The sequence below is a fragment of the Abrus precatorius genome, unplaced genomic scaffold (assembly GCF_003935025.1).
Source record: "Abrus precatorius isolate BTA unplaced genomic scaffold, Abrus_2018 Scaffold9, whole genome shotgun sequence".
NCBI lineage: Eukaryota > Viridiplantae > Streptophyta > Magnoliopsida > Fabales > Fabaceae > Abrus > Abrus precatorius.
The window spans coordinates 3,245,905-3,317,993 of record NW_020874439.1 but is presented as its reverse complement, the minus strand read 5'-3'; the positions used below and the strand labels follow the sequence as shown (position 1 = coordinate 3,317,993).

The 72,089-nt window shown below is 35.9% G+C and overlaps 1 protein-coding gene, 2 non-coding genes and 1 pseudogene across 3 annotated transcripts in view; 3 read left to right on the top strand and 1 right to left on the bottom strand.

The window, feature by feature from the left end:
• Window positions 1–32,336: 32,336 nt before the first annotated feature.
• LOC113850597 lies at window positions 32,337–41,058 on the top strand (annotated as a pseudogene).
• LOC113851682 lies at window positions 34,449–34,553 on the bottom strand. Its single transcript, XR_003502253.1, has one exon. It is a non-coding gene; the product is annotated as a small nucleolar RNA R71 (small nucleolar RNA).
• A 13,893-nt stretch (window positions 41,059–54,951) lies between the features above and the next one.
• On the top strand, window positions 54,952–55,058 carry LOC113851764. The gene has a single exon (XR_003502329.1). It is a non-coding gene; the product is annotated as a small nucleolar RNA R71 (small nucleolar RNA).
• A 13,560-nt stretch (window positions 55,059–68,618) lies between these two features.
• The window catches only part of LOC113850141 (protein GRAVITROPIC IN THE LIGHT 1), a 3,862-nt gene continuing 391 nt past the window's right edge, over window positions 68,619–72,089 (top strand). Inside the window, exon 1 of the mRNA XM_027480527.1 lies at window positions 68,619–72,089. This exon is cut by the window's right edge and continues 391 nt beyond it. Coding sequence (XP_027336328.1) covers window positions 68,839–70,356 — 1,518 coding nt within the window. The 5' untranslated portion in view covers window positions 68,619–68,838 and the 3' untranslated portion in view covers window positions 70,357–72,089.

Here is a 72,089-nt window from a genome sequence, read left to right as displayed (position 1 = left end):
GGATGGGCCTCACAATTACAAAATGAAAGTAAAGAGAATTCAATAACATCAATATAAAAATCAAAGAGAAATGAGTAGAGAATGAAACCAAACCATAGGTTGGACTCTTGACTGTCACTCAAGGCTGACTTAAGCTCTGCAAAGTATCATAATTTGGTAAAAAATCTGAAGTGTCAAAAAGATCTTTACCCTAATTACTAAAAATCTATTTATAGCGAAGTTGACGCCCTCTATAGTAACTATTATCATAAATAATAGTAGCCACGAGCAGCTCCTAGTCCTTTGCATTATTTCTTTAGTAGTTATTATTGCAAGTGATAGTGGCTACGCACAGCACACGTAGCTACTACGGTAAACGAAAGTAGCTACGCGCAGCTCTGTGTCAGTTTGAACTTGTTGTAGTGTCTAATATCGCTTGTGATAGTAGACACGCGCAGTACTACAGCTTTTTGGGCTCCCTATAGTGTCCACTATTACATCTGAAAGTAGTCACTTTGGTTTCCCTTTTTGAATTAACTTGTTGTAGTGGTCACTATCGCTTCTGAAAGCAATCACTTTAACCTCAAATTTTCTCAAAAAGTCAAAAATCCATGGAATAGGTCTAGAATTTCTTGCACAATTATTCAAATGATCAAAATTGCAAAATATACCTACATAAATCAATGTAAATTAATCAAAAATTAAGAAACCTATGATATTTGACCTAAATGGAATTTTCATCTTATTTGCACTTTCTAAGTCTACTTTTTCTATTAAAGAACAATAAAAAGGTGAGCAAAAATTCAATAAAATGTGGATTCATCATAACCCTAAACTTAAAATTTTCTTGTCTTCAAGCAAATCAAAATTCAAGAACTTGAGCAATAAGGGTTGGATTTATCCAAAAAAATTTCTCAAAATTTTCCATTCCAATCTTTGGCTCTAATTGAGACTTCCAAAATTTTCAAAACCATAGATTCATTCAACAGAGGAATCACACTCTTTATCAATTATTTTCATGCAAAGTCCCATAAATCTGAAAAAAAAATCCAACAAGATTTCTTATAAATCACATAATGCAAAGAAAATTATCTAGCTCATAAAAAAAGTGTTTCACTCTTCACTCGATAAAATTTTGGGCTAAGTGTTTTTTCTCAATTCATGTAATTTGCTTCACCTTACCATATGCTTGCCCTTATTCTCGATCTCCTTTGCCTATATGCAATAAATCACCTATCAAGAGGACTTGTTGCTAACAAATAGGATTAGGTTGGGTTCACTTTGATCAATGGAGGTCAAAAGCTCAAGTGAGTTTTCAAGAGAAGGAATTTCTTTTGAGTGAGTGAATGCAACAACTTAGAATGGAATGCATTAAATAATGCAGCTTAAGAGGTTCAAGCATTCTTTTACCACATTTTTCATTTATTTGCCTTATGTGGAAACTCATAGCCATTGTTGTATATTTCTTTTCTCTCTTTTTCATTCATTCATTTTTTTTTTGTGATTTATTAGACTTTGACAATCATTCTTTTCTTCAAAATCAATAATTCTTTTTACATGTATTATTAAAATGTATGATGTCCACCACCCCAAACTGAAGAGCTTGCTTGTCGTCAAGCAACTATAGTTATAATTAGTACTCCCAAACTTAGTTTCTTGCACTCACTCTTGATGCAACTCAAAAGGAATACCTCTCTTAAGGTAAAGAAAATATTTTTGCAGACTAAGTTTGGCAAAAGAAGAAAATATTGACCAAGGAAAATTAGGTGCAAGGGTGTTCTAAGGTGGGTGGGTGTGTACAAAGAAGGCCATGACAAATTGCACAATGCATTAAATTAAGAAGCAGGACAAGTTCTAGAGGATAGATGCAAAAATACATGTAGTATGCGCACAAAAAAGATGTTAAAGGCTCAATTCTCTACCATGGTAAAAGGTGACAATTAATTAGCAATATGTGAGCACAATTCACCTTACATTTTGTAGAGATTAGGAGGGAAAGAGCATAGAGAGAGAGAAACATTAGTGTGCTGGAATTGGATACTCTACAATGTGTAGAGACCCTTATATTTATAAGGATACATATGTAACTCTACTAGGCTAAGTTCATTATTATAATATTAAAATAAAACCTAAGCCTAATACGTCTATTCTAACTATTCATAACACTCCCCCTCAAGTTGGAGCATAGATTTAATCATGCCCAACTTGTTAAAACATAATTGCTACGTGTTGATGTAATATATTTTATGTTTATATTTAATGTTTTATTTTGATTAATAAACACTTTTCATATGCTTTATTTTTATAGTTTTTACCATTTTTTACTTATTTGAATAAATTGGGCCTATTACAAATAAATGTATTAATTTTGAATTTTTTATTATTCTGACCTCTGACTACTCTTTTAGCCATAAATTTTTCTATAGATATCATTTTTGCTTGATTTTAATTGCATTGGATTCTATGCATCCAGGGCTTCAAAATGCATATACAGATCACTAGATTTGGAGTTGTTTTCAATTTTTTATGATTTTTTGAATTTGAGAAAGATTTACTAACTATTGTTGCGGGATTGCATTTGGACCCTTATTATTTAATAATTGTATTTGAGCTTTTAGATATTATTGAAGCTTGCATTTTGTAATATCCTGCATTTTAATTTAAATAAAATGAGATTTGTTAAAGTATAATTGGAATAGATTTGAATAGAATTTATATTTTAAAAATAATAATAAAAATGAACAATAAAACCGCCTATGAACAGTAAAACTGCCTATGTACAGTGACCGATGACGTCATCAATGACATCAGCATGACGTCATGAATGACGTCACATCTGCGTACAATCAGTGTACAGTACGTGTGCACAGTGTTTCTAGCGTGAACAGTGACCGCGAACAGTGTTTCTGGCGTGAATAAGGCGTTGATCAGTGTTTCTGACGGTGAACAATAAATTTCAAAAATTTTCTATAAAAAGGGGGTTTCACACGAAATTTTCATTTCTTCACTCCTATCCAAGGTTCTCAAAGGTTTTAAGGCTATATCTCACCATTTTCTCCTATACTAAACCTCCTAAACTTAGATTTCTCTTCAGATCTGTGATTCTATGTCCGCTTTAAAGAATTTCAAGTAAGTTTCTCTAAGTTTGAAGTTAGATTTACCGTTCGTTTCTCTTCTTCTTCTTTTTCTTATAGATGTTCATGATGTTCTAAGGAAAACCTCCGTTCTAGAGTTAAAATCTACGGTTAAATCTTTGTAAAAGCTCTGTTTTGAGGTAAGGGGGGCTCTACTTTATCATTTTGTTATGTTTATTACTTGTATTCTTATAGATCTTGTCATGTATATGATTATATGTGGAATAATCCTTGTTTTATGAAAAATAATCGGTGAAAAGTGAGAATAATTGGTTATTTAAGTGATTTCATGATGAATACATGGTGAAAATGTGATATTATGTTCAAATAAGGCATGATAAGGTTTATTGAGGATGGTTGATATGATTTTATGATTTTGTGATATGAAATATACAAAGAGATGGATGTTCCATGTTTGAATATATTATGTTTCATGTAAAAATGATGTGTATTGTGAATATGCCATGGTTTGATGTATATGATGAAAGTATATGGAAATATAATGAAAAATATGTGTGAACATGCGAAATGACATATGTGAACATATGAATACACTTGAAAGAGTATGAGATGGAAAAAGGATATGATGTAAATAGTTATAGAGATACACTAGGGAGTGGAAGATGGAGACGATATGGGATATCCTGGGGAAATGTAGGGTGGTGAGTGATAGTCTGGATTATGCACAGAATATTGTGTTCGAATGCACCACATGGCCGTACACTCATTTCCCGATTTGACTCCTGACCATTACCTTTCCTAAGGGGCTGTCTATTGCATGCGTTGTATCTGTATTGCATTGGGCCATCCGGCGACTATTTACATGGATGTGTAAAACCTCAGGATAGAGGCATCGGATAAATGTGGCCACAGAACGCGGTAAGCGCGGATAGAAGAAAGAAAAAGAAATTGTGAATCTATGGAATACAATACGTGTTGAGATGAGAACATGCTTTATATGACACTATGATATGTAATGCCATGATGTTTTCTTTAATTGTGATAAGATGTGTTTTGTGATGAATATGTGTGATGTATGAGTGGTAGGGTAAAGACTCACCGTTACACAACATTTTTCAGAAAACCAGGACGAATAGTACCAGGTTCACAGTGCATGGATGGATGAGAACTGCTATTGGACTTAGTTATTTTGAGTTATGTAATGGATAATTTCAGTTCTATAGCATTCTTTTGAAACAGTTGTAAAACTACTATTTCTCTTTGTTGCTGATGAAAACTTTAGAATCTTTGTTTTTCTAAAGTACTTATGAATTAATGAAATTTTACTCTCTAAACCTTATATCATTTCAATGTTTTTTTTTCTTATTAGAGAGTTTTTGAAAGAAAAATTTACTCTACCATTTAACTTATGAAAATTTATCATATATTTAGAAAAGAAATATAAGGTGTTACAATTTTGGTATCAGAGCAATTCATCCAGACCAGACTGGGGTATGGGACTAATATGTCTGTGTTGTGTAATAGATATACTAGAATATGAAATGATTATTTGCTAATATGACTTGTTAGATGTGAATTACCTGAACTAGATGTATCTATATGTATGTGAATGATAGATTAATAAGTGATTTGAGTTTATTGCGAGATTAGAGCTATGGCTGGTAGAGGTAGACCTGCTGGTGCTACAAATGAACTCCTGGAGCGCATGACCCAAGTCTTAGAGACTTTGGCACATAACCAGGAGGCTGAACCAGCCGAGTATAGAGAACTTTCTTCTTTTACTAGGCATAACCCTCCAAAATTTGAGGGAAAGTTTGATCTTGAGGGAGCTCAAAGGTGGATAGAAGATCTGGAGAAGATTTTCCATGCCATTGGATGTAGAGAGGAGCATAAGGTAACTTATGCTACTTATATGCTGAGTGGAGAAGCTGAGGACTAGTAGAGATTTGCTAGTCAAAGTCTACTGCAAGAAGATGGTTATATTCCTTGGGAGACATTCAAGGCAACCTTCCTGGGAAATTATTTCCCTAGAGATTTAAAGAAACAGAAAGTTAGGGAGTTCCTTGAGTTGAAACAAGGAAACATGTCTATAGGTGAATATGCTGCTAAATTTCATGAATTGATGAAATACTTGCCTCACTATCAACATAACGATGGAGAGGAAGATCTATATGCCTAATTTGAGCATGGGCTAAGGCCAGATATTTGAGCTGCCGTTAGTGTATTCCAGCTGACAGATTTACCCACTTTAGTGAGTAAATGCAGAATATTTGAAGCTAATACTAAGGGTAAGACGGTGGATACCAGAATTAGTGGTCCTATGAGGCAAGACCGAAGACCTCCAAGATTTTCTAGAGGACCTTATTCTAGTCCAAATCAATCTCAAGTGAAGGGGACTGTATCTCAAGAAGATAAGAGTGGTGGTTCTGGTTCTTTTAGAAGGCCACTAAAATGTTTCAAGTGTGGTGGACCTCATATTAAAAAGAATTGTCCTCAACTTCCACCAACATGTGACATTTGTGGGAAAATGGGACACTCTACTAGTGTCTGTTAGTCTGCTCCACAAAAGAGCGGAAGCATGAGTGTGGAACAAAGACTTGAATCTAGAGCAAGCACTGGAACAAAGCCAAATGTGAAAGGCAAAGTTTTTGCTATGAGTGGAGCTGAGGCTTCAAAATCAGAGGAGCTTATTAGAGGTAAATGTATCATAAAAGACTGACTTGTAGATGTGTTGTTTGATTCTGGTGCTACTCATTCCTTTATTTCTGTAGATTGTATGAGATGTCTAGAATTACCTGTATCTGAATTGTATTGTGATGTTATTGTATTTACTCCTACCGATAAGCCCGTAGCAACTTCTTCTGTATGTTTAGGTTGTCCTGTGATGGTACATGGTAGGAGTTTTAGTATAGATTTGATTTGTTTACCTCTTTCCCAACTTGATGTAGTTTTGGGAATGGATTGGTTATCATCCAACCATATTCTATTGGACTGTAAAGAGAAAGTCTTGATTTTTGGCACTAAAGTATCAGAAAGTGCTAAACTCTTAGGTCCAGATCCATTGGAAAATGTAATGAGTGCTAAGGCTTTCATGGTTCTATTTTCAATTAAGGCTAAAAAGGAAATGAAGCCTGAGTATATCCCAATGGTTAGAGATTTTTTAGAAGTTTTTCCTGATGATGTTACTGAATTGCCACCGGAAAGAGAGATTGAGTTTACTATTGATCTTATTTCGGGAGCAAATCCTATTTCTGTTGCACCATATAGGATGTCACCAGTGGAGTTGGCTGAGGTAAAGAAACAGGTAGAAGAATTATTGCAGAAAAGGTTTATAAGGCCAAGTGTGTCACCTTAGGGAGCACCTGTTCTTTTGGTGAAAAAGAAAGATGGGAGCATGAGGATGTGTGTTGATTATAGGCAGTTGAATAAGGTAACAATAAAGAACAAGTATCCTATTCCTCGAATTGATGACTTGATGGATCAGTTACGAGGACCTTCCGTATTTTCAAAGATTAATTTGCGATCTGGTTATCATCAGATCAGAGTCAAGAGTGAGGATATCCCTAAGACAGCGTTTAGAACCCGCTATGGCGACTATGAGTATCTAGTTATGCCATTTGGTGTGACTAATGCTCCTGCAGTATTCATGGACTATATGAATAGAATTTTTCATGAGTTTTTGGATAAATTTGTTGTAGTATTTATAGATGATATTTGATTTATTCCAAGACTCATGAAGAACATGCAAAAAACTTGAGAATTATTTTGCAGATACTAAGAGAAAGACAGTTGTATGCAAAATTCTCTAAGTGTGAATTTTGGTTACCACAAATCCAATTTTTGGGACATGTGGTATTAAAAGATGGCATTATGGTGGATCCAGTAAAGGTGGAGGCAGTGGCGCAATGGCCAAGGCCTACTAATCCATCACAAATTCGCAGTTTTCTTGGACTAGCTGGCTATTATAGGAAATTCATTGAAGGATTTTCTAAAATAACTATTACGTTGACGAAGTTAACAAGAAAAGGAAAGGAGTTTGTGTGGGATGAAGAGTGTGAAGCTAGTTTTCAAAAGCTGAAAGAAAAGTTAACATTTGCCCCTGTCTTAGTTTTGCCTAATCCAGAACAGAAGTTTGATGTGTATTGTGATGTATCTGGGCAAGGGCTTGGTTGTGTCTTAATGCAGGATGGAAGGGTAGTTGCTTATGCTTCGAGGCAGTTACGTCTTCATGAAGTTAATTATCATACTCATGACCTAGAATTAGCCGCGGTGGTTTTTGCTCTTAAGATATGGAGACATTATCTATTTGGGGCGAGATTTGAGGTATTTAGTGATCATAAGAGTTTGAAGTACTTGTTTGATCAGAAAGAGCTAAATATGAGGCAGAGAAGGTGGATGGAATTTCTGAAGGATTATGATTTTACATTTTCTTATCATCCTGGGAAGGCAAATGTGGTTGCTGATACTTTAAGTAGGAAGTCCTTACATATAGCAAGTATGATGGTGAAAGAATTAGAATTGATTGAGAAGTTCTGAGATATGAATTTGGCAGTGGAGGTGGGACCTCAGAGTTTGTATCTTGGGACTTTGATAATCAATAATGATTTCTTGGTTAGGATTCGTGATGCCTAACAAGAAGATATGTTTTTGCAGGAAATGATAAGGCAGAGGGGTGAAGGAAAGGATTTGGAGTTCCATTGTGATGCAAATGGATTGATTAAGTTCAAGGATCGTGTGTGTATTCCTTCCAATGATGAGCTTACGCAGATGATACTTGAGGAAGCTCATAAAAGTAGAATGAGTTTTCATCTTGGTACGACAAAAATTGATCAAGACCTTCGTAAGAATTTTTGGTGGAATAAAATGAAGAAGGATGTGGCTGAGTATATAGCAAAGTGTTTAACTTGTCAAAAGGCGAAGGTAGAACATCAACGTTCACCTGGGATGTTGCAGCCATTAGAAATTTCTGAGTGGAAATGGGATAGTATTTCTATGGATTTTGTGTCTGGTTTGCCAAGAACCAAGAGTAATCATGATGCAATTTGGGTGATAGTAGATAGATTGACTAAAGCAGCACATTTTCTTTCCATTAATATGAAGTACAAGTTGGAAAAGCTAGCAGATATGTATGTGAGAGAGATAGTTAGATTGCATAGAGTGCCAACTAGTTTTGTGTCAGATAGAGATCCAAGGTTTACATCGAGATTTTGGGAGAGTCTTGATGAATCCACTTTTTACTATATTTTTACTTGCCTTTTTGGTGCTCCTTGATAGAAAAAATGGACTTAGATAGTGAAAATAATATAGAAATCACATTTTGAGTAAATATCATAGGTTTATTAATATTTGGTTAATTTGCATTTAATTACATAGATATAGATTGTAATTTTAATTATCTTGATATTTTTGCAGAGTCCCCAAGTTAATTTTGAGAAATCTTGGTCCTTGGATGAAAGTTGCCCCCAAAGTAGCCACTTTTAGGAGCAAAAGTGGCAACTACAGCAAGTCTGGGCATTAAAGGTCCCAAAGTTCCCACTTTCAAGCCCAAAAGTGGCAACTCCAGAAGCTCCAGGGACGCTAAATTTGAAGCATGATGCACGTGGCCACTATTGCCTTTCAAAGTGGCTACGCGCATCCAAAGTAGCCACTTTCAAGACCAAAAGTGGCAACTCCAGAAGCTCCAGGACGCTAATTTTGAGGCATTTCTGCGCGTGGACACTATTGGCTCTCATAGTAGCCACGCGCACCAAAGTAGCCACTTTCAGCACAAAAAGTGGCAACTTTAGAGAAGTGGAAAACCTTTCATTCTGCGCGTGGATACTTTCAAGGCCCAAAGTGGACACTTTCAAAGGAAAAAGTGGACACTTTGGTGACATGTCATCCACTATAAATAGAATTTAGGAATTAGGGTACGGGACTTTTTTACTTTTTACACAATTTTTCCTTTGCCAAATTGAGACATTTCTTCAGAACATTGGAGTCTTGGGTGACAGCCAAGGGTCCTCTATAGGTTTTAATTTCCAATTTCCCTTTTGATTTTGGTTGAATTTACATTAATGTTACTTACGTTCTTGCATTTCTTCCTTGCATTTGTGAAGCCCATCCACATGGAGGGCTAAACTTCCTTGTAATTCCTAGTCAATGATTAACCCCAATCTTTGAATGAAATGGAATTTGCATGAAGGGAACATTGCTTAATGAACCCTAAATTACCCAACGAAATTCTAATTCAAAATTGCTTAATTTTGATTAATCCTTGAGGTTGCTTAATCTTAGGGATAGAGATTGGAGCCCATTAAGATGGTTAATTTTAATTGGGATGTTAAAGTTAATTTTCGCTTGTTAGATTAACTTAATTCAAGGGAAAGAAAGGGGATCATTGAATCATTTGAAAGAATAATGATGGAACTCATTGATTGACTAGAAATTACTCATTTTAAGTGATTGAATTTCACTAGTTTACACTTTGCTCTTGATTAAAATCTGAAAATTGACAAACCTCCCCCCAATTTACTTGCTTTAAAATATATGTTCACACTTGTTCGATGTATGTTCCCAACCAAAAATTCCTTGGAGACGACCTAGGACAACACCCTGGTACTGCTTTTATTTCTTTGCATATTTGATGAGGATTAACGACAATCTTTTGCATGACGAGTAGCTAAAATTCGTTTCATCAAGTCTGCAGAAAGCCTTAGGTACTAAGTTAAAACTTATTCTGCAGAAAGCCTTAGGTACTAAGTTAAAACTTAGTTCAACTTATCATCCACAAACTGATGGTCAGACTGAAAGAACAAAATAGTCCTTGAAGGATATGTTGAGAGCTTGTGTGATGGAACAATAAGGAACTTGGGAGGAATGTCTACCTTTGGTGGAATTCACATATAATAACAGTTATCATGCAAGCATTAGAATGGTTCCATTTGAGGCTCTGTATGGAAGAAAGTGCATAACCCCTTTATGTTGGTATGAAACTGGAGAGGCGATCCTATATGCGCTAGATATGGTTCAGAAGCAACATGAGCAAATAAAATTGATCAGAGAAAAGATGAAAATAGCACAAGATAGGCAAATGAGTTACTATGATAAGAGGAGAAAATCTTTGGAGTTTCAGGTAAATGATCAGGTGTTTTTGAAAGTTTCAACTGTAACTGGAGTTGGAAGAGCTCCAAAATCCAAGAAGTTATCTCCTAAGTTTATTGGGCCATTTGAAGTATTAAGTAAAGTTGATTCTGTTGCTTATGAAATCACTTTGCCTCCAAATCTCTCAAACTTGCATCCTGTATTTCATGTATCTCAGCTTAGAAAGTATATTCCTGACCCTACTCATGTGATAGAACTTCATCCTGTTTAAGTGAGAGAGAATTTGTCGTATGATGTACAATCGGTGAAAATCATTGATCGTCGTGTTAAGAAATTAAGAGGTAAGGATATTTCACTAGTTAAAGTAATATGGAATACTAGTGATGAGGGAGACGTCACGTGGGAAACTGAGAATAAGATGAGAGAATTATATCCTAATCTTTTTGGAACTTAGCGAATTTTGGGGACGAAATTCCTTAAAGGAGAGGAGAATTGTAACATCCTGCATTTTGATTTAAATAAAATGAGGTTTTTTAAAGTATAATTAGAATAGATTTGGATAGAATTTATATTTAAAAAAAAATAAAATGAAAATGAATAGTAAAACTGCCTATGAATAGTGAAACCGCCTACGAATAGTAAATTTTGAAAAATTTTCTATAAAAAGGGGGTTTCACACAAAATTTTTATTTCTTCACTCCTATCCAAGGTTCTCAAAGGTTCTAAGGCTATATCTCACCATTTTCTCCCATACTAAACCTCCTAAACTTAGATTTCTCTTCAGATCTGTGATTCTACGTCCGTTCTAAAGGATTTTAAATAAGTTTCTCTAAGTTTGAAGTTAGATTTACCGTTTGTTTCTTTTCTTTTTCTTTTTCTTATAGATGTTCATGATGTTCTTAGGAAAACCTCCGTTCTAGAGTTAAAATCTACGGTTAAATCTTTGTAAAAGCTCTGTTTTGAGGTAAGGGGGGCTCTACTTTATCATTTTGTTATGTTTATTACTTATATTCTTATAGATCTTGTCATGTATGTGATTATATGTGGAATAATCCTTGTTTTATGAAAAATAATCAGTGAAAAGTGAGAATAATTAGTTATTTATGTGATTTCATGATGAATACATGGTGAAAATGTGATATTACATTCAAATAAGGCATGATAAGGTATATTGAGGATGATTGATATGATTTTATGATTTTGTGATATGAAATATACAAAGAGATGGATGTTTCATGTTTCAATATATTGTGTTTCATGTAAAAATGATGTGTATTGTGAATATGCCATGGTTTGATGTATATGATGAAAAGTATGTGGAAATATAATGAAAAATATGTGTGAACATGAGAAATGACATATTTGAACATGTGAATACACTTAAAAGAGTATGAGATAGAAAAAGGATATGATGTAAATAGTTATAGAGATACACTAGGGAGTGGAAGATGGAGACGATATGGGATATCCTGGAAAAATGTAGGGTGGTGAGTGACAGTCAGGATTGTGCACAGAATATTGTGTTCGAATGCACCACATGGCCGCACACTCATTTCCTGACTTGACTCCTGACCATTACCTTTGCTAAGGGACCGTCTATTGCATCTGTTGTATCCGTATTGCATTGGGCCATCCGGCGACTATTTACATGGATGTGTAAGACCTCAGGATAGAGGCATCGGATAATTGTGGTCACAGGACGTGGTAAGCACGAATAAAAGAAAGAAAAAGGAATTATGAATCTGTGGAATACAATATGTGTTGAGATGAGAACATGCTTTATATGACACTATGATATGTAATGCCATAATGTTTTCTTTAATTGTGATAAGATGTGTTTTGTGATGAATATGTGTGATGTATGAGTAGTAGGGTAGAGACTCACCCTTACACAACATATTTTAGAAAACCAGGACGAATAGTACCAGGCTCGCAGTGCATGGATGGATGAGAACTGCTATTGGACTTAGTTATTTTGAGTTATGTAATGGATAATTTCAGTTCTATAGCATTCTTTTGAAACGGTTGTAAAACTACTATTTCTCTTTGTTGCTGATGAAAACTTTAGAATCTTTGTTTTTCTAAAGTACTTTTGAATTAATGAAATTTTACTCTATAAACCTTATATCATTTCAATGTTTTTTTTTTCTTATTAGAGAGTTTTTGAAAGAAAAATTTACTCTACCATTTAACTTTTTATGAAAATTTATCATATATTTAGAAAAGAAATATAAGGTGTTACGCATTTTGCCCACTTAATTTACCCTAATTAGAATCTACAAATAGACTAATAAAATTCTAAATTTGGGGGTGATTAGACACTGAGATTTTAAGACTTAACCAAAATAAGAATCCTTGATTTTACTTTCTCTCGAACTCTCTCATTCTTTTCTCATTATTGCGTGGGTTAAGCATTTTGATGGAAGGCTAAACCTCTCGTTCAATTCGCGAAATCCAAACGCTGTAATTCTGACTTGAGTTCCGCGGTAATTGCTCTGAGTTTGTTCTCTTTTTCTCTCTAATCTTAGAATTATTTATTAGGATCGTGATTGAATTTTCTGTTGTTAGATTTCAAAATAGGACTCGATGGATGTTTTAATTTGATAATTAATGAGAATTAGGTTAAATGATTATTTGATTTAATTCATAACTCTATTCAATTAGATTATTCGATTGAATTAATAATTGACTTAATGGTGATATGTATGTATGAATATGCCTTAGTTTGATGGGAATGTGTGTACGAATACAGATATATGTAAATGTATGTATACGTGTGTGATTGGAATTTGGATTGAAAGAAATAGGTTAAGTCCTGGTGCCGGGTATTCTCGCTGTAGCGAGAGGTCCCTGGGAGGAAGGCATGCGACTGTCGCCTTCTCGCTGTAGTAAGAGAGCGACATTTTAGGGTGCAATCTCGCTATAGCGAGATTCTGCAAAAACCAGAGTGCAGATTTATCTGAGTTTTTCGCTATAGCGACAAAGGGCGTCGCTACAGCGAGAGATGCCTCGCTGCAGCAAGAGGAGTCGCTGTAGCGAGGGTGTCGCTACCAGAGGAGTATTTTAAGGGTTAGGGTTCGAGGAGAGGGTTATTTTCACGATTTCTCTCTCTCTCTCTTTCGTGATTCTCTCTACCTAAACCCATTCCTACCGATTAAAAGCTCTCCAAGGACGTTTGGGAGCTTGATTGAAGGTTGGACATACATTTGGAGTCTTTGGAGGTAAGTTCTATGGTTAGGGTTTCGGTTTTCGTCCCTCTCCAATTTCTGAAGTTTCCCCTAAGTTTCCTCGGGATTTCTGTGTGCTTTATGGATGAAATCCATTTGGGGAGGCGATTCCATCAACGTTTTGTGTCGGGCCTTCGTTTTGAGGTAAAAGGAGGACTTTACTCTAGTTACCTTTGTTCGGAATAAGTTTATTTGAATGAATATGGTAATGTGATAGAAATAGGAGGTAAGGTTATGTATCTTGATAGATTGTACGAGTTGGGTTGAGTCCGGAGGTGTTCGACCTCCGACACATTGTGTGAATTGTGTGATAAGTTGAATGTGGTAGGCATTGTATGAGAAACCCATGTTGCATGTGATAGAAATGAGAATGTGATTAATGTTGAGTAAATGTGATTGTACATTTGTGTTGACATACTATGGGTGAATGATTGAATAACTTGAATGGTTAAGGATAAGTGTAATGGTATATTTGGATGTGGAAACTATGAATGGTTCAGAGATACACTGGGGGTATGGAAGATGGGGGCGGTAGTAATACCTTGGGGAAGAGAGGGTGGTGGTGACACCAACAGTGAGCGTGGGTGCACCACAAGCTACACACTCTCCTCCTGACTCGGCCTCTGACTAACACATTTGCCTGGGGGGCTCAATACCACATATGTTGTATCTGTGGAGCAGGGGCTATTCGGGCGACCATCCATAGTATAATTGAGTAAGTTCCTAAGGTCGAGAGCATAAGAAATTTGTGATCACAATGCCACAGTGAGTGTGGCTACGTGCAATGAGCGCACGTGTGTTTGTGTAAATATGTGAATTTGTAATTGGTGCAGTGAGCGCACCTATTGTAATTGAGAATTTGGATGCATGATGATCGTTGATTTATGCTCCTAGTATGATTAGAATTTATGTATAATGGGTCAGGTGAGTCTAATGCTTGTCTGTGTGTTTATACTAGTGTAAATGACTCACCTTTACGTTTATTTTTCAGGTAACTAAGACGATCAGCACCGGGGGCATTGAAGGAAGAAAGGATGAAACTGCTATAGGACTTAGAGATTTATTTTGAAAATCTGATGTATATTTAAGTCCTGTAGCAAGTAATGATGCAAATTCTACTCTAATTTCTTATTTGAAACATTTTATGAAATTGTGCTTGAACAATTATCTGAATGGAAAATTTTTACTACTCTGAACTTTGCAAAAACATATTTATTCATAAATTTAAAAATTAAGGTGTTACATATCCAGGCCCAATCAGCATTAGAAAACGCCTCTATTTGTGCATGTCCATGATCTTTGTACACAATTCCTTTTCCTCATGCTTTCTTCAAATACTTCACAATGCGCAATGAGTATTTGTCAGAGACGACATAAACTGGCTAACAACACTCACTGTGAAAAACAATATTTGGCCTTGTGACAGTTAAGTAATTTAGCTTGCCTACTAATCTTCTATATTTCTATGGATCTGCAAAAGGAACTTCATCTACTGTCAGTTTCACTCCTAGCTCTATAGGTGTCTCACATGGTTTAGCTCCTTTTAGTCCAGCCTCAGTCAATAAGTCTAAGACATATTTTCTATGTGAAAGGAAGATTCCTTACTTGGAGTACATGACTTCAATATCCAAGAAGTATTTTAGAATTCCTAAGTCTTTTGTCTGAAACTTGGTTTGAAGAAATTTTCTTAGGTTGCTGATTTCTTCTTTGTCGCTACTTATAATAACAACAACATAAACAAGTAAAATACAACTGTGGTTAGTCTGTTTGTAAAACACTGTATGATCACTCTCACTCCTTACTAATCCAAATTCTAGAATCACATCATTGAATCTCCCAAACCATGCTCTACGTGATTGTTTCAAGCCATATACTGACTTCTTGAAACGACATACTCTTCCATACTCTCCCTGAGCAACAAAGCCAGGTGGTTGCTTGATGTACACCTCCTCCTGTAAGTCTCCATGTAAGAATGCATTCTTGACATCTAGCTAGAATAATGGCCAATGATGCATAGTCGTAAGAGAGATAAAGATGCAAACAGATGAGAGTTTAGCAATTGGAGAGAACGTATCAGTATAGTCAACGCCGTAAGTTTGGGCATACCTTTTTGCAAAAAGGCGTGCCTTCAAACAAGCCACAAAACCATATGGATTAACTTTCACAATGTAAACCCACTTATAACCAATAATCTGTTTGCCCTCGAGAAGAGGAACCAAATCCTAAGTATCATTTGTCTTAAGAGCCAAAGTTTCTTCCTCAATAGCATGTCTCCAACCATCATGATTGAGGGCATCTGCGAGGGTCTTAGGAATAAAGAGAGAGTCTACATCAACTATAAAGGATCTAGATGTAGAGGATAAATGAGCAGATGTCACATAAGAAGAAATAGGATATGTGCAAGATCTCTTACCTTTTCGGATAGCAATAGGAAGGTCAAGGTCAGACACAGGGTCTGTTGACGCTTGAGGAGATAATGATCGAGGTTAAGTATCATCTTAAATATCATTAGTCATAGGGGGCACATCATCTGAAGGCTACTTTAGCTGGTGAGAGTATGTTCACTCAAAGAACTTGAAGCCTGTATCAATAGGAGCCAGAAGTACAACATAATGTGTAGATTGGACAAGAGTATAAGTCAAGAAGGGTTCATCTACCTTATACATGGACTTAAAAGATGAAGACTTAAAGAATGAAAGACCTTCAAAGAAAGACACATTAGATGAAATAAGATAACGATCAAGATTAGGGAAAAAATAATGGTAACCTTTTTGTGACCGACAATAATCCAAAAACACACATTTGAGGGACTTTGGATCAAGTTTAGTTACCTGAGGACGAACATCAAACACAAAACAAGTACAACCAAAAACTTTAGAAGCTAAAAAAAAAAAGAGACTGTGATGGAAAAAGTATAGAGTGGGGATTCTCACCATGCAACACAAATAATGGCATGCGATTAATTAAATATGCAGCAGTAAGAACAACATTGGCCCAAAAAGTTTTAGGAACTTTCATTTCAAATAGTAAAGCACATGCTACCTCCATAAGATGACGATTTTTACATTCAGCTACTCCATTTTGTTGTGAGGTAACAATACAAGAAGACTGATGAAATATTCCATGTTTATTCATAAAATTAGTGGAAGATGTAGAAAAATATTCTTTAGCATCATCACTTCTAAGAATGCGCACACAAATATTAAATTGAGTTTGAATTTCAGCACAGAAATTACAAAATATAGAAAAGACTTCAGATCTAGATTCCATAAAAAACAACCATGTTACATGAGAATAATAATCCACAAAGGTAATAAAATATTTAAAACCAGATTTAGAAGTAACTGGGCAAGGGCCCCAAACATCAGAATGAAAAATTTCAAAGGGGGCATAAGCCTTTTTATTTAAACGAAAAAAATAAACATTACGATGATGTTTAGCAAACTGACATGACTCACAATAAAAATTAAACTCTATACTAGGACATAATTTCCTAAAAATTCTTAAAGATGGATGACCTAGATGGCAATGATGTTAGAAAGGAGACACTGTTTCATTCCTAGATGCAATAGAAGCTTGCAGAAGCCTTTGTCCAATAGATACAACCCATTAAATACCCTACCTCTACCAATAATCCTCTATGTCACCAGATCTTGAAAAACATAAGAATCAGAAAAGAATGTTACTGAGCAATTTAATGATGAAGTGATTTGAGTAATGGACAACAAATTTAAGGGGAATTGAGGCAAATATAAAACAAATGATAAAGGTAAGGTTAAAACTGGGGTGGTACACCCGCTTCTCTTAATATGGATAGTAGAACCATCAATAAGTGTTACAGAAGAATGAGAACTGGGTAGACAAAAAGAGGAAAGGATACCTGAATCCCCAGTCATATGATCAGTAGAACCAGAATCAATGACCCAATACCTGGAAGAAGAGGAAAGACATGCAGTAGGATTACCTTTTGGACCAAAGTGGCTATAGAGAATATAGATGACTGTTGGGAAATCTGAAATTGAGTATACTGAATAAATTCCTCTCACTCATATGCACAGTACATCCTTCTTTCTCTTGAGTAGCTGTATCAGGTTGAGACATCAAGTTAGCGAAGCGGGAATTACTTTGTGAGTGAAAAAATGACTGATTTTGCAGACGTTGAGTGCACTAATTCTGATAATGGCCAAATTCACTATAGTTGTAGCACTGTATAATACCACGACCTCCACTATGCCCATGGCTATGACTACCTCTACCCCCATTACGACCACCACGATGACTGTATTGGGCTGCCAAGGCAGAGTGGTCAAGAGACCATTTTCTGTAGTGTTCTTGAGCTCCTTAAAGGAAGACTGCATAACTTTGGAGAAGACATCGGTAAGATTATCAACATACTTGCTTGACAGAATCTGAGACCGAACTACCTCATATTCTGGATCAAGTCTGGAGAGTCAACTTAAAGCCATGAGTTTCTTTTGTTGTGCTATCATCTCGTCAATAGTTTTGCAGGCTAAAAGAGATTGTATCTCCTCAGTATGCGTCTTAAACTCCAAAAAATAATCCATTAGCTTTCGCTTATTTTGTTTGGGTTGATAAACTTCCTGTAAGAGAGCATATAACTGTTTCAAATTATCAGATTTCCTAAAAATAAATTGCAAAAAATATCACAACTCCTTCATGGTTTTGCAATGGGTAATAATCGCTTGTATTTGCCTATCAACAAAGTTTACTAGTAATACAAGGATCTTTTTGTCGCATATCTTCCATGTGTCAACATCCTTAGAATTGACAGGTGCTGTTTCAGTCCCATTCCACCCAGGCTAATCTCAACCAAATACTTCCACTCCATATAGTTCATACCATCTCTACCTAGCTTAACATCGGTAAGTTTGGATAGAGATACAATCTCCGTAACAGCCCCCTTGTACTATGCATCTTGCACATCCTGGCTATCACGTTCAAGCATTGTAATGCCGTACTCAAATTGTAAACATTGAATTACTGCATATTTTGGTCACCGAAAATTTTTTTCATCCCCACAGCAGCCATGGTTGGCCTTTTCTAAAGCTGTTATTTTTTTTTTCTGGCAGCACGGGGGGTTAGAGAGGTGGTGGCGACCAAGGAGAGAACCTAGAAGGCTCTTGATAACATGTAGAGATTAAGAGAGATAGAGAGAGACAAATTAGTGTGCTGGAATTGGATACTCTATAATATGTAGAGACCCTTATATTTATAAAGATACATATGTAACCCTACTGGGCCAAATCCGTTTCTATAATATTAAAATAAACCCTAATCCTAATACGTCTATTCTAACTATTCATAACATATTTGAAATATGTTTAGTATGGTAAGAATGGTAAATATGTATAAAACAGAGAATGATTGTAAGTTGAATGGGAAGTGCAATCAAGATATAAAATTGGAGTTACAAAACTGGACTAAATTAAAAAGATAAGAATAATGAAAATATTTTGTATTTTTATCAATTACTGTGCAGGAAAATTGGACTAAAATATGTGAAATAGAGGCAAAGAGATCACCTCCTTTCATAGAAGATGGATTCACAACTCAGGGGGTCAAATTGATGCTCCTCTTGATGGGACTGAGGACATTCTCTGCATAAAGATACACAATGGATTCAGCACAGCAAGGAGATATGGAAACTAAAATGCGAATAATATATAAAAGCGTGAAGGCGTCAAATACTGTTTAAATCGAAGTAGTGCAGTAAAAGGAAAATAGAGAAAATAAAAGTGATAAGGTGCAGTAATTACATGAAAATGATGAATAATAATATGTACAGGGAAATAAAAGGAAAGTGACTGAAACGTAAATGATAGAAAAATAAACTAAAGCTATATAATGTCTTCATTTGAGCTGGAGGAGGATAGGGTATCATCTTCATCTTCAGCTTCCTCCTCTGCTTCCTTTTCTCATTCTTCTTCTTCTTCCTCTAAAGGGTTGGACCTGCTGTCATCCTTGGGAGCCTTCTCAAGTGCAGTAGTAGTGAAGGGTGGAAGATCATTTTGAACCGCTGCTCTAAGGTTAAGAGCACTGAAGATGGGAGCATTATAAATCTGTTCTGAAGTCATCCCTAACTTCTTCCCTATATTCAGCATTATAGTTTCCAACAAATTTAGCATGGCCTTCTGGTTGGAGTGGAGAGCATCTTGCCTCAGTGCTAGCTGCTTCACCTACTCTCTCATCTTCAGTGGGGTTCCCTTCTTGTACTCAGTTGGTAATGAAAGACTTGGGTCAACATTCTTCTTAGGCTTGAATAACTCCTTCACCATAGTTGTGGTGATGGAATGAGCTACTCTAATTCTCTGCTTCTCCAATTGTCTGTCCGGTACACCGATCCTGAACAAGAACAAAATTATTAGCAAAAAGAATAGAGAAATTTCAAGTGTGAGTGAGCTTGCTGATGGAGATTAAATTAAAAGGACACTCGGGGATATAAATCACAAAATCTAGGGTAAGATTAGAAGAGGGTCGTGTTTGACCAACGCCATGAACTTTGATTTGAGAGCCATCTACCATGGTAACAGAGGGTAAAGAATACATATAAGATAGATGAGAGAAAAGGGACTTGTTACCAGACATATGATCAGATGCTCCTGGAGAAACGACATGAGCAATATTAGCTATCGTGGGTTATTTTTGTGCCTTTGTACGACATTCTGCCTCAGTATGGCCATACCATTGACAAAAATTGCAACAAAGGTGTTGACCACGATAGCCACCATGAATTCTTTGTCGTCCGTCCCAGTAGGAATAATGGAGTAAAAGGCAGATGAATTGGTCACAGAGATAGGAGAATGCCCAAACATGTGAGGAACTAAGAGGTGAAGTAGTTGATCACTAACAATTTCATAAGATGGAACAACAGTGTTCGATAATGTTTGATTGCAGACAGAGTCAAAATCAGGAGGAAGTCCAGCGAGGGCAAGAACTATAAAAAAAAATTCCTCATTGTTCAACATGTTTGTCTGCATCATTAGTGAAAGGCATGAGTGTACCAAAATTAGCAATTAAGCGATTAAGCTTACCAAGATAGGTATGTATATTACGATTTTCCAGCTTCATAGAAATAATGTTGGAGACAACATTGTAAAGATGATGAACATCATTGGAGTATACATTCTTGGGTTTGTTCTAGACATCATAATAGGTAGTAAAGGCTTGGTATTGAGGCTGCAATTTGACATCAATGGAGAACCAGAAAACGCTACACAAAGAGGCATCAGTTTGCTTCCATCGGGCTTAATCATTGCTGGGAATATCCTTGGCCTATTTGGTCAAGTGATCGTCATGACCTTGACCCTGAAACCATAGTTGAACAACAACAGCCTCGTCCCAATTAGTTTTTCACATGGAATTAGCGGAACAATAGTAAAAGTCACTGCAGAGGCAGTATTTGAGTGTGAGCTGTCAAAAGCCATGGGAAATAAATATGAAATAGGGCTAAACAAAAGGGCCGAGGTGTGAGGGCGCACCAGCAAGTGGGAAAAAAAAACACTATTTGATACAGGCGTGTGAAACACATGCACCAAAGTGGCAAACGAACCTTGGTGGTCGCCAGGAAAAAGGTGGCAGTGCTCAGTGGAGGGAAGGGACACTTAGTGACGGAGGAAAAGGGCACAGTGGTCGTGGGTACTGTTCACCCAAAAAAAAAATTGCTATAGATCGAAAAAAACCTAAACTACTGTAACGTTGTACTTTTTATATTCTAAAAATAAATAATAATTTATTATACAATGGAGAATAAATTGATTTTATTCAGTTTCTATATGAGAAAATTTGAATTTTTCTTAGATTGAACATAATTATAATATATTTTTACCATTTTTACTATTTATATCATAAATATTTGTAATAAATAAAAATAAATTTAAAAGATAAAACAAGTAGTATACAAATGCAATGACATTGGAAGTATCTTGAAAATGAGTTCTTTCGTACTACTTTGCCAAGAATATTAAAAATACATTTTTTCCAATTTAAGAATTTAACATAAAAATAATAGGATTGCCAAAATTAATTGATGAATATTACAAATATAATTTAAATTATATTTACAACAATCCCTATCAAACCTTCATTATTTTAAATTCATCATACATTATTTACATATCAGAAATTTAACTCTAACTAAGATTTAATCAAAACTTTCACAACTTTAATACAATTTAAAACCTACAGAGCAGATTCGTCCTTGCAACCCACTAAGAATATGATCCTAGAGAGGACCATTCTTCATTTTAAATTCCTGAAAAATGGTTGTAAGGGTGAGCAATCCCATTCTTGATAATTCTTTAGTTTAAAAGTCATTCAAATTAAAACAAGAGACATATATTATTGTGCCAACATAGTAAATAATACTATTTTCAATACAAAATTCATAAAATAATAGCAGCAACAATTAGATTAATTATACTTTAAATTATAAACTTTTTCACTAACATACGTTCTGTAGATGAACAAATTATTCCATCATATTACCATTACATCAAATACTTATAATTTCCACACCACTTCATTCATTTCATACTGAGCAGTATATCATAATAAGTGAATTATAACCATATTAATTAATGCATTATAATTACACCTATCGATGTATTACAATATATGTATTATAATTACACTGATTATTCCGTCATGATTCAGCTATTATAAACACACATTTCACACATTCACATTCATTGCCTATGGGATCCCTTGAGGTCTTATATACAATGTGTGTTCCCTCAGCCTCTTTTAGCAAATGTATAGTCAGGAGTCTTGTCAGGAGATGAGTATGTGGCCTGTGAATGCTTTTCCTTTCAGCAAATTATTGTGCACTCTCTTACAATTAGCATTCACTACCCTCGTTTCCTCAAGATTTCCTAAATCTTCTTCAGACTCTATACCTCTAGTGTATCTCTGTACTATCTATAAAGGGTTTAGGGTTTAAGGTTTCATATACATTTCATTTCTCAACATTTTGCATTAGAATTCGCTTATCATCACTTCAATATTTTCTATGATATTTGTCACATCATCAATTCAGCATCTCATATTCCATACAATTCATCATTGTTTCTTTTTTTTTTTCCACTTGATAAAATCAAAAACTTAAATTCAAACATGCACAGTTATTCACATCAGCTTTATATTCATAAAATTTGAATGAATACACATTACTATACAAAACAATCAAATACATTTCATGAGAATACAAATTCACCAACTTTCACAATCCTTATTTATTAGATACAAATTCATATTTATCACACTATAAAATTTTAATATTAATAATTCATCGATCTATGTCACATCAATAAAGTGTGCCAATAAAGTGTGCCAAAGGTCGGTCACCCTCGGACTCAGACCTGTTACGCATGTTAACACTCATTAAGCTAGGGTTCGATAATTTTTTATCCTCTATTATCCAAAATCATAACCCAACAATAATTATATGCACATATTGATACTAAAGTCATAAACTTTCCTAAAAATTTGTTTTACTTGTAATTTCTGTTACAAAATCCTAGCCAAGTGTGTTAAAAACAAATCATCATGCTTTTATGTTCCAAAGATCAAGGTTAATAAAGGCTTTACTATTTAGCACAAAAGCATTAAAGTTTCTAAATCCAAGACATAAAATAAGAGTTAGAGTTCGGGATCTACTCCCCTTACCTGGAAATGAGTCTCTACGTAGTATCAAATCCTTCTAGAGGTCCAAAAGGAAAGTACAAACTCGTCTCAAAAATGAAAAATTTTGTCTAGAATATAAAGATCTCCCTAAATATTACAAGGTGAACACTTATTGAGAAAGAGAAAACCGAAGAAAAGAGATAAAGCTAGAGATATGAGCTCAGAGAAACCTACTTTGTTTTGAATGGAATAGACGATTGAGCTCAAATCTGGAAGAGATTCAAAGTTCGGAAGATTTTCTCTTGAAAGAGGATAGAGAGAGAACAAAGAAAATAAGGAGAGAAGGTTGTTTGGTGAAAATGAATATTTTTTAGGGCTGGGGTTCCTTAAATAGCCTTCTAAACTCGCGTGATCTTGCTTGAGCGAAATCCACCCTCACCTAAGCGAGACTTCCTCGCCTGAGTAAAACAACTAGACAGTGAGATTACTCTTTTTTCTACTATTCTTACTTGAGCGACAACACTCCCGCTTAAACAAGATACAATATCGCTTCAAAAGGCTCTATCTCGCCTGAGCGAGATTGAGTCCAAAAACCTCTCTATTTTCCTGTGATTCCTCGCCTGGACGAGCTCTATCTCGCTTGGGCGAGATCTCAGCTCACATGAGCAAGATCACTATCACCTAGGCGAGATGACAGTTGGACTGAATTTATCTTATCTTGCTTGAGCAAGATAGCCTTGCAACATTATATTTCTGCATGCTCAATCTCGCCTGGGCGAGATTTACCTCGCCTGAGCGATATTTCTTGCACCAAACTTCTTCCAAAATCCTCTATACATTCTTCTAAATGCACTCTAATACTAACTTAATATTAAACAAAACATAAATTACCAAAAAATGAAAAGTGGATGTTACAACTACTGATACCATATAGAAAAGTATATTTACTGAATGTATTGTGTGTCTAAATGCAGCCCACACAGTATAAATTTATACTAATTTATAAAATTAAATACAATTAATTTCTTTCAACTAATCAAGAATTAATCATCTTAATTTTCTAGAATATGTAACTGTTAATTTCCTACAAATCTGTAACGACTAATGACTAATTATATTTTAACCGTAGGGAATTAGCTTAAGTGAGAAAAGGTAGAAGAGTGAGCATTTTGACTTGTTGTGGAACTGAGCATTAGCTGTATTATAAAAAAAGGAACCCTTGGAAGGAGAATTCTCGTATTTGTTTTTAATTCAATAAACAATTAAATAGTTCAAAAGTATTCTTGCCCTTTTTCTTTCTCTACTTTTCACATCTCTCTTCCGAAAAATGAAAAGGTTTTGTTACCTTGTTGTGAACTATACATCTTATAAGCTTAAGCCGTTGGTGAAAAGCACATGTATGGTTTTATATATAACAATTCTAAATCATGACTTTTAATTCTGCTTTTATTGAGCTTGACTGGTGAAGGCAAATAACAACTAGTAGTCTTAATAGGCAAAGTTGTTCTTGTTATAAACCGGTAATTGACTAATACCTGACCTAGTATGTGTTTTAATTGGTGTTAGTGGTTTGTTGTATCATACATGCTCTTGAATTTAAGCTAGGCTTAACCTCAAAAACCACTCATAAGGTGAGAATTGCCTGAGCCTTTATAAGCACTATTTTGGTCATATCTTTAATCAATTTAGGATCTCTCTTAGCACAAATATTCAGAATATTAAGTTAATTATCTTCTCTCTCCTTTTCACCCTTTCCCTATATTTTCAAGTTTTCAAAAATATTTGTAAGCTTTACTTTACACATTGCAAACATGGTACATTATGCCATTGCATTACAAGTTTAGTTGCTCCTATACTGATCTCATTCTTTTGTGTCTTATAATTATTTTTAGCATCATGGAAAAACTTATCTATAAATATTAGAGAAATACATGACTATATATATGAAAAGAACATAAAATACCTCTTGAGATGAGAATTCTAATTATCAATTCATTTACAGAAGAAGCTCAAGGTCTATCTTTCACCTTTTCTTCATGGCATGCGATACATTTCCTATGGTGGTCAGTTCACTAAAATAGACAGGCTGAAGGAGGTAAATACATTCTATTTTTTTTTTCCTTTCAAGCATTGCTTGTCAAAATGCTGAATAATAATTGAACTTTTATCTTTGTATGTGTGTGTGGCATGCGCTTGTCAATCTTCTTGTCTTTAGTCTTTTCTTGGTACACCAAGTTTACTCAAACCGACAAGAGTTACACATATGTCAAGACTGTTACATAGTTATTCTATTAGAATGATATTATTCCTCTTTATAAAAATAACTTGGAGGGCTTCATTGTATCTACATAACTCATCACTAAATTTCATGCCTAAATTCAAAAATTAGATTGTTCCTTTGCTTTTAGCCTCAAAGATAACTAACTATAAATAATGAATTTATGAATTAAAATGATACAAAGAACTTTATACGTAAAATTTCCAATGTTTTTTAGTTTTTTAAGTTTTTGCTTATTAGAAAAAGCTAACATAAGAACTTTCTAATACAGGTTGTGGATAGGCTTCATTGGTATGTTCAAAACGGTGACACGGTATGTGGTTGTCCTTTATACTTCTTTATTTTGGTTACACGTACCTTGATAAGAACCTAGAATAGAAAATGGAAAAAAAGGGATCTATGACCATTTTTTTCCATTTTCTATAACCAAGCTAATGCTCTAACAACAACAACCAAGCTTTGTCTCACTAAGTGAGGTCAGCTATATGGATCACATGACGTCATTGAGCTTGGTAAAAAACCAAATTCTCAAAAATCTGGTTAATCAAAATGTCTCTTTAAATAACTTTGTCTAAGGTTCTTTTGAGTCTCTCTCGACCCTTCTTTACCGTATTAAGAGTCATGCAATCCATTCTCTTTACTGGTGCCTCTAAAGGTCTTCTTTGCACATGACTGAACCACCTTGGGTGATTTTTAGTCATCTTTTCTATTATAGATGCTACTCTATTATTCTCTAGTATACTATAATTTTGTATCTTGTCTTTTTTCATGTATCTACTTATCTACCTTAGCATTCTCATTTCTATTACTCTCACTTTTTTCTTGTATTCTTTTAAGGCCCAACATTCAGTAACATATAAGATAGTTGGCCTTATCGTAGCACAGTAAAACTTTCTTTTCAGCTTGATAGGTACTTTATGTTCACAAATAACTTCTAATGTCTTTCTCCACTTTAACCACTCAGCTTATATTCTATGAGTAACATTTTGTATAATTGATTTCAAGTATCAAAAACTGAAAACTTGTGGTATAGCGGATGGCAGATTTTGGCAAAATTATGACAAATATAATAAAATATATAAAAAATATTATATATAGGTCATAAGAAATGAAGAATTAACTCAAAACATAAGTAGCTTAAACCATAATTCAAAACAGAATTCAATACAAAACAAATAGTTTTAGATATTCTGTTATATTGTCTTCTCTGTTTTTCTTCATCTTTTCATCTTCTGTTACACTATTTTGGGTTCTGTTCCCACACAGTGCAACAGTGCTATTAAAAATGTCTACTTTTCCTTTTTTTTTCGCAGCTTTTACGGTTTTTAAGGGTAGAAAAAAAAACTTTTCTCTTTTTAAAAAAATTAACTTTCCCTTTTTAGTGAGCACATCACTGTCTTTACTTTTGGATGGCTCCCTTTCCTTATCTGTCTCTGTTTTGTTTCCATCATTACCTGCTGAAGATGGACCGATCATCACCAGAGCTGCAGCAGCAACAATTGCCAAAAAAAATAGGGCTTGAAGAAGGTTCCCAACAAGAACGAAAAGTAAAAGATGAAAGGTGAACTATGAATGAAGAACACAGATTGAAGAAGAGAGAAATGATAGATGAAGAAAAGAGCCAATGATTATTTTAGCGTTAGGCTTGAGGCTTCTCTGGACAGGGTTTGGTCTGTAGCCTAACCCATTTTTTTAGCCAAAAAAATCTTTTTTTCTGCAAAACTGTCACTTTTTCGCTATGACCATCATTATTGTCCTCACTGCCATGTGCGTAATGGTTGCCATGACATCACCATCGTCAAACACCATGCTTGTAACGACACCATAATGGTTATTTGACAACATCGATTTTACTGTACTTTATCGTAGGATCTTGATATAATCCTTCAAAAGCCTTAAAGCGTGCTTCTCTCACTACTTTTTTTTGTCTCATTTTTTACCTTTCAATATCTTACCTAATTTTCAGCATTATTACACATATGTCAAATTTTCAAAAACACATTCTTTTCTCTCTAATCTTCTTTTGCACACTTTCATTCCACTATTATGATTTTTTGTCTTTAGGTCCAAAACTTATAAATTTACCTGAAATTTTCTTAACAACTTTTCTAACCTTCTTAGTCATACTGTCTCAAATGATGTTAATACTACCTTGTCTTAACTAGCTATCCTCTTCTACTAACTACCTCTGAAAGTCTAATAGTTTCTCACCTTTAAGTAACCACTACTTAATTCTTGGAACACTAACTTATCAAAATCTATGTTTACTAGTCTTAGAATGAACATCAAGGCCCAAGACCCTATGTTGTGCTATAAGAATTTTTCCTAGAATTACTTTACAATCCTTGCAAATTTCTTTGTCTAGATTTTTCACTAAAAAAAAAAGTTGATTTGTGACCTTGAAACTCCGTGTTAGATACTGGTGTCAAATAGGCTAGAGATTGAATAGACACTCTGTGTTTGATCAGTTAGAAACTACAAGCTATGTTGATTCGTAAGTATAGTAAAGTGCCTCTCCAACAGATAGTGCCTCCACCGTAGCACTGCCAGGACGACAGCTATAAGTTCCCTTTTGTATATGGACTTCTGTTGGGCTTGGTCTGACAGTGTTTGGCTCCAAAATGCCACTGGTCGCCTTTTTTGTGATAACACAGCCCCCAAACGCTTGTTGAAAGCATCTGCTTCTACCGTGAATTCCTCTGAAAAGTCTGGGACTGCCAATACAGGAAGTTGTAGCATGGCCCACTTCAACTGTTTGAAAGCTCATTGGGCCTGAATGTTCCATTAGAGAACAACGTCCTTCTTCAACAGTTGTGTGAGAGGTCGCGCCTTGGTTCCATAATCCTTCACAAACTATCTATAGTACCCCAAACAGTGCCAGGAACCTCCTGAGGGCCTTCCGATCTCGCGGTACTGGCCAGTTTTGGATAACCTCTAGCTTCTGCAGATCTGCTGGCACCCCCCTTATTTTGATATCAAATGCCCTAGATACTCAAGAGTGCATTGTAAGAATGTGCATTTCTCCAATTTTGCGTACAAACTATGATGTCAGAGTGCTCCCAGTACTAGTTTCAGATGTCTTATATTGATAAGGCCCAAGTTCACCATGGATCACTAGAACCACTGGCCCATATAGGAAAAAGGGGCCCAAAATCATGGATTATGTATGAGCCTAGGAAAAAGAATAATGCTGACAAGGCATGATAGTTTTTTAGGATTGTTAGAGGAGGGAGAGAGAATATTTAGTTATATAGAGAATCACGCTTTATGGGAGGGGGTATTCTGTTATTACTTTTATTGTTTTGGATAGAGAACCTTTATGGTGTCCATATTAGGAGCTTGGCTCCTGGCAGAGGAGATATCCCTCTTGTAAGTTTGTTTCTTTACATATTCCTTAAATATAACATCCATCATTTAATCACATAAATTGCTCTCTTTCTTTACGGTTTGTTGGTTGATTGTTTAGGTGTCAATTAAGTGGTTCGACCTGCCGGATATTATCGTCGAGATTTTGAATGCCACCGACGAAGAAAGGGAACCAATTGAAACTGGAGGAACCAGCGATTGAAGAAGATATGGAAGCTTGTGTGGGACTGGTGGAGAGTGAAATAGCTCGGATGCAAGTGTAATTGGAGGAAATTTAGGAGACGATGAGACGAGAAGCGAAGGAAACCCAGACAAAGCTCATTGAGCTTTTGACTCCTAACTCCGACAAGAACTCTGATGATGAGGGAGAGGGTTCAGTTAAGAAGAAAGGATCGCCTAGGGGAAAAAAATCTGGAATGGGAGCCGGGATGAAACCTCTAGAGGGTAAAGCTATCGATGAGTTTCGCTAATCGGTGAAGAAGATCAAACTTCCTTCGTTTAATGGGAAAGATCCGGCTAGGAGGCGGAGATTTATTTCAAGGTATAAGAAACTAGCGAAGCAGTGTGTGTGAATCTCGCTTAATTGTGCATTGAGAGTGGAACAATCCACTTTTTCAATGCCTTATTGAATGACTACAATAAACTTATGTGGGACGATTTGAAAAAGGAATTATTAGGCAGATATGGTGGTTTGGATGAGGGAAGTATGTTTGATCAGCTCACGTTGCTGAAACAGACTATAAGCATTGCCCAGATTACATGATGATCAGTATTTTTCTTATTTCTCATATGGGTTGCACGAAGAAACTTGATCTCACCTCAGTAGCTTACATGTGGTGGCACCTCTGTCAAGGGTGAAGCTGATGAACGCTGCCAGAGCAAGAGAGTCAGAGATTGGAATGAGAAACAGAGAATGGCAAAAAAAAAAAAGGGGAGACGCGTGTGGTATGGAAAGGTCAAATTGGATTCAAAAGTTACTCCACAATTTTGGGCTGAATCACTACGAAGCAGCCAGGAACCAGGGGAGAAGTAAATGGGCCAGGCCTAAATTCTAGAAATGACACAGGGGATAAAAACAAGTAGGGGCCTCGTGACAAAGGGGCCAAACATATGGCCTATCAAGATCTATTAGATAGAAGGCAAAAGGGCCTTTGCTTCAAATGTGGGGGCACTTATGGCCCAATGTACCAATGCCCTATTAAACAATTAATGGTTATTATGATCGATAATGAATTACTTGTGGAGTGTGAGGAAGAGAAATATGTGGCTGAAGGAGCTTATGAGGATGAGGAGGTAAGGGGGAATGTAGTGTTATTAGTCTCTTTGATTTGAGCTTGGAATAATAGAACTCCCATGAACACTCAAGTTGAAAGGGAAAGTTAACAAGTTGCCTCTCTTCTTACTTGTGGATAGTGGGGCAACCCACAATTTCATTTCGAAGCGTTTGGTAGAGACTATGGGATGGGATTGGCATTCCACCAAAAACATGCATATTTTGATGGGTGATGGTTATAAGGCTGAAACTCAAAGAGTTTGTCATGAAATCAAAATTGAAGTCGATGGTGAGAAATTTAAGGTGGACGCAATACTATTTGATTTGAAAGATATTGACATGATATTAGGTATGACATGGTTAGCTTCATTGGGCAAAATGACGGTCGATTACAGAAAGCAGACTATAAGGATTTCCATAAACCAGGGCACTAAAATGTTGAAAGGGGTGAATTATGAAGAATAATTAGCAGCATCTCTCCAAGGAATAATTGGAGATAACGTGGAAATTCAAATCAAAATGTTGTTAGAGAAACAGTGTGGTGAGTTAGAAGCAGTATTGAAGGGTTTTAAGGATGTGTTTGCTGAACCAAAAGGTTTGCCTCCAATACGTTCCAAGGAGTATCAAATCATACTAAGGCTAGGACAAGTGCCCATAACTGTCAGGCCACATCACTACCCCTACCACCAAAAGAATGAAATAGAGAAACAAGTCCAAGAGTTGATAAAAATTAGACACATAAGGAACAACCACAGTTCTTATTCTAGTCCTATGATTTTGGTAAAAAGAACGACAATAAATGAAGGTTGTGTGTGGATTATAATGCCCTTAATAAAGCCACAATTCTAGATAAATTCTCCATCCCTGTAATAGAGGAATTATTGGATGAATTACATGGAGCGAGGTTCTTTTCCAAGCTAGACCACAAATTCGGTTACCATCAGGTTCTAATTAAGGAGGAGGACATCCCAAAGACAGCATTTAGAACTTATGAAGGACATTATGAATATCTCGTAATGCCTTTTGGGCTCATGAATGCCCCATCTACGTTTCAGGTGTTAATGAATGAGGTGTTTTGTAATTTACTTAGAAAAAGAGTATTGGTGTCTTTTTTGATATACTCGTTTATAATGCAAGTTGGGAGGAACATTTAGCTCAATTGAGGACAGTTCTGAGAATTTTAAGACAACAGAAACTATACGCAAACAAGGAAAAATGTAGCTTTGTTCAGGAGAGTGTAGAATACTTGGGGCATATGATATCAATGCAGGGAGTTGAGGTTGATCCTGCCAAAGTCAAAAGTGTAATGGAATGGCTAAGGAGGTGAATACTTTATCAAGAAGCTTTGAAGAACGTGAGTTGAAGACTATGATGTCCATGCCAATCTGGCTTGATTGACAAAATGTCGTAGAAGAGGTTCACAAGGATGAAAAATGGAAGAGGGTGATTGAAGACTTGCGGCAAGATAGTGAGGCTTATCCAGGATTCATTTATCAGTGTGGTATTCTATTTTTTAATAACCGAATCGTGATTCCAGCATAGTCTCCTTGGATTCCTAAATTAGTTGAAGAGTTTCACTCAACTCCTCAAGGAGGCCACTTTGGATTTCTAAGAACATATAGACGTGTGGCTACAAATATATATTGGCAAGGAATGAAGACTGATATCATGAAGCATGTGCAATCTTGTGATACCTACTAACGTCAAAAGTACACTACTACTGCCCCAAGAGACTTACTGCAACTGTTGGTCATTCTAGAGACAATTTGGGAGGATTTTATCACGGGATTGTAAAGGTCAAAGGGCTTTGAAGCAATATTGGTTGTTGTGGATCGTTTATCCAAATACAGCCATTTCATTGCTTTGAAACATCCATACACAGCAAAAACAATAGCAGAAGTATTTGTTAAGGAAGTGGTAAGACTTCATGGGGTGTCCAACTCAGTTTAGTGATAGGGAACTTTTGTTTATGAGTCTTTTTTGGAAAAAAAAATTTTCAAGATGCAAGATACGAAGCTGCTCATAAGTATTGCATACCATCCATAAATGGATGGACAGACGGAGGTAACAAATCATTGCTTAGAGACATATCTCAGGTGTTTCATTACTGATCAGCCCAAGGGATGGGCTCCATGGCTTCCTTGGGTCGAATATTGGTTTAATACAACTTATCATATGTCTACGGGAACTACTCCATTTGAAGCGGTGTATGGCCGTGCTCCTTCTATGTTGAGAGGGATTCAAGGTGAAATCAAGGTGGAATCAGTGCAGAGGGAAATCAATGAGTGTGATAAGGCTCTTAGACAGTTAAAAAGCACTTGATCAAGGCCCAAGATTGAATGAAGACATAGACAGATAAACATAGACAAGAGAGGAGTTTTGTGGAAGGTGACATGGTGTTTTTGAAACTCAAACAACATAGACAACATTCAGTAGCAACCAAAATAAGTCCTAAGCTCAGTGCTCATTATTACAGACCTTTTGAATTATTGGAGAGGATTAGGACAATAGCTTATCGTTTAAAATTACCTCTAAAGGCAAGGATTCACTTTGTGTTCCATATGTCACTATTAAAAAAGACAATTGGAGATTACAAGCTGGAGACCACTATTCCTTTTGGTCTAGAAGATGAGAGAGCTGAATTACTGGAGCCTGAAACAGTATTTGCATCACGTAGCTTATTGAAAAGGGGAGAACAAACCAACCAATGGCTGGTGAAGTGGAAGGGAAAGGCAGTAGAGGAGGCTTCATAAGAGGATGAACTTACCTTGAGGAGTTAGTTTCCTAAGCTCAGTCTTGAGGACAAGACTAATATTATAGAAGGGATTAATGATAAGGCCCAAATTCACCATGGATTACTAGAACCATTGGCCCATGAAGGAAAAAGGGGCCCAAAATCGTGGATTGTGTATGAGTGATGAGTCCACATTTTACTACATTTTTATACATCATTTATTACTTTTTATAGAAAATAATAGACTTAGATAGTGTAAATAAGATGAATATTCCAATTAGGCTAAATAATATAGCTTTCTTAGTTTTTTGTTAATTTACATGAATTTAAATAGTTTATTTTACATATTTTGATCATTTGAATAATATGGCAGGAATCCCCAAGCTTATTTTGAAGAATTATTGGATTTTGAGGAATTTGAGGTGAAAGTAACTACTTTCAATATTGATAGTGACAACTACAGCAAGCCACTTCCAGCAAAGGGACCAAAGTGATCACTTTCAAAGGTTAAAGTGACAACTACAGCAGCCCAGAATCAACTAAACATGCGCGTAACTACTATGAATATTCATAGTAATCACTACAGAGAGGAAAAACCCAACTAATGCTGCGCGTGGTTACTATGAAAGAATGAGAGTAATTACTTTGGGCGGCGCCAGCTTTAGTATAAATAGATTTTTACCAAATTAGGGTAGGGACTGCATACACTTTTTGAACCTTTTTCTCTTCTTTACTCAATTTAGAATATTTTCCAGAGCTTAGGGCAACCTTGGGTGACAGCCAAGGGTCCAACCTAGGGTTTGGTTTCTCATTTCTCTTGCTTTTACATTAATGTTAATGAGTTTTCTGCATTGTGAATACTTTAATATAGTTGTAGTTTCATAGGTAAGCAGAGATATCTTGCATTTAGGTAGAACCAATTGCTGTTTTCTGCATATTGTTTGAATTCTAATTTCTGCATTTTAGTTTACCACACTGTATTTTTGTTTGCTGCAATTACCCTGTTTCTGCTGCATAATTCTGCAGAATTTGTGTTTGTGTGTTGCCTATTTTCATTCCCTAGTTTGCAATTTCTTTCTGTTTTTGCTGTTTGGTGTTAATACTTTATTGTACTGCACTTAGATGTTAGTTTTTCTGCATAATTGTCATCTGAATTTTTTTGCATTTTTACTGCTTCATTAGTTTACTTCTTTTCAAATTTCCATAGACAATTCCTAATGAATGACCAGATCAAATCCGGGAGATTTATATCCTCCAGATATTGAAATTGATAGGACATTCCATAGAAATCTTAGGAACCTTAGTAGACAAAATTCTGTACATATTGAGGAACCATCTTCACCATTTTCTCCATCTTCTATATATTCTTCTTTGCATTCTTTAAATTCTGAACCTTTAGAAATGGCAGAAAATAACTTGACACTTAAGGAGCTTGCCGCACCGGACGTGACCTACCAGACTTTATGTATCCAATACCCGGATGTGGATGCCCTTTTTGTTCTTAAAACTGGCCTAATCCATCTTTTGCCTAAGTTTCATGGTCTTGCAGGTGAAGATCCGCATAAACACCTCAAAGAATTTCATGTTGTTTGCTCTACAATGAGACCACAAGGTATTCCGGAGGAGCATGTCAAATTGAAGGCATTTACATTCTCTCTTATGGATTTGGCTAAAGACTGGTTGTATTATCTTCTACCTGGCTCTATTACAAGTTGGGACACCCTCAAGAGATTGTTCCTGGAAAAATTTTCCCTTCTCCAAGGGCTGCCTCAATAAGAAAGGAAATATGTGGTATTAGGCAGCTAGAGAGGGAAAGTTTGTATGAATATTGGGAGCGTTTCAAGAGACTTTGTGCTAGCTGCCCCCATCATCAGATAAGTGACCAGCTCCTAATCCAATACTTCTATGAAGGCTTACACCCAATGGATAGGAGCATGATCGATGCAGCTAGTGGGGGAGCCCTAGTTGACAAGACTCCCGCAGCCGCTAGAAACCTCATTGAGAATATGGCAGCTAACTCTCAACAGTTTGCTACAAGGCAAAATTCCATTATGTCCAGAAGTGTCAATGAAATTCAAACTTCAGATTCACACAAGCTGGAGCATAAAGTAGATGAGTTGGCTACTATGGTAAAACAGTTGGCATCCATCCAAAAGAATTCTGCTGCATATACACCTCCACCTTCATCCATTCCAGCAATGCTTTGTGGGATTTGTTCATCTACGAATCACTTCACTGATAGTTGCCCCACATTGCAGGAAACTGAATCTTCGGAAGGTAATCCTCAAGCTTATGCTGCTAATATTTATGCTAATAAGTTTCCTTTTCAGCAGCCGCAGCAACAACAAAGCTGGGATTTATCTTCCAATAGATATAATCCCGGTTGGAGGAACCATCCTAACTTAAGGTGGGGAGGAAATGCACAGCATCAAGGCTCTAGCCAACCAACTAACAACCATTTCCAACCGCATCAAGCTGGACAAAGCAAGCCATATTCAGCCCAGCAACATCACTATCCATCATCTTCATCTCAACAGCACCATCAAGCATCTTCTTCAATAGCCGCTGCACCTCAAAAGAATGAGTCATCTTTGGAAGACCTTGTGAAGCAACTCACCATGAGTAATCTCAATTTCCAACAACAGAGTCAAGCCTTCCAGCAACAGACTCAAGCAAGTATCAAGACCTTGGAGAATCAAATGGGTCAACTTGCTTCATCCCTTAATCAACTTCAATCTCAAGGCTCAGGCAATCTCCCTGCACAAACTGTCACAAACCCAAAGAATGTGAGTGCCATTACCTTGAGATCTGGTAAGGTGATGCAAGAGCCAGAAATGCCTACTGAAAAGGATCCCAGTTGCACTTTAGCTGCAGAAGTGAAGGAGGAGAAGTTGGAAAGCCAAGAGCAGCCTGCACATATGCCCACCCATGTCAACAAAAGTGGTAGACAAGGAGGAGAGGTCTATTCCTATTCCCTTCCCTCAAAGAATGGTTCAGCCCAGCAAGAAGCAAGAAGAGGTTGATAAAGAAATTCTGGATACTTTCAGAAAAGTTGAAGTCAATATCCCCTTGTTAGATGCTATCAAGCAAATCCCAAAGTACGCCAAATTCCTTAAGGACTTGTGCACTCATAAAGGCGTCTAAAGGTAATGAAAGAGTGAACATGGGGAGAAATGTATCAGCTCTTTCTGAGAGGCAAAAAACTTCCATGCCTGAGAAATACAAAGATCCAGGGACGTTTACTATTCCCTGCACTATAGGAAACAATAGGATAGATAATGCCATGCTTGATTTAGGTGCATCTATTAATGTTATGCCTTTATCTATCTTCACATCTTTGTCTCTTGGACCATTGCAGCCCACGGGTGTCATCATCCAATTAGCAAATAGGAGCACTACTAATCCAGCCGGCCTTGTGGAGGATGTTCTAGTGAGAGTGAATGACTTGATCTTTCCTGCTGACTTCTACATCTTGGACATGCAAGAAGAAGAGCCAATAAAAGGAGCTGCACCAATCATCTTGGGGAGGCCATTCTTGAAGACGGCCAGGACTGATGAATCCACTTTTTATTATATTTTTACTTGCCTTTTTTATGCTTCTTGATAGAAAAAATAGACTTAGATAGTGAAAATAATATAGAAATCACATTTTGAATAAATATCATAGGTTTATTAATTTTTGGTTAATTTGCATTTAATTACATAGATATAGATTACAATTTTAATTATCTTGATGATTTTGCAGAATGCCCAAGTTAAATTTGAGAAATCTTGGTCCTTGGATGAAAGTTGCCCACAAAGTAGCCACTTTGAGGAGCAAAAGTGGCAACTCCAGAAGCTCCAGGGACGCCAATTTTGAAGCATGATGCGCGTGGTCACTATAGGCTCTCAAAGTGACAACGCGCATCCAAAGTAGCTACTTTCAAAACCAAAAGTGGCAACTTCAGAAGCTCCAGGACGCTGATTTTGAAGCCTTCCTGCGCGTGGTTACTATAGGCTCTCAAAGTAACCACGCGCACCAAAGTAGCTACTTTCAGCACAAATAGTGGCAACTCCAGAGAAGCGGCATTCCTTGCATTCTGCGCGTGGACACTTTCAAGGCCCAAAGTGGACATTTTCAAAGGCAAAAGTGGACACTTTGGTGACATGTCATCCACCATAAATAGATTTTAGGAATTAGGGTACGGGACTTTTGACACTTTACACAATTTCTCTTTGCCAAATTGGGATATTTTCTTACGACATTGGAGTCTTGGGTGACAGCCAAGGGTCCTCTATAGGTTTTAATTTCCAATTTCTCCTTTGATTTTTGTTAAGTTTACATTAATGATGTTTACGTTCTTGCATTTCTTTCTCTCATTTGTGAAGCCCATCTATATGGAGGGCTAAACTTTCTTGTAATTCCTAGTCAATGCACATGAATCTTGAATTCTTGGGATTAATTGCAATACAAATCTTTCTTTCCTTGAATTTATTAACCCCAATCTCTGAATGAAATGGAATTTGCATGAAGGGAACATTGCTTAATGAACCCTAATTTACCTAACGAAATTCTAATTCAAAATTGCTTAATTTTGATTAATCCTTGAGGTTGCTTAATCTTAGGGATAGAGATTGGAGCCCATTAAGATGCTTAATTTTAATTGGGATGTTAAAGTTAGTCTTCGCTTGTTAGATTAACTTAATTCAAGGGAAAGAAAGGGGATTATTGAATCATTTGAAAGAATAATGATAGAACTCATTGCTTGACTAGGGATTACTCATTTTAATTGATTGAATTTCATTAAATTTACATTTCGTTCTTGATTAAAACCCGAAAATTGACAAACTCCCCCCAATTTACTTGCTTTAAAATACATGTTTACACTTGTTCGATGTATGTTCCCAACCAAAAATTCCTTGGAGACGACCTAGGATAACACCCTAGTACTGCATTCATTTCTTTGCATATTTGATGAGGATTAACGACAATCTTTTGCATGACGAGTAGTAAAATATCGTTTCATCAAGGACCAAAATTGATGTGCATGCTGGAACTCTCACTATGGAGTTTGGAGAGAGTGTGGTTCGCTTCAACATACTAGATGCTATGAAGCACTCTCCTGAGGAGCATTCAGTTTTTCACATTGATGTTCTTGATAGCTTGATAGATGATAATTTTGCTGAATTTTTAGGAGACTCTTTCGTTGATTTTTCTGATTGTATAGATACCATAGATACTAAAATTGTGAATATTGTACTAAGTCATCTTTGTGTGATATTTGTATTGCTGATTTTCTGGATTTAGATTCTGCAACTTCTGACATTAATGACATTGAAAAATCAAAAGGGTTAGAATGTGGTTCATTAAGTACAACAAGTTAATTAATCTAACCCTTGTGGTTTAAATGTTGCAGAAATCATTTCAAATGAAAGTGCTAAAGCACTGCCTTCAGTTGAGCAGCCTCCCACCTTGGAGCTTAAACCCTTGCCTGAGCATTTAAAATACGCTTATTTGGAAACAGGTGAGAAACTCCCTGTGATCATTTCCACTGAGCTTGATGAGGACCAAGAGGAGCAGTTGCTTGATATGATTCAGAAGCATAGAAAGGCTATTGGTTGGACCTTGGCTGACATCCCTGGAATCAACCTTTCCTTGTGCATGCACTGGATTTTGCTGGAAGAAGGATCCAAGCCAGTAAGACAGCCCCAGAGGAGGGTAAATTCGATCATATTGGAGGTGGTGAAGAAGGAGATCACCAAACTACTCCAGGCAGGCATCATCTACCCGATATCAGATAGCACATGGGTGAGCCCAGTGCAGTTGGTGCCCAAAAAGTCAGGGATTACAGTTGTGAAGACTGAGAAGGATGAGCTCCTGTCCACTAGAGTGCAGAACAGCTGGAGAGTCTGCATTGATTATTAGAGGCTCAACCAGGCGACCAGGAAAGACCACTTTCCTCTACCTTTCATATATCAGATGCTGGAGCGCCTAGCAGGTAAATCTCACTACTGTTTCCTAGATGGATTCTCAGGTTATTTTCAAATATGCATAGCTCCTGAGGATCAGGAGAAGACCACTTTTACATGCCCATTTGGTACATTTGCATATAGGAGAATGCCATTCGGGCTTTGCAATGCTCCCGGTACATTTCAAAGATGCATGTTGAGCATATTTTCTGATTTTGTTGAGCATTGTATTGAAGTATTCATGGATGACTTCACTGTATATGGGTCATCATTTTCTGCATGTTTAGGAAACTTGGATGGAGTTTTACAAAGATGTATAGAGACTAACCTTGTTCTGAACTTTGAGAAATGTCATTTTATGGTTAGGCAGGGGGTAGTCTTAGGTCATATAATATCTGAGAAGGGAATGGAGGTAGATCCTGCTAAGCTTAATGTAATTTCACAGCTTTCTTACCCCTCTTGTGTGCGAGCGGTGTGTGCATTTCTTGGCCATGCAGGTTTCTACAGGCGCTTTATCAAGGATTTTTCCAAGATAGCCCTTCCTCTCTCCAAGTTACTGCAGAAAGATATTGATTTCAAGTTTGGAGCCAAGTGCAAAGAGGCGTTTGATTGCCTAAAGACAGCCTTGACCACAATCCCCATCATTCAGCCACCAAACTAGACACTTCCATTTGAGCTCATGTGTGACGCATCCAATTTTGCTGTGGGTGCTGTCTTAGCACAACAGTTTGGTAAGGATCCACATGTCATTTATTATGCATATAGGACTTTGGATCCTGCACAGTGTAACTATACCACAACTGAAAAGGAACTTTGGCCATAGTATTTGCTTTGGATAAATTTAGATCATACTTGCTAGGGTCAAAAGTTGTGGTGTTTACTGATCATTCTGCTCTTAAGTTCCTTTTGAAAAAGACAGATTCAAAGCCAAGGCTAATAAGGTGGATGCTTCTACTTCAAGAATTTGATGTAGAGATAAAGGATAGAAGTGGAGCACAAAATTTGGTGGCGGATCATTTGAGCAGGATAGAGGGAGTCCCTGAACTCACTCCTCTAAAAGATGATTTCCCTGACGAGCAATTATTAGAGTTGTATACTTCAAAGTTGCCTTGGTTTGCTGATATTGTAAATTTTTTAGTTGCAGGAGTTTTTCCAGCAGATGCACCAAGGAGTAAAAGGGAAAAGATCAAGAATGATGCCAAGCATTACCTCTGGGATGATCCCTATTTGTGGAAGTTCTGTAGTGATCAAGTGATTAGGAGATGCATTCCTGAGGAAGAAACTGCATCAATTTTCATTTTTGTCATGCATCCACTGTAGGAGGCCATCTTGGGCCCCAAAGGACTGTAAGGAAAGTAGTGGATGCGGGTTTTTATTGGCCTACAATCTTCAAGGACTCTTGGCAAGTGTGTTCTACATGTGAGAAATGCCAAAGAACTGGAGGGGTAATCACCTTGAAGCATGAAATGCCTCAACAATCCATTTTATACTGTGATGTATTCGATGTTTGGGGTATAGACTTCATGGGTCCTTTTCCTCCTTCCTTTGGTTTCTTATATATTTTGCTTGCTGTAGACTATGTCTCTAAATGGGTAGAGGCTAAGCCTACAAGAACTAATGATTCAAGAGTGGTTACAGATTTTGTGCGTACTCATTTGTTTTGTAGGTTTGGAGTACCTCAAGCTTTGATTAGTGACCAGGGTACCCACTTCTGCAATAGAACCATTGAGACTCTACTGAGAAAGTATGGAGTATTGCACAAAGTATCTACACCTTATCACCCCCAAACCAATGGGCAGGCTGAGCTCTCCAATAGAGAAATTAAGAAGATTTTAGAAAGGATTGTTCAGCCAAATAGGAAAGACTGGAGCAAGCGTCTTGATGACGCTCTTTGGGCTCATAGCACAGCATACAAGGCTCCTTTGGGAATGTCACCATACAGAATTGTCTATGGAAAAGCCTGCCACCTTCCAGTAGAAGTAGAACATCGTGCTTATTGGGCAGTGCGAGCTTGTAATATGGACATAGACAAAGCTGGAGAACAAAGGAAATTGCACTTGCAAGAATTAGAAGAACTTCGCTTTGAATCATATGAAAACTCCAGAATTTATAAGGAGAAGACGAAGGCCTTTCATGATGGAAAAATAGCAAGAAAGGAGTTTTTCTTAGGTCAAAAAGTTTTGTTGTTCAATTCCCGCTTGAAGCTCATGCCTGGAAAACTCAGATCTAGGTGGATCGGACCTTTCATTGTGACTTCCATTTCTCCTTATGGAGTGGTGGAGGTAAAAAGTGAATCTACAAACAAGATTTTTAAAGTGAATGGACATCGCCTAAAGCCTTTCCATGGGAGTCCTACAATTGAGACCAATGTGGAGGAAGTTTTCCTAGATCAACCTCCAACTGATCTTGATTCTTTAACTATTTTGGAGTGAAAGCTCCATTTATCGTCAAGCTAGTGACGTTAAAGAAGCGCTTTGTGAGAGGCAACTCACAGTTTTATAGCACTTTCTAATTCTCTTTTGATTTCAATAAGCATTCTTTCATTTGAGCTGTGTTACTAGTCATGTTGCTTAGTTCATTTTGCACAAACATTTTGTTTAACACTTCACTCATTATTTGATTAATGATTTGTTCATAATTTTTGTAGAGAAAAAATTGCTGTAGTTGGACTCAATTTGTACATATATTCATGGAAGTCCAAGTAGAGAGGGAGGAATAATCATTTCCATGGCACCAAGCATTCACTCTAGAAAGAATTTTGAAGTTAGCCATGAAGGTAATCACTTTCCCAAGCCATAGTGGTCACTTTCCACCAAGGTATGTGACTTTGCTCTATGTAGTTCTCACTTTCAATTTTCATAGTGACCACTTTGAGGGTTTTTGAATTCATTGGTCTGCGCGTAACTACTATGAAAATTCATAGTAGCCACGCGCAGCACCCTGGGAAAATACACATGAAGGGCGCCTCTGTAGTGATTACTTTGAATATTCATAGTAGCCACTACAGAAACTAATTTTTGAGCATTTGATGCGCGTAGTTACTATGAATATTCATAGTAACCACCACGCGCAACCTCTTTTAAAAACAACTGAGAAAGGCGCCTCTGGAGTGATTACTTTGAAAATTCATAGTAACCACGCGCACCCCATTTTTGCTGAAACCCTTGCGCATGGCTACTATGATTATTGAGAGTAACTACGCCCAACATTTTTATATAAATAGGACCTGTTTCACGTTCACTCTCACTCTTCATTTCTGAGAAATTTTTCACTCCTCTCCTAATTTCCTGAGCACCCACTCCTTCAAATTAAATTCCTTGCATCTGAACGTCAACTCCCTACACTTTTGTACTGCATTTGAACTCCAACCCAGGTACTTTCCTCTCCCTCACTCTCTGCGTTAGGGTTCTTCATTTTTCAATTGGGGATTTTTAATTAGAACCAATTTGAGTTGAAATTACTGGTTAAAATCAGTTTCTGCAAAGATAATTATATGATTTCAAGCTAGTAGGGTGATTAATTTGATCCAGTATGCACAAATTGCCATGTTTGAACCCTAGGGTAGCCACTTTCATAATTCGTAGTGATTACTATGTGGGTAATGCTGAAATTCTGCTTCCCCTAGGTTCGTTTTAGTCTGGAATGTGATTTCTTTGCATTAAAATTCAACTTTTCATGGTTAGAAATCAAATTGCATTTTCCTTTTCTGAAGTTGAAGTGTTTTTGCTCTGAAGTAGTTACTATCAATATTCATAGTTACTACTCTCTGTGAATATATTGTGTCTGCTCATTTCATACACTCATTCCTGATCTGATTCAGTTGCACTACCATGTAACTACATTTTCTCTTACTACTTGCTCTGAATTCTGGAAATTTGATTTGAAATTAGACCCATCTTGCTGCACATGCTTTTTACCTTAGCTGATCTAGTGGAATTCATCCTCTGCATTTTATATATGTCCTCTGCATTTTATATATGCTCTCTGCATTTTCACAGCCTGATTCAGAAGTTGAGAACTCACTTGATTGGATCCAAATGCACACTGTGTTTAAATTTTCCAGACCATTAAATGAACCTCTTTTGATGACCATAATTCATTACATGACATTTGCTGTTCTGCATTTTAAACACATGGATTATGAATTTTATTTTGGAACTGTTATTGCTGTCATAGTAGCTACCTGTAACACATAGTGATCACTCTGCATATGTTTGACTGTCTGATCTTTCACTGTCAAAGTAGTTACTACCAACTAGCATAGTAGTTACTTTTGCATGCAGAACCCCTCTGAATTGTCTTAATTTTCTCTGATTTCTGCACATTTACTGTGAAATTATATCCACTTAAAACCTCTGCATTCTGTCATGCTTCACTGTCAAAGTAACTGCTTTCATTCATCATATTAGCCACTTTCTGCTGCAGCAATGCTGTAAATTGCCTGCATTTTCTCTCATTCATTTCCAAATGGTGTGAAATTCTTGCTACAGGGTTAATTATACACTATCACTCATTTATTCCTTTTTCTATGTGCAGATTAATGGAAAACACTCCCAGAAAGAACGCACCCAGAGCCAAGAGAGCCAAGACAGCTGCTGCCTCTTCATCTAGGCCTCAGCCTACACATGATCCCAGATTTCGGTCCCTGGCCCATGAGAATTTCTTCAAAGCCAATATTCTCAGGCGACACATTGTGCAGGACAGGAATTTCGGTCCTTGCAAAAAGGGACCTACCCCCAATTTGAGCAGGAAATCCAGAAAAGGGGGTGGGATTTGTTCACCACATGTGCTGGGCATGGGTGGAAGGACATCACCCAAGAGTTCTATGCAAATGCCTTCAGGGTTAAGGGAGATGATTTCCCCTACAGGCATTCCATGGTCAGAGGCAAGGTGATAGACTTCAACCTTGCCAACATCCAGAGGATCCTCAACATCCCTCTTCCTGAAAAGAGGCCTGGACAGCTGGACTACACTATTTTCAGCTACTTGGAGGAGAAGGACTACAAGCCAATCCTTCAAGCAATATGCAAGGCTGGAGAGAACTGGGAGTTTGACATGAAGCTCCAGCCCAAGAACCTAACTACAAAGTGAAGTTCAGAATCAATCACTCAATCTATTCCAAAGCTTGAAATCCAGATCCAAATCAATTCAACATGTTCATTTCAGATCTACAATCCCTAACTATGAACAAATTACACAGCCATGGCAGCAGAAGAAGAAAAAGAAAGAGAAGAAGAAAAGAAGAAACTCAGAAACGCCATGGAAGCTTGCTCCACTCCAATTCCTCTTCGTGAAGCTCCAAGATCTGAATCCCCACTCCTCTCTCTCACTTCCTCTAACCAGAAACTAACTAACAAAACTAAAAAAATGAACAGAATCCCCGTTTTCGCTCTTCAATCATGTATATATAGAAACCCCAGTTCTGCGCGTTGTCACTTTTCTTCACAAGAGTAACCACGCAGAAGCTTTATGTAGTGCGCGTGTTCACTTTCAAGAGCAAGAGTAACCACGCGCAACTTGCAGAGTTGAAGGCTTCTCTGGAACATTCACTTTTATTCAGAATAGTGGCAACGCAGGAGGTCAAGGGCTGCGCGTGATCACTTTCGTGAGTAATAGTAACCACGCGCAAGCTGTCCTGATACAAGTGCCTCTGGAACGCTCACTTTCGCTGCCAAAAGTGACAACGCGCAGCTTCTCAAGAATAGAGTCTTCTCTGGAACGTTCACTTTCGCTGGCGAAAGTGATAACGCACACTGGCAACGCTCACTCTTGTAAATAAAAGTGATTACGCAAGGCTCTTCGTCTCCTTTAGGCTCTGGAACGCTCACTCTTGCTAACAATAGTGATCACGCCCAGGCTGCAACCCATAATTCTTGTATTTTGGAGTCCAACATTGCCATTCTTCCTCTTCCTTCCCATTGATTCTCCATTTCCATGACTTTTGCTCAGCTTATTCCTTCAAAACAAGATAAATTCCTTAAGAACTAAGCATAAATTCTACAAATGCGAAAATAACTACAAATTAAAATAAAACTTTCAATCATTCTCTTTTTCTGAGTTTTTCTGCTTTCTTCATATATTTTCCTTATTAAATGAGCTAGAATTATGCTAAAATATCAGTAAAAATATGGATTCATCACCACCCCAAACTTGAATTTTTGCTTGTCCTCAAGCAAATCAAACTAAACCAAGGGTAAGTTCCTCCATTTTCAAATTCAGTTCATAAACTGCTTATTTCAGATTTTTCTAATTTCTAATTCTGTGTTTTCTGCAAAATTTTCAATCAAGTTGTTCATCCAAATACTCATCATGATATTTCTACTGCATAATCATCATTGAGTAAAAATTGCTACCTAAGTTCATATATTTCGTCAAAATTCATGTGAGTACAATTAATCAACATGATCACAGCTCACTTGGAAGTGTTTCTCTCATCACTCAACAGTGTTTAGGTGCTGTTTTCACTCTAAATCATCAATTTCACTGCACTCTACCATATGCTTGCCCAATTTCTCCATCTCCTCTGCTTAGTACAATTAATCACACATCTAAGGGACTTTTTCAGGTTATAACAAGGCTAAGGTTAAGGTAGGTATCAAAGAAAATGGAAAACAATACATGCAATTTCAAAAGATCAGAGGCATTTTGAGTGATTTGTTTTAAAACTAGCCTGGATCTACATTATTCCTCCTTACTTCTCTCACTTATGCAGCAAACAAAATTTTTTTTTTCTTGCAGCAGAATTTTCACTAATACTTTTCTTCTTTTCTTGCTTCCAGTTACAACCAACAAGTTTTCTCTGCAGCACTTTGCTGCACTTCTTTTCTTTTGAACTCACATTTTTGTTCTTTTCACAGCTTTGCTTCATAAATTTTTCATTTTACTGCAGCACTTTTGTTCTTTCTTTCTGGCTTGTTGAACTCAAACTTAGATAGCATGCTATTTCCCACCCCAAACTTAGAACATTGCTTGTCCTCAAGCAATTAAAATCTGGATACCACCCCAAACTTAGTTTTAAAACTCATTCTTGATTAAACTCATTATGCCTTTGATCTTTTGAATGGTAAAAATTGGTTTTTCAGTCAAGGCTTTATAATGAGGTAATTTCAAGAAAAGGAATATTAAGCTCAAAAGGGTGAACTAAGACATTCAATCATAAAGGAAGGCCTTTAGGCTGACTAGGTATAATCAAACATGGCCTCTATCATGTGGGTGAAAACTGTAGCATGCATATTCAATTAAGAACAAGGGCAAATTCTAGAGAATACAGCCAAATATGATTAATCACACAAGAAAAGAATTAGACAGCTCAAATCTCACTAGGTATTTATAAGTGATCATGTGGATTAATGAAAACACAATGCACTTTTCAGAAATTTATGCACCTAGTGGCAACTGCCTCATTTTTGAAAATACAAGTGTGATCTCATTTTGAGAATGGGAAAAACAACTTAAAAAGAAATTCACACAGAATTCACAAAATTGTCAAACATTTTTATTTGACTAACAGCCAGCAATTTATTATCTATTCTAGTATTTTGGTTTTTTTCAGGAATAATTCAGTGTAATGTGAAGCTAACTCATGAATAAGAGGTAGAGAATGAAACCCCCCTTTTCATGGCAGCTTGTGCAAGTGTCAGCTTCCAAGGTGTGTGAGTGTTGTGTGGTTGTGACATTTTCTGCACAAAACACCAAAAATTCCATCAATTATCAAGTGAAAAGGGATTGAATTCTGCAGAATTAATGTATGTTCAAAATATAATTGTTCAGAATTAGCATGAAACCAAAATATATCAAGTGTGCAAATTACAAACCCAAATTCTAAAATGAAACCAAAAAGTTTGAAACTTAATTACAAAACCATCAAGAGAAAATTCAAATTAACAGAAAAGAAAACAAAAATCCTAAACTAGTCATCTTGAGCATCCTCCTCATCAGAAATTTCATCTTCATCTTCTTCCTCATCCTCTTCATCTTCTTCTTCCTCCACCACTTCTTCAGTTGGCTGTGGAAAATAAGTCTTGTATATTGGCAAGTCTTTAAAAACTGATGAGCGTAGACATTGAGCATTCTCAGCCAAGTCTGGTGTGTGATAAAGTTCATCTTTGGTCATTCCCATCTTCTGACCAAGATTCATCAACACACATTCCACTAGCATAGTTCCTGCCTTCAAACTGTTGTAGAGCTCAGTTTGTCGTTCAGCCAATTGATTTTGCCTTTCAACCAAAAGATGTAGGATGTCCTTCATCTTCATTGGTTTCTCCTTTCTGAACTGGGTAGGGATAGGTGCAGCTGAAGTGCAGGAGGTGGTGGCATAGATTTCCTTTACCATTGAGACAGAGATAGGGGGAGCAGATCTGATTTTCTCTTGGTAGTCTCCAACTTCAACCTCTGCATCCTCACAAAGTAAAGTGATTAATGAGGGAAAGGCTAGTGAATCTCTTTTTGTTTTCAGAATATTTAAGATACATTCACTAATTACTTCCCCTGCATCAATGTACATATCATTAACAATAGCAAACAATAATTCAGCCCTCTTTACTGCCAGGGTTGAACTATGCTTGACTGGCATGAAAGAATTCAATAGAAAGGTACTCCAGACTTTAGCAAATGGTAGCAGGTTCTTGGTGGTGATACACTTGGGTTTCTGGGCGAGGTTCAGCTGCCAAGTTGTGCCTGGCCTTCCAATTCTGTGCAGGATTTCAATATAATCCTTGTCTGGACTATTCTTAAAGTCAGTGAAGTCCATCTGCCCAGGTTGTCTTTCAGTGTAAATTTCCAACACTCGATTGATGTTGGCAGCAGTGAAATCCACCCTCATACCTTTGACCATTGTGTGAAATTTGGGAATTTGGTCTCCCTTAAACCGCATTGCATTTGCATAAAACTCCTGTGTAATTTCTCTCCAACCATTATCAGCCAAGGAGCAGAAGTTGTCCCATCCCCTTTTCTGAATTTCTTCTAAGTACTCAGCGTAGTTACCTTCAGCAATTTCAAAGGCTCTATCTGGGACAATCTTCCTCCTCAGAATATTTTCCTTGAAATAGTTTTCGTGAGCAATACTCCTGAATCTTGGATCATGATCAGTAGGGGTAGAGGTAGAAGGAGCATTTCTTCTGGTCGGCTGAGGTGGTGAATAGGTTGCAGGTGTGGGTACACTTGTCTGAGGAGGGTCAGCGATTTCAATGGGTGAGGAAGGTGAGACACCATGAGTTCTTGCTCTTTTAGTGGTTGAATAATTCCTGGCTGTTCCAGCTTGCATATTCCTGATAGATCTCCTTCTTGGAGTGTTGCTGGTAGATCCAGCTTTGGTCTTCTTAGAAGGTCCAACTGGTGTATTTAAAGAAGTTCTGACCATTTTGTAGTGGCTGCAAAAACAAGCAAGTAATTTGACAGTTTAAAATTCATGACACAGAATTGTGACAATATACATCTCTTTACTAGATAATTTCAATCAATCCATGTGCAGAATTCCAACTTGCAGTATGTATCTATTTACAATCAGTTGCTGTCATGAGAATGTAATCATATCAACACACAAGCATTATTGTAAATTACTAAGCAATCACAGTCAAAATTGGTTAAACCTTTAAATTTGTAGTTTAGAGTGCACACTCTCAAAGCACATCAGGTTAACATAGAGATGCTATTATAGGTCATCAACATATTTTTTTACATGCTCTCTTAACTTTTCAGATATACCAGAACTTAGGTACAAAATTAATCAAACCATATTCAGGGGATTTTAAACTGGCCTTCATAATTTGTTCCCTCAAAGTTCACAATTTCACCAAGAATGCAGAAAAAGAATCACAATTTTCAACCAAATTTCAACTACTAATGGTTCCTAAAAGAAATTTTCTTCTGACAGTAAAATTCATCCAGAATATTGCCTATTGTTTCTTTGAATCACATACAATTAGGACAGTGCACTCATTCATTATCATCAAAGACTTAAGATCAGTTTAATGCAGGACTATCAGTATGCTATCTGTACAATCAGACAGTGCAATATACAACAGTAATTCATTCCATACAACTCAGTTCAGACATCAACATTCAAATATTGCATGCAAGGAGTATTTTCGTTGATGGCAACTGGAGTATTTCTATTTCTTTCAAAGTCATGTTCAGATTTTTCGCATAATGCAGATGTGAATATGTTAACAGAGGAGATTGAATGACTTTGAAAACCTATTCACAGTATTTAAAGTTCCTTAAATCGAATACGCTCAAGATATTTCCCACTTGCCATTTTTGACATTTTTTTCAGAGTTGCAGCAAAGAAAAACCCTAAATACAATTTCAGAGAATGCAGAGAACGTACCTTGAGCTTCAGAAATGTGAATGACAGTGAAAAAGAAGGAACAATTGCTTGCTGGTTGCTTCACGAAAGATTGAAAGTCAGAGGAATTTCAGAGGGAAATGGGGATTTAGGTTTAAATGGATGTGAGCGTGGTTCCTTTATATGGAGTTTGGGGTCACGCGTGTGCACGTGCCCACTTTTTAAGTGAGAAGTGAACGTTCCCTTGTTAATAAAATTCTGCGTTGTCACTCTTGTCGAACAGAGTGAGTGTTCTAGAGAACTTGAAAATTTTGAATGCAATGCGCGTTATCACTATTGTTGGGCAAAGTGATAACGCGCAAGCTTTTTGCTTGAGCGTGGTCACTTTTTTCATTAAAAGGAGTAACGCGCTAAGAAATATTTCATACTTACCTGCGCGTGGTCACTCTTGACAAAGAAAGGAAGTGATCCAGAGAGTGTGTTTTTCCCATCTGCCTCTGCGTTATCACTCTCATCAGCGAGAGTGATTGTTCCAGAGGGGAAATCTCAGAATTCCATTTCTGCGTGATTGCTTTCCTGCAAAAGAGTGATTCCTTTCATCAATCCAAGTTCTCCAAACTTTAATTGGCTCACTTAACAAATCATAATCATTCCAATACACACTTACCATATAAAATACCTACTTCCCTCATCATGTTCACCCTTAATTACATATGCAACATTCATTCAAGGCTGAATTCTGCAGAATTTCTGCAGAACAAGTATTCACTCCCTACTTATGCAGTTTTGACTTTTACATTACACATTATAGCATGAAATCCAATTGTATTTATCAGATTCGCTACAAATGACAGATTTAGCATACTTCAAAATTTACCTTTTGCACCAAAATTATAGAATATGATGAGTATGATGCAAAACTTTGTATTTTGCAGAAAATTTGCAGAATTTGATAACTATTATTCAGACTGTACAAGAACTTTAAGCATTCTAATTAATTCCAATCTGCATTCTTGTTTCAGCCACCAGATTTATTCCAAACATCAAATTCAGCAAGGTAACCAAGATGAAAAGTGCAGACTTTGACTTCTATGAACACTGTTAATTCAAAATTAATGCAGAAAAGTTAAATTGGGTTAGAAATGTGAGTTGCCTCTCACAAAGCGCTTCTTTAATGTCATTAGCTTGACATTAAATGTTTCTCACTCAAGAGAAACCAGTTTCATGCATGATATGTTCCTTGTAAACTCCTCTCCATGATAGATCTTCAATCTTTGGCCATTGACCTTGAATTCTCTCCCTGTTTTCAGATCTTCTATAAGAATTGCTCCAAAGGGAGAAGTTTCCTTGATTAAAAATGGTCCAGACCATCTAGATTTCAGTTTCCCTGGAAACAATTTTAATCTTGAATTGAATAATAGTACTTGCTGGCCAGGTCTGAAATCTTTTTGCAGAATAAATTTGTCATGGATCCTCTTGGTTCTTTCTTTGTACAACTTTGCATTTTCATAAGCTTGTTGTCTAAATTCTTCCAATTCATGCAACTGTAAAACTCTCTTCTTTCCAGCACTTGACAAATCAAAGTTAAGCCACTTGGTAGTCCAATATGCTCTGTGCTCCAGCTCTAGAGGTAAGTGACAGGCCTTTCCAAATACTAGCTGATATGGAGACATACCAATTGGAATTTTAAAAGCAGTTCTATATGCCCACAGTGAGTCATCCAGTTTCTTTGACCAATCCTTCCTTGAACTGTTCACTACTTTCTCTAGAATTTGCTTGATCTCTCTATTTGAAACCTCCACTTGTCCACTTGTTTGTGGATGGTATGGAGTAGCAACCTTATGCTTCACACCATATTTCATTAATACAGCTTCAAGATACTTGTTGCAGAAGTGAGTACCTCCATCACTTATCAGCACTCTAGGCACACCAAATCTTGAAAAAATGTTCTTTCTTATAAAAGAAATCACTACCTTTGCATCATTTGATCTGGTGGGAATTGCTTCTACCGATTTAGACACATAATCCACTGCAACTAGAATGTATTCGTGTGAGAATGATGGGGGAAATGGTCCCATGAAATCAATCCCCCAAACATTAAATGGTTCCACTTCTAGGATGTTGGTTAATGGCAGCTCATGTCTTCTTGAAATATTTCCAGTTCTTTGGCATTTATCACAGTTTTTCACATACTTCTTGGCATCTTTGAAGAGTGTAGGCCAAAAGAAACCTGCTTGTAAGACTTTTGCAGCAGTCCTTGAACTTGCATGGTGGCCTCCATATTCTGAATTGTGACAATGCCATAGTATCTCAACTTGCTCACTTTGTGGAATGCATCTTCTAATTAACCCATCTATTCCAATTTTGAACAGATATGGGTCTTCCCAAACATAGAATTTGCTGTCCTGTAAGAACTTCTTCTTTTGCTGCCAAGTAAACCTCTTTGGAATGAATTGAGTGGCTTTAAAATTTGCAATGTCAGCAAACCAAGGCATGTTTTCCACTGCAAACAGCTTTTCATCTGGAAATTCTTCATTTATTTCCAATGATTCAGTGGTTAAACTCTCCAAAGGAAGTCTGGACAAGTGGTCAGCAACACTGTTTTCTTTCCCTTTCTTGTCTTTGATTTCTAGCTCAAATTCTTGGAGGAGTAGAATCCATCTTAATAATCTGGGCTTTGCATCCTGTTTTGTCAAAAGATATTTAAGAGCATCATGATCAGTGTATACAATCACTTTTGAACCCATTAAATATGATCTGAACTTATCAAAAGCATATACAACAGCTAAAAGTTCTTTTTCTGTTGTTGTGTAATTCACTTGTGCAGGATTTAACACTTTGCTTGAATAATATATAGCATGTAATTTCCTATCTTTCCTCTGTCCTAAAACAGCACCCACTGCACTATCACTTGCATCACACATGAGTTCAAAAGGTAATTTCCAATTTGGTTTTGCAAGAATAGGTGCAGAAATCAGTTTCTCTTTTAAAACAGAAAATGCATGCAAACAATTATCATCAAATATGAAATCTGCATCTTTTACAAGTAAATTACTCAAGGGTTTAGCAATCTTGGAAAAATCTTTTATGAATCTTCTATAAAAACCAGCATGTCCTAAAAAACTTCTAACTCCCTTAACATTGACAGGTGGAGGCAATTTACTAATGACTTCTATTTTAGCTTGGTCCACCTCCATTCCCTTCTCTGAAATTTTATGACCAAGGACAATGCCTTCTTGTACCATGAAATGGCACTTCTCCCAATTTAACACAAGGTTAGTATCTTGACATCTCTGCAAAACAGTGGATAGATTAGCTAAACAATCATCAAAAGAATCACCAAAAACAGAGAAATCGTCCATGAACACTTCTATGATGTTTTCTACCATATCAGAAAAAATAGAAAGCATGCATCTTTGGAAAGTGGCAGGGGCATTACACAAACCAAATGGCATTCTCCTATATGCAAAGACTCCAAATGGACATGTAAATGCAGTTTTCTCTTGATCTAAAGGATCTACAGCTATTTGATTATATCCTGAATACCCATCAAGAAAACAATAAAATGAATGTCCAGCAAGTCTTTCTAACATTTGATCTGCAAATGGTAGTGGGAAATAGTCTTTTCTGGTTGCATCATTTAATTTTCTATAGTCTATGCACATTCTCCATCCAGTCACAGTCCTAGTAGGGACAAGTTCATTCTTTTCATTAGGTACAACTGTCATACCATCTTTCTTTGGAACAACTTGGACTGGACTTACCCAATTGCTATCAGAAATAGGGTATATTATTCCTGCATCTAACAGCTTTATGACCTCTTTTTTAACTACCTCTTTCATGGCTGGGTTTAACCTCCTTTGTGGCTGCACAACAGGTTTAAAATTCTCTTCAAATAAAATTCTGTGCTTACAAAATGAGGGATTTATACCTTTCAGATCTGCAATACTCCAGCCAATTGCAGATTTGTGTTCTCTCAAAATTCTGAGCAATTTTTCCTCTTGTTCTTCCTTAAGTTCATTGTTGATGATGACTGGATTTTCATGATTCTCATCCAGAAATGCATACCGCAAGTGTGAAGGGAGTTGTTTCAGTTCTACCCTTTGCCTTTCCTCTTCTTTATCATCCTTTTTCAGCTCTTCTTTCACTAAATTTTCTGCAGGTTTTTGGATTGGCAGAGCTTCCAATTGCTGCTGCATTTCCATGATATCTTCTTCATTCAGAGTTTCAGATTTGTCATTCCCTGCAGATATTATCTCTTCTAACACAGCAATTTCATCAAATTCTTTCATATGGTGTTGTGTAATGAAAGTATCCTGTATATCTATCTTCATACATGTATTATCTTCAACTGGATATTTTAAAGCTTCAAACACATTAAATATTACCTTCTCATCTTGAACTCGAAGCATAAGTTCACCTTTTTGCACATCTATTAAAGCTCTTCCAGTTGCAAGAAATGGCCTCCCTAGGATCAAAGGAATGTTAGAATCCACTTCCATGTCCAGAATCACAAAATCTGCAGGAAAAATGAACTTGTCAACTTTAACTAATAAATCTTCAACAACTCCATATGGATAAATGTATGATCTATCAGCTAGCTGCAGTGTAGTGTTGGTAGGCTTCACTTCCTCTATGCCAAGTTTCTGTAGAACAGCTAATGGCATCAGATTTATGCTTGCTCCCAAGTCACACAATGCTCTTCCCACAGTGCAGTTTCCTATTTCACAAGGAATGCTAAATGATCCAGGATCTTTCAACTTTTGAGGAAGCTTTCTCTTGAGAATGGCACTGCACTCCTCTGTCAAAGGTACTGTTTTGTCATGCTCTAGCTTCCTTTTTCTGGAAAGTAGTTCTTTCATGAACTTTGCATATGAAGGCATTTGCTCCAAAGCTTCTGCAAAAGGAATGTTAATTTGTAATTTCTTAAAGACATTCATAAACCTTTCAAATTGTTCCTCTTGTTTAGGATTTTGGACTCTTTGAGGATAGGGTAGCCTCTTGTATTTTTCTGGGTCTATTGGCTTACAAGCTTCCTCAAAGAGTTGCTTTTTGGTTTTCCTTTCAAAATTCATGGGAACTTTTTCTTTTTCTTCTGAATGGTCTTTCTTCAATAGCTTAAAATTTCCTTGTTGCAGATCTTGTTCAATATTTCTTTCTACTGCATCATTCACTTTCTTTTCTGTTGGTTTAGGGCTTGCAAGCTCCACTCCTTGTAGTTATGGCTTGACATTGCTCTTTAGGATTGATTACTGTATTGCTTGGAAATCTTCCTTCATCCCTGCTAGATAATTGTTCAGCTAATTGTCCAATCTGTGTCTCTAGTTTCTTCATGGAAGCTTCTTGGTTTTTGAAGCTTGTTTGAGTCACCTTCATGAATTGCAGCATAGTTTCTTCCATCTCAGTCAACCTCTCATTCATAGGCTTGGAAAATTTCTGATTTCCTTGAGGTTGAGTGGACGAATTTCTCTGAAAGTAAGGCTGTTGTGTTGCTGGACCTGCATTAGAAAAAGGCAAATTTGAATTAGAATTCTTTGCAGCAGAATATTGATTATTCCAATTAGAATACTGCTGAGTTCTATTATTCGAAAATTGAAATCCAGGGGGATATGATGGTTGTTGTCTCTGAAAATTATTCATATAATTCACTTGCTCTTGTGGTTCACTTGTGGATGCCTCACATGCACCATTTGCATGGTTTCCTCCACAAAAATCACAACTTAGCTGACTGTTAGGCATACTCCCTATTTGCAGATTGTTGATTTGTTGTGTTAAGGCAGCTAATTGTTCTGAAAACATTTGATTTTGTAACTGATTTTGTGCAAGAAAAGTTTCCAGAACTTTAGCTTCATGACCAGAGTTTCTTCCTTGGTTCCTTGAGTTTGAATTCTGATACATTGAAGATGCCATCATGTCAATAATCCTTTGAGCTTCTTCCAAGGACTTTGTATTTAATGAACCTCCAGCAGCAGCATCAACCATTGTTCTTGTTACTGCATTCATCCCATTATAAAAAGTCTCTAATTGCATCCAATCTGGAATACAATGATGTGGACACCTTCTAAGCAGTTCTTTGTATCTTTCCCAAGCTTCATACAATGATTCTCCATCTTGCTGAACAAAGGATGTAATTTCTCCTCTCAGCTTAGCAGCTTTGGATGGAGGGAAGTACTTGGTTAAAAACTTATTCACAAGTTCTGTCCAGGTTGTGATGCTTCCTTATGGTTGAGCTTGTAACCAGCATTTTGCTCTATCTCTCAAGGAAAAAGGAAATAGTCTCAGTCTGATGGCTTCTTCACTAACCCCATTTATTCTTATGGTGTCACATAGCTGTAGAAAATTTGAAATATGTAAGTTAGGATCATCAGAATTTCCACCAGAAAACTGATCTTGTTGGACTAAGTGTAATAAAGCAGGTTTAATCTCAAAATGGTTGGCTTGAATAGTTGGCCTGATTATAGAAGAGTTAAAACCTTGCATGTTAGGAATTGCATAGTCCCCTAATGTTCTAATTCTATTTTGTTCTGCCATCTCTATTTCTGAATTTAGTTGTCTCAAAGATGTAGGTGTTCTTTTCAAACTAGGATTACTCTGAGATTCTGGAGAATGGACAGCTTCTAACTCACTATCACTCCCTATGGCTTTTTCTGCTCTAGACTCTTTTCTCAATCTTCTTAAGGTTATGTCTATGTCAGGATCAAAGACTAGAGTTGATTTGTTTTTGTTTTTGCCACGCATATACAATTCAAAATGAAGCAAAAGTAAACTACAAGTTAGTATTCAGAACTGCACCACGAAAATTATGCAGCAAATATCAGTAAAAGTAATTGAAACACAAGTTTAAAAGTTGCAGAATTATGCAGAATGGACAAAATGTCTAACTACAGACTACTACTACAGAAATTCAGAGAACAAAATACTCAATCTAGCTTTTCTTATGTTACTAATGATATTGAAACTCTAATTTCCCCGGCAACGGCGCCAAAAACTTGTTGTTCGCAATCTAACACTAGCAAGTGCACTAGGATTGCAGCAAGTGATGAGTAAATTTAAGATCCAAATATCGTCTCCACAGGGAATTTAGGTTTCAAGTACCACTTCACAGAATTATAACCATTTGAGCCATACGAATTTTGGAATGAGATTTGTAACATATAACAGCAGCAAACTGGAACAATTAAAAGTAAAATGAACTTGCAGAAAACAAGACAATGAACACACAGTTATGTGATAACAGAGGGAGAAACCATAGCTAGGGAATTGCTTCACCAAAACTCCAATGTTTAATCAATAAAGTTCTGAATTAACAAGCAATTGGAAAGAATGACAATCAGTTTCACTTTATACTATTCAGAGGTTAATTCCTTAACTCAGTGAACCTAACATTCAATTAAACCATTCTAATTCCTTAGATCTAATTCAATTCAATGTTGCTTTAAGTGTAAGAAACCAAAAGATTGCAAGATCAAAGTTCCTTATTCCTAAGAAAACTAAAATCTCAGTGATTGGTTCAGATCTGAAGAACAAATTCAATTTCCATTGACAAAGGTTCCTCTGGATTTAGTTAATCAAATTTCCATTCAATTCACACGTGAAGTTCAGAATCAATCACTCAATCTATTCCAAAGCTTGAAATCCAGATCCAAATCAATTCAACATGTTCATTTCAGATCTACAATCCCTAACTATGAACAAATTACACAGCCATGGCAGCAGAAGAAGAAAAAGAAAGAGAAGAAGAAAAGAAGAAACTCAGAAACGCCATGGAAGCTTGCTCCACTCCAATTCCTCTTCGTGAAGCTCCAAGATCTGAATCCCCACTCCTCTCTCTCACTTCCTCTAACCAGAAACTAACTAACAAAACTGAAAAAATGAACAGAATCGCCGTTTTCGCACTTCAATCATGTCTACCAGTTCTGCGCGTTGTCACTTTTCTTCACAAGAGTAACCACGTAGAAGCTTTATGTAGTGCGCGTGTTCACTTTCAAGAGCAAGAGTAACCACGCGCAACTTGCAGAGTTGAAGGCTTCTCTGGAACATTCACTTTTATTCAGAATAGTGGCAACGCAGGAGGTCAAGGGCTGCACGTGATCACTTTCGTGAGTAATAGTAACCACGCACAAGCTGTCCTGATACAAGTGCCTCTAGAACGCTCACTTTCGCTGGCGAAAGTGACAACGCGCAGCTCCTCAGGAATAGAGTCTTCTCTGGAACGTTCACTTTCGCTGGCGAAAGTGATAACGCACACTGGCAACGCTCACTCTTGTAAATAAAAGTGATTACGCAAGGCTCTTCTTCTCCTTTAGGCTCTGGAATGATCACTTTCACTAACAATAGTGATCACGCCCAGGCTGCAACCCATAATTCTTGTATTTTGGAGTCCAACATTGCCATTCTTCCTCTTCCTTCCCATTGATTCTCCATTTCCATGACTTTTGCTCAGCTTATTCCTTCAAAACAAGATAAATTCCTTAAGAACTAAGCATAAATTCTACAAATGCGAAAATAACTACAAATTAAAATAAAACTTTCAATCATTCTCTTTTTCTGAGTTTTTCTGCTTTCTTTATATATTTTCCTTATTAAATGAGCTAGAATTATGCTAAAATATCAGTAAAAATATGGATTCATCACAAAGCACCTCCTTCCACCTGCCAAAGTCTGGAGCATCTTCATCCTTAGCTCCTTCATGCCAGTCATGCACTCATCTACCTTGGCAGTGAAGAGGGCAGAGCTAGTTTATGCCATCATGACAGGGATGCCCATCCATGTTGGCGATGTTATCAGCAATGCCATCATGGAGATCCTAGCTAGGAAGAAGGACTCCATGGGTTTTCCCTCCATCATTACTATGCTCTGCCAGGATGCTGGAGTTGACTTTGAGGAGTATCAACAGAAAATCCAGGCAGCTCCCTGCATCACCACAGCTATGGTGAAGGAGCTGTTTAAAGCTAAGAAGAGCTCAGCCCCAGAGATACCTCCCCAAGCTGCATGGAAGAAAGGCCTTCCTTCTAAAATGAAAGACCAGCTGAAGGAAATAGCTCTGCGACAAGATGCTATACATGCTGGTCAGAAGGCTGCTCTGACCCTTGTAGAGACCATGTTACTCAACATGGGGAAGAAGATGGGAATGACTGCTGACCAGATCTATTATGCCCCCACCTTCCCAGCCCCTTATCTTCGAGCAGCAGTTCAGAATGATCTCCCACCTTTCACACCTACAGCAGAAGAGGAAGAGGAAGAGGAAGATAGCAGCTCTGAGGGTGAGCCAGTACCAGACCCAGTTGCAGCAGCAGAGGGGCAGGATGATGAGGACACTGATACGGATGCAGCTGATGATGATGACCTCTCTTCCAGCGCTAATGAGGATGCAATATAGTCTTAAACTTTTATTTCTGTTATTTATTTAACCTTATCTTTCATTGTACATTTTTTTTTTCTGCCAATTTCCCTGTAATTAGTACACTTTTCTTTTTATTTTCCCTACCTTTAACTTCCCTTTAATGCTTCTACTCTGAACAACAACTTAACTCTTTCATGCTATTTATATATATTATCTGAGTTTGAGTTATTTTGTTCTGCTGGTGCTGAATTTATTATCTCTTTGTGCAGAGAATGCCCTTAGTTCCATCAAGAGGAGCATCATTTTTTTGCCCATGAGTTGAGGCACTATCATTCATGAAAGGGGGGTGAAGTTCTTTACCTCTATTTCATATACTCTTAACCTCATTTTTCCTGCATAATTATACATTAAAATACAAAAATATATTTTTATTCTTTTTCTTTTAATTGAACCAAATTTTGTAATCCCAATCTTAGACTCTTATTGCAATTTTCATTCAATTCATGAACACACTCTACTTTTGTAAATAATTTTCTTTCCATGCCATGCTGAATATCTTTTCTTGCAAGGTGATTTATCCTCACATGATGTTAAGTAATTATCACCATTTTTACCATGGTAGAGAATTGAGCCCCTAATTATCTTTCTGTGTGTATGCTTCATGTAATTTTGCATCTATTCTCTAGAACTTGCCCTGCTTCTTAATTTAATATGCATTATGCAATTTTTTATCTAGATGATTGAGGCCTCCTTTACACACACACACACAACCACTCACCATTGCCCACCTTTGCACCTTATTGCATTACATCCTCTTCTTTTGCCAAAACTTAGTTTGCTAAAACATTTTTTTTCTTCCATCAAGAACATATTTCTTTTGAGTAACATTAAGAGTGAATGCAAATACCAAGTTTGGGGTGTTGAATTTGATGGTAGTTGCTTGAGGACAAGCAACCTCTCAAGTTTGGGGTGGTGAATAATATACATGTTAAAATACATGTCAAAAAAAAAAAAAGTGGTTGCCAAAGTCCAATAAATCATAAAAGAAAGAATGAAAAAGGAAAGAAAATAAAATGAAGCAAGGTCCATGAGATTGAAGAGATCTTCACATAATAAAAAAAAAATGATGAAAAACAAGGTGAAAAATGCTTGAACCTCTTAGGCTACCTCATTTGATGCATTTCATTCTAATTGTTGTATTCACTCACTCAAGAGGATTCCCTAATCTTGAAAACCCACCTGAGCTTTTGACCCTCCTTGATCAAATTGAACCTTACCTATCCCTATTTGTGACCAACCAAGTCCTTTCGATAGGTAAATCATTGTATTAAGGCAAAGGAGATTGAGAATATGGGCAAGCATATGGTAGGGTAGAGCAATTTGCATGTATTGAGGGAAAATACCTATCTTGAAACACTGACGAGTGAAGAGTGAAACACCACCTTGTGAGCCAGATAATTTCTTGGCATTGTGTGAGGTATGATGAACCTTGTTGAATTTTTGTTTCACTTGTATGGGACTTTGCATAAAATTAATTGATATGAGTGTGCTTTCTTTGTTGAATGACTCCATGAATTTGAAATGGAGAAAGTGCATATTAGAGTTAAAAGATTGGAACAGAAAATTTTTGAGAAAATTTTTTGGATAAGTCCAACCTTTTTTACTTTAGTCCTTGAATTTTGGTTTGCTTGAGGACAAGCAAAAGTTTAAGTTTGGGGTTGTGATGAATCTACATTTTACTACATTTTTATACATCATTTATTACTTTTTATAGAAAAGAATAGACTTAGATAGTGTAAATAAGATGAATATTCCAATTAGGCTAAATAATATAGGTTTCTTAGTTTTTTGTTAATTTACATGAATTTAGATAGTTTATTTTACATATTTTGATCATTTGAATAATATGGCAGGAATCCCCAAGCTTATTTTGAAGAATTATTGGATTTTGAGGAATTTGAGGTGAAAGTAACTACTTTCAATATTGATAGTGACAACTACAGCAAGCCACTTCCAGCAAAGGGACCAAAGTGATCACTTTCAAAGCTTAAAGTGACAACTACAGTAGCCCAGAATCAACCAAACCTGCGCGTGGTTACTATGAATATTCATAGTAATCACTCCAGAGCATGCAAAAAATTGAAGGTGCTGCGTGTAACTACTATGAATATTCATAGTAATCACTCCAGAGAGGAAAAACCCAACTGCTGCTGCGCGTAGTTACTATGAAAGAATGAGAGTAACTACTTTGGAGGGCGCCAACTTTAGTATAAATAGATTTTTACCAAATTAGGGTAGAGAGTTCTTACACTTTTTGAACCTTTTCTCTTCTTTACTCAATTTAGGATATTTTCCAGAGCTTAGGGCAACCTTGGGTGACAGCCAAGGGTCCAACCTAGGGTTTGGTTTCTCATTTCTCTTGCTTTTACATTAATGTTAATGCGTTTTTTACCCCCATTTCCATGGAGGGCTAAGTTTATGTAATCCTTAGTGAATTCACATGGGTTCTTGAGTTCCTTGAATTTAATGATAATATAATTCCTTTCTTTCATGAATTACTTCTTCCTTATCTCTTGAATTGAATTAATGGTGAATGAGGGGGGTATTGCTCAATTAACCCTAATTTCATTTTAAGGAGATTCTAAACTAAGGGTTGCTTAATCCTAGGTTTAATTCTAAGGTTGCGTAATTTTGGGATGAGAGATTAGAGCCTAACAAATTGCGTAATTTCGTTGGGACCATAAGGTTGATTTTCGCTTGTTAAATTAACCTAATTCATGGAAGAGAGGATGAATGTTAAATCTTGAGTGGAATGAGGATAGAATCTATGTGGATGAACTAAGGATTGCTGTTTTCTATTGTTTGAATTAATTAAACTCATTTGCTCATTGCTCTTTATTTTGATTTGAAACCACAAAACCCCCCATTTTAATTGCTTGTTCAATTAATGCCTTCAACATGTTTAATGAAGATTAATAACCAATGTTCACGGGAGACAATTTAGGGTTACCCTAGTACTACATTAATTTGTTTAAATTTTGATGAGGATTTACGACAAATCTTTTAAACACCTCAAATTAAACCATCATCAACCCTCCTTGATTAAATTGAACCTTACCCATCCCTATTTGTGACCAACCAAGTCCTTTTGATAAGTAAATCATTGTATTAAGGCAAAAGAGATTGAGAATATGGACAAGCATATGGTAGGGTAGAGCAATTTACATGTGTTGAGGGAAAATACCTAGTTTGAAACACTAACGAGTGAAGAGTGAAACACCACCTTGTAAGCTAGATAATTTCTTTGCATTGTGTGAAGTATAACGAACCTTGTTGAATTTTTTGTTTCACTTGTATGGGACTTTGCATAAATTAATTGACATGAGTGTTCTTTCTTTGTTGAATGACTCCATGATTTTGAAATAGAAGAAGCGTATGTTAGAGTTGAAAGATTGGAACAGAAAAATTTAGAGAAATTTTTTTGGATAAGTCCAGCCCTTTTTACTTAAATCCTTAAATTTTGGTTTACTTGAGAACAAGCAAAAGTTTAAGTTTGGGGTTGTGATGAATCCATATTTTACTAAATTTTTATACATCATTTATTACTTTTTATAGAAAAGAATAGACTTAGATAGTGTAAATAAGATGAATATTCCAATTAGGCTAAATAATATAGGTTTCTTAGTTTTTTGTTAATTTACATTGATTTAGATAGTTTATTTTACATGTTTTAATCATTTGAATAATGTGACAGGAATCTCCAAGCTTATTTTGAAGAATTATTGGATTTTGAGGAATTTGAGGTGAAAGTAACTACTTTCAAGATTTATAGTAACCACTACAGCAAGCTACTTTCAGCAAAGGGACCAAAGTGATCACTTTCAAAGTTAAAAGTAATCACTCCAGAGAGCCCATAATCCACTAAGCTGCGCGTAATCACTTTCAAAGTTGAAAGTGATCACTCCAGAGAGTGCAGAATTTCAGGAGTTGCATGTAAACACTTTCTAAGTTCAAAGTGATCACTCCAGAGTGTGCAGAATGCACGTGTTCACTATGAAAGTTCATAGTGAACACCCCAGAGAGCCCAGAATTCATTGATACTGCGCATGTTTACACTGAAGATTCATAGTGATCACTTTGGAGGGCGCCTACCTTAGTATAAATAGATTTTTTACCAAATTAGGGCGAGACTTCTTACATTTTTCGTACCTTTTCTCTTCCTTACTGAATTAGGATGATTTTCCAGAGCTTAGGACAACCTTGGGTGACAGCCAAGGGTCCAACCTAGGGTTTGGTTTCTCATTTCTCTTGCTTTTACATTAATGTTAATGAATTTTCTGCATTTTCAACTTGCGTTTTTTACCCCCATTTCTATGGAGGGCTAAATTTTGTGTAATCCTTGGTGAGTTCACATGGATTCTTGAGTTCCTTGATTTTAATGTTAATATAATTCCTTTCTTCTCATGAATTACTTCTTCCTTGTCTCTTGAATTGAATTAATGGTGAATGAGGGGGATATTGCTTAATTAACCCTAATTCATTTTAAGGAGATTCTAAACTAGGGATTGCTTAATCCTAGGTTTAATTCTAAGGTTACGTAACTTTGGGATGAGGGATTAGAGCCTAGCAAATTGCGTAATTTCGTTAGGACCATAAGGTTGATTTTCGCTTGTTAAATTAACCTAATTCATGGGAGAAAGGATGAATGTTAAATCTTAAGTGGAATGAGGATAGAATCTTTGTGGATGAACTAAGGATTGCTGCTTTCTATTGTTTGAATTAATTAAACTTGTTTGCTTGTTGCTCTTTACATTGATTTGAAACCACAAAACCCCCCATTTTAATTGCTTGTTCAATTATTGCCTTCAACATGTTTAATGAAGATTAATAGCCAATGTTCACGGGAGACAATCTAGGGTAACCCTAGTACTACATTAATTTGTTTAAATTTTGATGAGGATTTGCGACAAATCTTTTAATCACAACATGAAGAAAAGTTCGTTCATCAGTTACTCATGTTAAAGAAAAGAACTAAAAAATCATAAATAAAATCATAGTCAAAAGGAAATAACAAACTAGATTATCACCAAGGATATGGGATGAGAAGAGTTCATAGTCTTCAAGTACAATTGCTCAAAGTTTCAAGTTTCGCTAAGAATGTTCTAATGATCCAGAGTAGGGTTATGAAAAGGATATGTAAAAGGCGAGGAATGGATGAGATGAAAAATAGGATGTGCAGTCGTTGCCGCTAAGATCTTTTTAATAGGATTTGAAAACGCTAAAAACTGGATAAGATTTGGACTTCCCACAGGTGAGCATGATTGTGCAAGGTCATGCATGTGGTCAAAGCATGGCGGTCTAGACGGTTGATTGTAGTGAAGTCCTATTTTCCCACCAATTTGGGTTCAAAATGCACCTAAAAACTCAATTGTGACCTTATCATATTAATCTGCACAATTAATATATAAATTAGTGTAAAATTTAATTAAAATAATGGTCACATAAATATATAAAATATAAAAGCATGTCAAAATACAAACTTATCACTATGATTGAGCGACTAGCTACTATTATGGGTTGACCCTTAGGATAAATTAATTTGTGGGTCAAATACAAGGTTCTTCAATATTTTGGTTACAATTAATTTTATTGTTTAGGGTGCTGAATTGTTGATTTTTGTTCATTATTTTTGTACTTTCATTTAACTCTAACTTTTTGACTACCATGGTTACTTTTTTTTAGATTGAAAAGTTAACTAACTTGGTAAAGATTTAACCACAAGGGACCATGGTTTTAAGTCTCCAATGGTTTTGTCCAATTCCATGGCTCAAAATAAGGTTCTTTGACATGATTTTCCTTAACTTTTGTTTCAAAATTTTTTGAGTTATAAATCATGTACTTAACCTATCGAATAAATAGAATTAGAAATGAATACTCAAAGAATTTATTTAAGAAAAAATTGGGTGTTACACAAGATTTATGTAACAAATACTATCTAGTGAATAAAAAACTTTCTTTTCAAATGGGATAAGGCCCTACCATATTTATAAATAAAGCTTCTATAATTTTTTTTGGTAGTACCTTTTTCATTTAGTCGAAAGAGAAAAGAGTTTGAGTTTATAGATAAAGATGCATCAAACTAGATGAGTCATAGTACATATAATCTTTCAATTGGTCGTTATTCAAATATCAATAATATATTTACTTAATCATTTGGTCTTTTTGTCTTCCACAAAGTGTGCTTAGAAAATAAATGTCATTAACTGTAAATATTAAATATGTCTTTTTTATTAGAAATACTTTGTAGAATATATACACCAAAATCTTGGTTAATGAAAGGATTCTAACCCATTTTCAACTTAATAATTTTATTTAACTTAAATCTAACATATTTTTTTTAGTTCATTTTGTTTATATGTAATTCTCAATATTTTTCAAAGTTTTAGTTTCCTAGTTATAGAATTAAGCAGGTTTAGAGAATATGGTATGCATATATATGGTACAAATTTTTAAAGGACAAAATAAAGAAAATATATTCTTAGAGCCATGTATTGATATAATAAATGTATATTATTTTATATTTGTGAATATATTGTATTTAATCATTTTAATGAGTTGATTTATGATTAATGTTGCTTCCCCATATGCTTTGTTTCATAAATTTTCTTTCACGTGTGTTGTTGTACTAGAAAATTTGAAAGGTTAAATTGTTATTAGGTAAAACTATTAAATTTTTTCTAAATATTTATTTTAATTTGTTATCATAATATTTGGTCTATCAGCTGTTTAAAATTTTAAAGAGTTGAAGAAATAAACAAACCTCTAACAAAATTTTAAAAATAAATCAAAAACCCTATCAAACTTTAGAGAGCAATTAACAAACTATTCTTATAAATCAACTTTAGATAGCAATTAAGTGCACTTTAACAAGTTGTTTAAAGTAAAATTTCTCTTCAAAATCAACTTATGAGATAGGTTGCAACGTCTTATTACTCTCTAAAGTTGACTTTGAAGATGATTATCTCATAAAATCACTCTCAAAAATTAATTTTAAAAAGCAGTTGTCACGTAAAATTCCCCTTTAAAGTGCATTTACAATAGGAATTACATTATTGCTCTCAAAGCCTGTGCTTTTGTATTGCGCCTTTTATAGAAGCTAAATGACGTTTGAATGTGAAAAAAAACGTTTTTTAATCCTATTTATATGATATTTATTAATCTATAGAATATAATAGTGTGAGTGAAGATTTATTTTAAAATTTTAAACATTCCCTCTCTTTCTCTCTCTTAAAATAACAGGTTATTACTATAAGAGTTAAGGTGTAAACTAAAAATACACATACATTGTTTTTCTCGTCTTTTAGATAAACATAAAAAAAAAAAAAAAAAAACTTGAAATTCACCAAAGACTTTTAAATACCTATAAGTCTTTTAATCCTTATTAAATGAGAATCATAAAATTTAAGATTTATAATTTTTTATATTATAAACTTTAAAAAATTACATACACATATATATATATATATATATAGCTCTAAAAGACGCGTTGACATGATAAAAACGAATGTAGGGGACATTCTCCTTCATCTATGCATGATTGTTTTTCCTCCTTGATTACTTGCTATATTTTATTTATTATCATTATTTTTTCCTTTGTCTTTCTTATTCCTTTATACTTAAAATGGTTGTGAGGCTTTGGCTGTTACATAGTGAAAGACCAGCACATAGCCTGTGAAGATTTCCACTTAAAACTGTCGGCATAAAGTGCTGCGAACATTTCAATTTCAAAGGTGCATAAAGTAAAACATGATTGCAATGCCAACAAGGAAAGAAGGCATGACAAAAGTCACTATAAGCCATGATTGACTTTACTCACCAACTAGTTAAGGCACTAAGGTATATAAGTTGGATTTCAATAAATAAACCTATTCTGTTCTTTTCCTTCTGTCTTACAACTGTTTATACGTTGTTGAGTAAAAGAGAAACATGTTAGTACAAATTTCATCTCTATAAAATAGAAGAAATTTGAACACATATTTGCAATTTGGTTTTGTTAACAATAAAAAATCTTACCAAATCATGAACAAATTTTGTGGGAAGTCCTGGTTCCCCATCCTTCTCTTTAGTTAGTCTAACATTAATTTCAGTAGGTGGTATTGTAGAGCGATTTCATTAGGTGGAAAAAACCAAACAAAGGACGTATCCACAAAAGAAACCATCTATGGCTAAAAGAGAAAGGTCTGAAAGAGTTCAATAAACAAAAAGTAATTAACGACCTGAAAGAAGCCTTCGAAGAGATCTCAAGAAATGGACATGGCACCAACGTAATGAACTAATTAAGCATGGTTATGCAACACAATAGTATCTCTTTCTCGATGAATTATTTTAGTTTATTGTTAGTAAGAATTTTTACTAATAATAATCTTCAAAGTGCTTCATAAAAAATTAAAATATTTAATAATTTAAAACATTAAATTATGTTGTATTAATTGTGAAGAGTATTTTTTTTGAAAAAGCAAATTATGAGTTTAAATTGTTTTCTTTTTATTTAGAAGGGATGCGGTAAATCTTGCATACAATCGACCTTATTTGTGCTTATGTTGTCGCGGTTCAGTTCGATATAAAGTGTATTTATAATTTTTCACAAAACTTATATTTTTAAGATATATCGTAAGAAAGTAATTTGATAAGTGTCACAAATATTAATCTTTGATTTTAACTACTATTTTATTTATTTTCTCATACTTTTATTATTTAATATATATATATATATAATATAAATATAATTATTATAAGAGTTAATATCTTTTTATACCGAAAGCCAAACTTAGATATTTATACTATTTATTAAGAAGTATAAATCTTACTTGTAACGGTTACTAACTCTAATGCTATTTAATAATTTAAGCTATGATATAATATAATGAAATATTTTATTATAAAATACAACTTATTATAATTAATTATATTACCCATATTACTATTATCAAAATGAAAAAAATATAAAATATATATCCTCAGTATAATAATTAATCTTTATATATATATATATATATATATATAAACTTCGATCTTCATTTTAAAATTATAAAAAAAATTCTTAATTTAACTTTAATTTTATATATGTACTTTCTTATATGTTTTTCTCTCTTCATTTATAATATGCTCTTTTGAGTATATGATTTAACCACAAGAACGAGATCTTGAGTCATAATAATAATTTATAGTTATTTGAACTGAGCTTTAAATTACATTTAACGATATTTCTTAACACTGTTCTTTTAAAAAAAATTACACTCACGAAAATATAATTTTTTTATATAATTAATTATGGTAGGGTGGGTATTTGAACTTTAAATTTTGATTTGAACTTAAATTTAAGTTATTTTAATTAAATCTATTTAAATTTGTTGTTAATTAAATAAAAAATAAATTAAACTCTACACGTTTATAACACGATTTTTGTGAATCTAAATTAAATTGATTTAACTAAGACTTGCTATATAATCCGTTTTGCCGGCCGGCTGTAAATTATACATAGTCAAATTAAAGTGTTTTTACTGTTATCAACTCTACCTGGCTAACGATACTCGTTCTAGTGTGTATGCTTTTAACAATGATAAACGAACATTAGAAATACACGTTAAATTTATTAAAATTATAAAAAATGAAAATTAAATAAAAAATACGATATATAGTTTTTATAGCTTTTAATAAGTTTTACTTAATAAGTAAAAATATGTTAAAACAGTGTATTACTCACCTTCTACTCAATGGAACGCGGGGTTGTAAATTTCTTTCCAAAAAATGTCTAACGGTCAGAATAGAACAAATCGTCATCCAGCGCACGCTATCCTTTTCTTTCGTTTTACCGTTAAGGAGAATAAGAATAAATATTATTAAAATTATTTCCAAAGTCATAGCTTACTTCCCAGTAAAGTACACAGCAACCTATAAAAAAACTCGAACAAAAGTACACGACAGCCTAACAAACATTTTACTAAAAGAGTTAGTAATGTATTTTTAAAACATTTTCTTATGTATTAATTTGTTATAATATTAAAGATGAAAAAATTAGACATATTTTTAATCTTCATGTTTTAGTGAATTCTTTATTTTAATTTTTTTAAATATTATTTTTTGTAATTTTATCATTTTATAATTTTATATTTTTTATTTCTATCGTTGATTTAATGTATACAGATTTTAAAATATAAAAATAAAAAAATAATTTAAAGGGATTAAGTTTTTTAATAAAAAATAATTACATAACTGATAAAAATTAATAATAAAATATATGTTCAAATGAAATAATTAGAAAGGGCGTCTTTATCAGAAAAATAAAACAAAAAGTCGAAAAGGAAGTGGGGGAACCCCACATGACCTTCCTTCCAAGACATCCAAAGCACATTGCCAGCATCAATGAGTAGCTGGCACTAAAATTGCAATTCCAATTCCAATTCCAATTCCAATCCCAATCCCAATCGCATAGTAGAGTTCAATTGAATTCAATTCAGTTGAAGCTTCCGCTCAAAATCTCTCCCTCATTTTCTTCCCGATCCTTCTTTGGAGTACAACAAAACGATGCCAGAAATGGATGGGAATGGCTCCTCGACCAAACCTCCTCAAATCTCCGAAATGTTTCAGAAATTCGCCCTCGCTTTCAAGACCAAAACCTACGAGTTCTTCTCCGACGAAAACGTTATCCCCATCGACGACTCCGACGGTTTCTCACTCCTCGACTCCACCGAAGAAATCATCCCCGACCAAAAAGTCGTTGTCATCAAACCCGACCCCAACCCAGGGACTCCCTCGCCACCCTCTCCACCCTCTCCACCACACATCACCACCCCGCCAACGTCCCCACCAAAGATCACCGTCCCGCCCCCTCTATCTCCCGAGCCCCAAACGACGCCGCCGTTGACCCAATCTCAAATCAGAGAAACGACCCGCGCTCTGATCTCTTCGATCTTCGCTGCCGTGTCGGCTTTCGAAGCTTCCTACTTCCAATTGCAGAGCGCGCACGTGCCGTTCGTGGAAGAGCACGTGAAGAGCGCGGACAGAGTGTTAGTTTCGCATCTGCAGAGACTCTCTGAATTGAAGAAGTTTTATTGCAACCCCGAGTCAGGTGCTTTCCCATTCGGGTCTTGTTTGGAGGCTCAAGTGGAAGAGAATCAGAGCAAGCTCAGGACCCTCGGCACCGTCTCGAACCGTTTGCAATTGGAGCTGGAGCAGAAGCACGACGAGGTCTTCGCCCTTAGAAGGAAACTCGATGAGATTCACAAGGGTAACGTTAACCTTTCGAGGAAGCTTTGTGCCAGTGCTTTGAACCCTTCCTCTGATGTTTTGTTAACTATTAGGGTGTTCGATTCCTTGTTGCACGATGCTTCTAGAGCGACGCACAAGTTCACCAAGATTCTGATTGGGTTGATGAGGAAATCCGGGTGGGATTTGGGTTTAGCGGCCAATGCAGTTCATCCGAACGTTGATTATGCTAAGAAAGGGCACAATCAGTATGCACTTTTGTCCTATGTTTGTTTGGGAATGTTTCAGGGTTTTGATTCACGGAATTTTGGAGTGGAAGAAGTGGTGTTGAATGGGCACATGCACGAGGACGAGCATGGTTTAGATTTGGAGAAGAGTGGTTTTTTGAAGCAATTGCTTGAGCATGTGTCTAGCAATCCGATGGATTTATTAGGCATTCATCCTGGATGTGAATTTTCAAGGTTTTGCGAGCACAAGTATGAGAGGCTCATCCATCCTTCGATGGAGTCGTCAATTTTTGTTGATTTGGAGGGGAAGGAGGCAGTGTTGAGCTCGTGGAGGTCGTTGAGTATTTTCTATGAGGCGTTTGTTGGAATGGCTAGCACCATATGGACACTGCATAAGTTGTCCTATGCATTTGATCCTGCAGTTGAGATTTTTCAAGTGGAAAGAGGTGTGGAGTTCTCTATGATATACATGGAAGATGTGACGAAGAGATTAACCTGGCCAAACAAGGGTAGGGCGAAGGTCGGATTCACTGTGGTTCCTGGATTTAAAATTGGGAGGACAGTTATTCAATCACTGGTTTATATTAGCAATTTCAGATGTACAGAGTAGTGAAGTCATAGGCACTCAGTTGAGACTGATACTGCAGGATCTAAATTAATCCTCTTGTTGGTTCTGGTGTTGTAATTTGTTCCTCAGTTTGAGTGAAATCCATCAGAGTTATGCCAGAATTTATTCGAGGTGCATGATAATGAACTACTGATTGAGCAAGACGATGCCAATGATGCCATATATGCCTGAAGATGTTTGCTTCTTTCTATGATGCTAAAGTTGGAGCAGCAGTGATCGTTTCAAGTCGATCATTATGTGGTGCCAATGCCAACCAAGTGAGGTGTGAGTGTTTTTGCTGGTACTTTTCTCTTTCTGTTTTTTATTTTTATTCCAGTTTTGCTTTTATGCTTGTTTTAGGTCACCTGTGTAGAGTTAACTGTACAGAATATTCCTCCCATTCTGGGTACTCTAACAACAAATACATCGGTAAATTGTGCATGTATTGTTTTTCCGTTATATATAGCAAGTAACAGTGGTTTTCCCAATAGCAAGTAACAGTGGTTTATTACGTTTTAATCTCTATTGTTTGTAAGAATAGGATCAAATGTACAGAGAAAAGAATAACAACGATTGAGCCTTAATGAATTTCTCTGTTTGGGGAGTGGGATGTCCAAAAGTGGGGAAGAAGATGAATGAGCACAAGAAAGAGCCTCAGGATAGATTTTAATAGCCTGTCTTCTCCCAACCAAGCCCAATTGTTGAACTGAATGCACCCCTCCGCCTTCCTCTCCTTTCTACTTGTTATTAGTCTTTGGCTATGATATATTTTATATTTAGCAATTGCAAATAAAGCTTAGCAAATGTACTAATCGATTTAATAAATATAGTTAAGATCATTCTCACGAGGATTGTGATCTAAATTTAACAACATGCACAAAAAATGAACTTTGCCTAATCGAGAACTTCAAAATATCAAAAGTAATTCTAAAACAAAAGCTGTAATGCAAAACACCAAATTAGAGAAGAAATTCGAGTTTGAAAGAAGAATATAAGCAAACAACAGTTGAGAATCTGAGAGATTTATGCAGAAATGTAATAGAACACACATCAAGTGATATTTATCAGAAAATGAGATTGGTTAGGAGTCGGATTCCTCTAGATTTTCACCTTATGCAGATAATTACTCTTAATCTATATTTCACAACTCAATTGAATGCATTCATTCATCACAAGTAATTATAATCCAATGTCTTTGTAAACTTACTCTAATTCTTAACCACAAGTCCTAATGTCTTAGTTAAATCTGATCAAGAACAACATTAAACAGCAGAATTAACAAGCACACAATTTCTAATTCTTATGTCTAGAAAATCTGAAGATCAAGTCATTTACCTCAGTTCTGACAATTTAACCAATTTTTCAATTGTGAAAAACCTCTTGGATCACTTGAATGGCCAATTCAGTGAAGCTTTAACCATGGAAGTAAACAATTGCAATTAAATCACAAATTCTGAATTAAGATTGAAGAAAACAAATTTACATAAGGTTCAAATCCAGATTACATGCTATCTCAACCTAAGAAACATAGAAATGCAATGCAAAAACACAAAATATTGACCATAAAAGAAATATCTAGAGAGATATCCTTTTTTGAAGCTCGATTTTTGTGTTCATAGTAGATCTCACTTCAATCTCACACAAATTGAAAAAGAGCGAACTAAGCAATCCTACAACTAAGATAAACCAGAAATCTAAAAACTAAGAGAAAATCAGAAATTGAAAAAGAAAAAAAA